We start from the raw sequence: 72,089 nt of genomic DNA, 5'->3' as shown, positions 1-72,089 counted from the left end.
GATATGAATGGCTACGCCTCCGGACAGATTATCCAATGCCACGCTAGCACAACGTTGTCAAGGTGAAATGTAAACAACATGTGCTAGACGCTCGGCAGAGTTGCCGATCTGGTTTTAGCGATGGAGATTTGTTTTGGAACATCACAGACGTGTGACGTACATTTTTGGCGCGTCACCTGCCAGTGACTGCAGGGTGAGGAGCGAGGACTTTGAATACCTTTTTGACTTCTGGAATACCAAATCACGGGACGCCGGATCCAAAACCCCACGGACCGAGCGCAACCCGTTTGGGAAGCATCTTTTGAGCAGACACGCGCGGCTTTTAAGCACCTCTTCGCTCCCCCTTCGCTGGGAATACATCTGTCTCCCTTTTCTTTTTGTGGAGCCTTGACCCACTTGTTGAGTAAAACTGTGGTCCTGAAGAGAACCCTTGGAACGATAGGGTTCGAAACGCGTCGACCTGACCCGGTCCCGTGTCATTCTTTTCTATATGAATATGTCATTCAATTGAAAGATCATCTTTTCCAAAGAACTGTGAAAAAGTTTGATTAACGTTTTAAATCAGCAAATTATATTTTCTTTGTATTTACACAACTGTGTTATGACAATGGGACCAGTATGAATGTGTTTTTGTATGACTGGATGGCCAAGAATGTGTTGAGTGCGAGTTTGGTTGAATTATGTACATACCAAAGTTTGTTTTGTTTGTATATAAATGTATAATATTTCTCTTCATAATTTTTGTATTCTCATGCCCTAAAAAACAAAGAGACTAAAAAGCAAAATAGTCTTTAAAGAATTAAAACAAACGTTGCAATTCCTAAAGCAAGTGTTCATGCTTATTTTTCATGCACATTTCAACAATTGTTGTTTAGAAAATAGCTGCTCAGCATAGGCAGGTGTGTTGTTTTTCTAATAATTTTATTTAAGGCAGATTTTTCACCCTATTGTGTTTAATCAATGGGTGTTTTTGGTTTTGTATTCAAAATTTACAATTGCTTCATTTGAAAATGTATTTATCATAGTCCGAGGACTTGCTTCGTCATACACAGCATGATATTCAATATATACAACATTTATACATTTAACACTAAACAAATGAACCTTTGTGATACTTACAATACAAAAACATTACATTTCACAAAAATGACATTACATTCAACAATGTGCAGATTGTACCCTCCTAACGGGTTTTGTCTCCAGACCTGTTGTCAAGTGTCTTTAGAATGTTTACGGTCTGGTATAACAAGGGAAAAAGTTTTTTTTAAACAAGTTATTGACTAAAGAAAGTCACTTCTTATTTTACACCCTTTGCGCTAAAGCAAATCGTCAACTGGAGTGGACAAGGGAGAGCCAAAGGTAAGCCGACGCGTTTCCAAGCCTGTGCGTAGTTCATCAGGCTCTTCTTCAGGGCTTTTGTTAGTGGGTACCTAAGTGAAAACAATATAGGACATGTTTGAGACAAGGAACCTCTCTCTTTTATTGGGGAAATGCCTTTAGTCTATTTCGTTCATTATTACCTTTGCGGTGAACGGAATCCAAGTCTGTCTGGTTCACAACTTCTTACAGACAACTCGTTCTGCAGAGGTAAAGGGCAACCTTTTTATCTAGTGCCTGTTTGTATGCAACATGTATGCTGGTATTGTCAATCTCTTTTCGAATAAGAGTAAGGACTTGCATTTACCTAATTTCTTGAATGTGATGGCCGAATTTCGAGTCTTTTCATTCTTAAGTCAAATTTTGTGCGGACGGCGGCGGCAGGGTCTATGTGAAAAAAGGTTTTAAACAATACTACAATTCGAGCGTTTGGACTTTTTACAGCATTCGCGTTTTAACCTTCGTGATGTTTACTTACTTTGGGTTACAGCCCGCAGACTCGCCGCTGCTTTCTTGAGTGTGACGGCGTCTGTGTTGTTGCTACTAATGAATAGTCGCGTTTACTGCAAGGGCGAAATGGTCGATGTTAGAGGGATATTTTACTGAAAATAATTGGGTATTCCCTATGTGTCGTCTCTTACCTTTAGAATTCCATCTTAGTTCTTTAAGTTTCTGCCTTGTTCCGTGTTCGGCGGTTTACTAGGTGGTATTTGTCACATGACTTCCTTACTTATACTCATGTCATGTGATTTAGGAATTGTGGGCTATGTAGTCCTGACTAATATCGATTGTTTGAGTCTTGTACAGAGGACGCAACTTACTTTTAGCCTTCTATTTGTTCATTGAGTCCTAAGGACACGCAGTCAAACTTCGTGATTAGGTATGCTTCTCTTCTAAGTAGAAGAGTTTCCACATTGCCTCCCCTTAATGGTGATTTTATTGCTGAGAGAACCGACCACTTTAAATCCTTTTCTGAGTGGTTCAGGTCAAGGAAGTGTTGTACCATTGGTGCAATCAATACTTTTTGTTTTATTCTGGAACGATGTTGTGCCAGTCTTTGGGAAATTTGTTGTTTAGTTTTTCCGATATAAATTTTGTCACACGGGCAAATTATTACATAGATAATGTTTTTGCTTTTACAGTTCATAAATTCTTTATGACTCCATTTTGTGTTATTATGTTCAAATGTGGTTCCTTTGATAGTGCTTGCGCATGCTATGCAAGTTCCGCATTTGTGGTGTCCCTGTAATGGATCTAAGTTCCATATAGCTCGTAAGTCACTTTTCTTGTGCAGAGGCTCGGCAGGGCAGGAGGCATACGGGGCTACACAGTGGGCACACATAGTTGCACTCACCAGTCAGCAAAGCAGGAGCAGACAGCTAGTAAAAGGGCCTGGGTCCAGCTTTCAGGGTCTCAGACAGTCACCATGCGGAAGGAAAGGGCACACGCCCAGGATGGGCTCCTGAAGGCGCGTCGCTGCAAGGACCGCTTACTGCAGGGGCAAATCTGCGCAACCGGGGTGGGCTCCAGAGGTCGTGTCTCAGTAATCTGGCTGGTCCTGGAGTGGACATGCACTAGGGTGGGCTCCCGACTCCACTCCGTCGTCTTCACAAGTACATCGATCAGCAAGAAGGGTTCCAGCAACCACGTTCGTGGCCAGATGTCATGTCCATCAGGCAGCATAGATGGCACGGACGCCGGAACTGAGAGTATCAGGGAGATTTATTAATTTACATTTCTTCTCATACCCAGCCTTCTACTGCTCCTTGCCCCCCTCTTACACCCCCATCTGGTTTCTGACTCCTCCATTCACTTTCCTCTGGCCGCAGGTCCGAGCGCCCCTTGCATGAAGTCTACCAAAACATTATAGACATGTGATTAGATGCAGCGAGGCTGCCCTAAACCAGCATTTGATGTAGCTGGCCAAATGGGTTTTAGCCTAATAAAGTTAATAGACAGCCACCTATGCACGGAAAGTGCTTTTGGCTAGGAAACCTGACTAACAAAAGGTATCATTCACACAAGGTGTTTCAACTTGGGGGCGTGGCTTGCAAGCATGGCCACGTATACATGTTTCTAGAGAGCTCTGGTCGGCGGCTCCTGTCCATGGTGAAATCCTGCGAAACCCTGGCTTTGCTGAGCCATTAAGGGGTGGTCGCATCTGCTGGAGGACCTTCGGCAATACCTAAGAGGAGTTTTGAGCCCCAAGATGAGGATCCTGGACCGAGCAATCAGGCTGAGTGAAATCGCAGCTGCCATGTTGTGCGAGCTCCGACGCTGAGACTTGACAGTCACATCTGCGAGCTTCCGGCATCAGAGGAAACAGGAATTCAACCATCGACTCCACATTGGCAGGCGACCTCAGACGTGCGAGGCGACTCGAGTGCTGCCTCTGGCCGGTAGCTGACGGCTGATCGGACCTCTGGGCACTCTGCTGCGCAGCAGCCCAGGGTCCTGATTGAAGAAGGTGGGTGGCTGAGACGCAGCTGGGCCGCCTGTCAGGAGCGGCGAATTTACTGCCATAATATGCCCCTGTGCTGGAGGGCACCTTGCTTTGAGCATGGACCTGGGGGCTTGATTGTACTTTGTCATTTGGAGCTAATTTCTCTAGTGTGCACCCCCTACAGTCTTAGATACTCATCCTGGACTTTTGTGGCCACGATGGAAAGCGGTCAATGCTCCTTGGCGACAGAAGCCATAGCTGCCAGGTGGTTAGGCGCAATGGGCAAGGATAAACCACCAAAGTCCCAAGCCAACAAAATTCAGAATTTTGCCCACCCTATCCCCCAAGACCAGGAAGATCGCAGCACTGGCAGGGTACCGGAGAAAAAGGCATCGGGGGGCAGAAGAGGAGTCTCTGACCCTCACGGACATGATTCGGGTGGTACAGGCGACGAGAGACGACATGATCCAAAAAATCAACGCCGTAGCCATCAACGTCAATCTGCTGCAGTATGACTTGCGGAAGGTCTCAGACAGAGTGTTGATCACAGAACAGGACTCTGAGACCCTGAAGAGTGAGTTTAAGAAATTTGCGCCACTGTGGTGGAGCTCAAGAGGCAGGTGCTTAAGCTCAACGACTGAGCCGAGGACGCCGAAGGCCGCTCACGAAGAGGAAACCTGAGATTTGTGGGATTTCCAGAGGGGGCGGAAGGGGATACCACAGATCTCTTTCTAGAGCACTGGATCACCCATGAAATGGCGCCTACGCAGCTGTCAAAATTCTTCAGTATGGAACGGGCACATCGAGAGTTTGTGCCCCCCCCGAGACCTGGAGCCCCTCCTTGAGCCATTATAGCTACATTGTTTAACTATAGAGACTTAGATCTCCTGCTTCAACTTTGCCGTGGCGGACGGCGTTTCTTCTTTGAGGGTCACTCCATCGCGATCTATCCTGACTAAACACAAAGGGTTCAAGAGCAGAGGAAGACCTTCATTATCGTCAAGCGATGACTAAGAGATCTGATTTTAAAGTACAGTCTAATGTTCCCAGCGAAACTGCGTGTGGAAAGCGAGGGACGGGTTCTGTTCTTTTTCTCGGTGGAGGAGGCGAGAGACTGGTTGGACACTAAAGCTCTGGAAGGAAGACAACTGGTCTCCTTAACGGGAACCGTAGACTCGACCAACCCAAGATCACCTGTGAGGAGTTGGCAACAGCTTCAGAAGCAGAAGCCCAAAGAGAGAACAATGAGTCTGGCCTGGATCACTGTACAGTGGGATGGCACCCTGCAGGCCACAGATACAGAGATGGTTCCGGACTCTGTGGAGGCGACTCCAGAACTGATACCCAGGACGAGCAGATCCAGTGGAGGGAGAGAATGATCTCCTTGAACTGTAACATATTCGATGTTTTGTTGAGCTAAATTAGTGGGAGCCTGAACTGAGCTGAGGCATATGAGCAAGACCCGTTCTCTCCTGGGGAGGGAGTGATCGGACCGTGGCATAGTGAGAATACAGGGCATTGGTCCCGAGATTGTTGTACCATGGGGGTTCGCCCTCCTCTTCCACGATCTGGGGATATTTCCTCTGGTCGGGAAAGTATGCGAGTCGAAGGTCTGGCCAACTGTTGAAGATATAATGGATAGGGGCTGCCGGTGGAGCAGCAGTGCCCCCAACAGAGACTCGGTTCGCCGGGGAAGCTTGAGAACAATCTCGCTCCCGGGGTAACCAACTCTCTTGCACAGCATTGCCTGTTTTAGGTAAAAGGGGGAGGGAGGTCTGAGGACGGTATGTATGATGGCTTATATGGAAATGTATTTGCTTATTCATATGGCTGCCCGGGGGCGGGGGATGGGTTCTTCAAGTTCTTATTTTTCTACGTTTGATTTGTTGTTTAGGGATCCACAGGGTCACACAGAATTATGCCACATTACATCGAGGCAGATTGAGGGGGGATGAAATCCGGGGCAGACAGCGTAGTGCACCCCGACCACACTATCGCCCTGCCATGACGACACAAGTATTGAAGTTCCTTAGTTGGAATGTCCGTGGGCTGATGAATATAGTCAAGCGACGCAGAGTGCATGCTTTCCTCAAGTGATATGGAGTTGCAGTTGCTGGCCTCCAGGAGACGCACATATGGGGAGACACCATTAAAAGTCTACACAAGCGATGGAGAGGGCAGATATATGCCACATCCTACTCTGGCTTTGCACGTGGGGCGCTGGTGTGGGTGGCACCGGGGTTCCCGTTTCAGCATCTCCATCATGTTTTAGATTCCGAAGGGTGTTGTGTTATACTGTTTGGGAGGTGGGAAGGTAAAGAATTCTGTATTATAAATGTGTATGCACCTAACATAGACTGCCCCGATTTTTACCTGGAGGTGCTGAAGGCCGCGACACCATTCATGGGGCTGAGATACTTCTAATGGGCGACTTTAACTGTGTACATGATGGGTCCTTGGATTGGGAGCCTCCCAGAAAAAAAAATAAACCCTGGATGTTGGACTCCCTTCAGTGCATACTCCAGGGTTTGCAGCTCTGTGACATATGGAGACTACGCAACCCTGGTAAACGAGAGTTCTCTTGTTTTACTCCGGCAGCTAACACCTTCTCAAGGATTGATAACTGCTGTCTCATGGATGGCCTGATAGCCACGACAACGGCTCTTGCCTACTTGCCGTGATATCTGTCAGACCACGCGCCCTTACTGTTGACCCTGATATCCGGGCCGGGCATACCACCTATTCCTATGTGGTGCCTTCGGGCTGAGGCCCTGTTGGAACCCCCCTTTGTACGAAAGGTGAGAGAGGCTCTCCAATATTGTTTCGAGGATTATTGGAGGTCCACTGATATGAGATCTATGGAATGAGAGGCCAGGAAGGTTGTTATTAGAGGGGTCTGTATGAAGACGGCCTATGGAGTACATTGGCAACTGGTAGCAGACATAGACTTTTTAGAAAAGTGTCTGAGGACCTTTGATGATATGTTACATCTAACCCTGGACAATAGAGAGAAGTGGGGGAGGGTTCAAGGAGAGCTGCTCAACACCTAGTCCCTCCTAGAGAAATACAGATACACCACGTATAGGCAGAGATTACAAGCGGAGGGAGACAGGTCCGGAGCACTACTACCTTGACTAATTAGGACAGAGATGGAACATGCTACGGTTATACAGCTTCGGGACAGTAACGGAGTGTTGCTACATACGCAGGAGGCGATTATCCAAACATTCTCGACACACCTGACACACACTTGTTCATCGGTACTCCGGGATGAACCTCTTACGTTCCAAGACTTTTTTGCAGGTATAGAGTTCCCCACACTTAGTGAGGGTGAGGCGGAGGCCCTGGGGGTGCACTCTACTAAGGAGGAGCTGCTGGCACAGATCTCACACCTGAAAATGGGAACTGTCCTGGGAGCGACAGTCTTCCGGCTGAGTTCTAAAAGACTTTTGCCGTTTAGTTGGGGGATTGCCTTCTTGAAGTGTACACAGAGGCCCAAGAAAGAGAGGCCCTTCCTAATCTATGATGGAGGTGCTGGTCTCCATGATCCTTAAACCGGACAGGGGTCCGCACTCCACGGGCTCATACAGGCCCAGATCCCTCTTATATATTGACTTGAAGGTGCTGAGCGGTGTGCTAGCGGCCAGAATGTTGCTGTATATGACCCGGCTGGTGCATCCCGATCAGTCTGGGTTTATTCCCACTCGCAATACCACCCACAACCTACGTAGACTTGCACACCTATGGCATGCGCCGGATTTAGAGCAATTGGACTGGATGCTGTGCCTTCTGGATGTTAGGCAGGCTTTTGATACTATTGAGTGGGAGTATTTGTGGAGGGTTCCCAATCGGATGAGAGTGGGAGATGACCATATGTGATGGTTAAGGCTGCTGTATTGTAACCCTAAAGCCCTCTGAAACCAGGTGTCAGATGCGCTGGAGCTCCAGTGGGGTACATGCCAGGGCTGCCCACTGTCGCCGCTCCTTTTCACTTTGGTAATGGAGCTGCTAGCGATTACCCTTAGACAGCGAATGGAGAGCTGGGGCATCCGACTAGGAGCGTCAGTGCAAGTTGTTTCTATGTATGCCGATGACACAATTGTATATCTTAGACACCCTGAAACAGCAGTCCCGGAGCTTCTTCGGGAAAGTACCAGTTTCGGTATGATCTCTGGACTCTGTCTTAACCCGGGGAAGTCTAAACTATTCCCCATGGGAACCCTACGAGAAGCGGACATTGATGCTCTGCCAACGGTGGGAATAAGCTGGGTCATTGACTCGGTCCGCTGCCATGGGGTCCAGCTGGTACACACACAGGAAACATACCATCACCACAACGTGGGAAGATGCATAGAGGGGATACAAAACTCCATTCGGTTCTGGCAAGACCTTCCACTGTCACTGATGGGACGGATTGCCCTGATTAAAATGGTGGTCCTCCCGAGATGCCTATATACCGTGCAGAACTCTCTCTATCGTATCCCATGGGTGTATTTTAACCACATCAGTGCTTAGGAAATTCATCGTCGGTGCTGAATTTTTTAAAATCCCATTGTTCATGACGAGCTCAGCTCGTCATGAGTGTACGAGAGGTGTACCTCATGACGAGCTGAGCTCGTCATGAGCATCGATGGTGTTAAACGCTTGGATCGTCTGCTGGTTGACCTCTTGTGGGGATCCAAAAGGAGAAAAGTGAAGTTACACACTTTACAGAGAACATGGGAGCATGGACGGCTGGAGATACCCAGATTTACACACTATTATATGGCGACACAACTACAGCACGAGACACAGTGGCTAGACGAAAGCGACAACTGGGAGAAGTGTCTGCTGGAGGGTACATATGGGGAGACCCCTCTCCCGGACCTCCTTATGATGGGATCACAAGCGCCAGCACACCTCCCTTACATTAATAGACAGGTGGCCACTGTATGGGAATGTGCCCCACTTTGGGCAGTGTTACCGTTTAAAAACATAAGCCACAACATGTCCACCTCTCGGTGGATGGTGGGAGGCCGTGCCGCTATGGGAGAATTGGATTTGGATCGATGTTTCCTCACCAGAGAAGAGGCCGTGCAGGCGTTTGATCTCGGTTGAGGTCAATACCTCCAGTATGCCAAGATCTCAGCGACTGCGAGGGAGATATGGCCATCATTCCCCAAGGAGCTACCCATAGCTGCCACTCTTAGGACCCTCGTCACGATGGCCGGAGCCCGCAGATTGGTGTCACGTATATACAAGGCGTTGAGGGAGGACCTATCTGTGGACCCATTACTGGTGCAGGGTGGTGGGATGACCTACTTGAAGAGCCCCTGACCGAGGCAGAATGGGGAAGGGTACACGCCGAGGTTAAACAGATCAACTTGAATGCAAGATTTAGGCTTACTCAATATAATATAGTGCATCAATTATATCTAACACCACCCACATTTCATAAAATCAACCCGGATAGGCCCTCACATTGCCCCAGGTGGGGCTCAGCATATGTTAAGTTCCTACATATGACCTGGGACTGCCCAAGGGTGACCCCATTCTGGGAGGCAGTTTTGGTCCACTTGAAACATGTCATGGGGTGGTCGATTCAGCACTCTCACCACCAGGTGCTCTTGGGACTTATACCAAGGCTGAAGGGCAATAAGCTTACGAGGTAATTCTTGCAGCTGGGGTTAGTGTTGGCCAAGAGACGGATAGCAATTAGCTGGATGAGTGCGCAGCCTCCTACAATGAAAAACTGGACTAAAGATCTGGTGGAGTGGGCTAAGGCGGAGTTGATTCCCATGAGAGGAGTCTGGATGGATGAGAAATTTGAAGATGATGCAAGAGCATGGCGGGGTATGATAACAGAGGTCCCGCTAGAGGTAGAGAAAGTGGGTTCCCTCTCACAGGTCATGGGTGGGACACAGATTGTCCGGCAGGACCTGGAAGACCGAGATATTGTATATTTTGCCACAGGCCGGTGGGCCTGAGGGTAGGCTATAGGAACGGGAATCAAAATCAATTCTGAGGCATATGTTTAAAGGGTGGCATATATCCAGGTGACCCAAAGGAGGGGTGGGCTGTTCACAGTTAAATTGAAAAATATTTCAAAATAAAATAAAGGAATTTCTACTTGGTAGCCACTGCATGACCGTATCACTCCTCAGAAATGCATGTGCTGTAATATATCAAGAAGTATTCAGATTGGGTGACATTCACCACTCCCAGGCAGTGGAATTCAAAATATGTACATTTTTATATTTACCTACATTGGCTTTTTCGAAGTGATTGGATCTGCAAACATCAGTGCATTGAATTCTTCTGTCAATTTGGTTTTATATTTCACTGAGTTAAGGCATGAGTAATGCATTTCTTGCACGACAAGAAGCTGAAAGTCTTGGTTACTTCCTGTGCAGCACCATTACGTCATGAGATGTTAGGACGGTGTGAGAGCTTCGGTCCCGTATAAGTGCCGAAAGTAGCCAACAAGTCCGGGCTGTTTAGCAACTGCAGACTTGCATTCTGGGGGCATGCTGGCTAAAAGTCGGGCCTTCCTTGTACCTTTTAAGACTAAACAGAAGTGAAAGGGTGCCATGTGGAACTGTAGAAAGAGGAAGACGCTTCTTAAAAACAATTGCGCTTTGCTTCTACAGAGCTGCACTTTATCCTTTATCTATTTCCTCATTTTTGATAAACAATTCATGTACTTTTTGGCAGGGTTGGATTGGGACCACAAATCGGCCTGGGAACACCCAAAAATGTGGCTCACATGCTTCAGCAAGTTTTATGAAAAGAAAGGGAGTGGGGGCATGTTCTATTAACGTCACGTAGATTTAAAAAAAATCCACAGATTATTTCACACTGCTGAGCCATGCATGAATGCAAGTGAGACCACTTCTGCTCAGGCCCGCTACCTCCGCTCAATCAGCATACATTAATGGGACAGTACACCTCCACCATCTGTCTCAGGAAAGGCCACTCAGGCACCCACTGGGACACTGCGGCATCCGAACAGCACAGGCAGCCCCCAGGCTGCCCCAAAAAAGCAGCTTACAGCTGGAACTCGGCTACAGGCCCTTTGGCCATTTCCAGAGTGCCAGCATTACCAAACCGACCCTGTTTGTTTTTGGCACCTGTATATGCCTACCGCTGGGATTTGACGTAGAATATATATTACCCTCAGACAAGGCCATGGCGCTTGGCAGGGCTGGACAACTACTCTAAAACGGCAATGCTTAGGTTAGTCCCATGAAGCGGATGTGTTAGTAACATTTACACAACCCAGGGCGCACAGGTCACTGCCGCCAGCTCATCTTCCTCAGGGTTTCCAGTGTTTGAGTCAGAAGGGTGGAGCACTTGAGAAGCACCGTCCTGACCATCCAGGTCACACACATCATAGTAGTTGCATCGGTACACCTCGCCCTCCCACAACTTTTCCCTCCCAAATGATACACAGACAAGTAAGTTGGGAATAAGAAGTTGCAGGTTTATTTGTGATACAAATAACAGAGCGGGTTAACTGACAGGCGACCCCCCTAAGCCCCGCCACCCCTCGTGGCAGGGCGCCTGAAGTTGAGCCAATGATGCGGACACAATGGCCCTGGCCAGGTGTCGATCCTGGGAGGCACCAGCCTCCCACCGGTGGACCTATCGTCCACCTGCCCCACCCTCCGGACAAGGGAGAGTCAACTCACACCTTGCCCATCCAGGCGGGGCGTTATTAGCAAACCCCCGGTTGTTCAGGCTTACAACCGCCCTAAGGACTAACGGGGTGCCGTTGAACCAAGTCCCCGAGAAGGGCCCCTCGGCTTATATATGACTCATCGCTGTGCATTTGCACGGGGGCTTCAGGTCCTGTTCCTGCGCCTGTCCTGCATGGGGGATCGCCCTGTAACACCTCCTGCAACCTGAAAGAAACATAAACAATATTAATAAACCCCCCTTACCACTTCCCCCCTTTCAGCGGGTGAGCGGTAGGGAGGGGAGCTGAAATTGCGGGCCTCGCGTCCGGGTCGTGGGGTGAGGGAAAGGGCCTAGGAGGGGCTAACGGGCCTAAGGCTGGCGAGGGACAGCCTTGCGACCACAATGGTGGAGGGGCAGCAGCAAAGAGGCCGCCGTGAAGGAGGAGCTCACCTAATAACCTCCCAAGGAAGGGAAGGGGTGGCCTGAACTAGCGTGACCCCGCCTCCCCACCCCCTCCCACCCAAGGGCTGGCCTCGGTTTCCTGCGCCCTACTACGGGGTTTGCCCTCCCATGGGGTCCCTTGCAGGGACATCGGGCATCCTTCATAGTAGTTGCATCGGTACACCTCGCCCTCCCACAACTTTTCCCTCCCAAATGATACACAGACAAGTAAGTTGGGAATAAGAAGTTGCAGGTTTATTTGTGATACAAATAACAGAGCGGGTTAACTGACAGGCGACCCCCCTAAGCCCCGCCACCCCTCGTGGCAGGGCGCCTGAAGTTGAGCCAATGATGCGGACACAATGGCCCTGGCCAGGTGTCGATCCTGGGAGGCACCAGCCTCCCACCGGTGGACCTATCGTCCACCTGCCCCACCCTCCGGACAAGGGAGAGTCAGGTCACACACATCAGTGCGGCGGGTGCACTAATCCACAAGTCTTTTTCACTAGGGTTGTAACCTGTGGCTAATAGGTGACGCACACAACTCTGCAGTCCGTGCGTTAACTCCACTTTATCGCAGGGATCTCAACCCGTGGACTATAGGCATCTGTATATCAATCCACTGAATTATTTTACAAAGATTAGAAACAGTGGCCAGCAGATTACACATAAAAACGTCATCTTGTTTGTACCTGAATGGTCTATCAGGCATCCATATCATTTTCAGTGTAAACTGCAGAGCCCGTTATTATTCAGGTGTTTTCTGTCTGTTTCCATTCTTTCTGGCTCGCTCAACCTCTTTCACCTCTCTCAGGCCCGGACGCCATCCTTCTTTTTTGCAAGACTATAGATGCCACGACCTTGGCTTCATATGTGAATTTCGAATATTTGCAGTGCAGGCTCTCAACGTTTTGATCCGGTTCAGCACAGAGACTAGTATTGCACAAGACTTGGTAAGTGCCATTTTTAAACCCTTTCGAAGAGGTTTGCACCTGTGTGCCTATCTAGAGCATAGTTACTTGGGCTGCGGCTAGGTGGCTTCTAGGAACAATGACCAACTCTGTGAGGCCTACTTCTCCATATGTGGAGAACCAAAGCATCAACACAAACAGCAGGGCTCCAAGTGACAACAGTAGGGCTTTCATGATGTCCAAGTGGATTATCAGGAAAGGAATGGTGTCAGAAAATGCACTAACTCATTTGCTCATACATTCCTCTCACTGACTTAAGCACTCGTTCCAGAGATTTGTACGTAACCTGCCACTCATGCCTTACCTGTGCATGTTCTGTGAACGATGAAAGCTTGAACTAGTCTACCCTGTTTGATCTCTTCTGGGGGAGTTGAAGATGACACTGACTGCTCTCTGTAAGAGAGGGAAGCTTGCTCTGCTGCTCCGTATGCCTGTTCTGTGTGGACATAAGTCTTACCCTTCTGCTGCCTGAGTTGTGATTATGCTGTGATGGGAAAGTTTGAGCTGCTGCTGAACGAGCTGCACCTTTCTGAAGAACAACCATCACCAGCAGGTATCTTTGCACTGAACATTTAGGTGAAAGGCTGTAATAAGACAGAAAATGCAAGCCAGTGATGTGAAAGCTGTGTTTAGTTTCATTTGGAAAACAGCCAGGTTTTCAGAGATTTCCTGGAGATGAGAATGTCAGTACTGCTTCTTATCTTTACTGTTCATGCGTTCCACTGTTTAGCATCAGCTACAGAAAAGGCTCTTAAAGTACATCGTCAGAACATTACCTTTCCCTAAGATACTTATATCGCCGTTGCCTTGCACTTTCATAGGAAAGATATAGTATAGTTGTAGACATGAAAAGCAAAAACAGAATATATAGTGTGAAAATAAACATATTAAAAGGTAGTATTTGTTGCAAAAAGATATCAGAATGAGTTTGCGGCCGCAATTGTCCTGGGCTGCTTGGAGAGTGAAAGCACACATGGCGCACTGAATGTTGCAGGAAAGCATGTCGTGCCTGCAGTAGGAGAAAATCATTAAAAAAAGTGCTTACAGACTAAATAAATCATACTGTGTAACAAAAACAGATGCAAAAGGGCCAGTCCTCATGGGAGCTTACAAATGAAGACAAGGCGGTGCTAAGAAGGACTAACAAGCCAATTAACGAATCAGAAGCCAGCATTTACAAAGGACAATGACACAGGCATTAAAAAATATAGGTGGAGAGTGGGCGGAACTTCAAGTCCATACTTGAACACAGCATGCCTCACAGAGCAGTGCATGCGCTGCCCAGGCTCGACCTTAAAAGGGAACCCTACTCGGCATAAGCTAAGCAGGGAAAAATCCAGTAGTCCTAGTGAGCAAAATATGCAGAATGGGCCATGTCAGGTCTTGGTAGAATTTTTGACCTGCAAAACATTACCTGGAGTGTACATTTTATTGCATCTGATAATTACCAGGCAAAATGGGTGCAAAGTTAATTAACAGACAGAACAGGTCCTCTATGGGTATCAACTACGCAGACTACTCTTTTACAATAAATATGGTGGTACAAAATGAAGAATCAAGAAACTCCACATACACCTAAACCAAGTGCAACAGAGGACACAACAGTATAAGCTACACAACAGTCACTCACACACACACACAATATAATGCACCTTACCATAACAGCTGTTTGCTTTATTTCATTACTTTAAAGGCCACTGGAATTATACAGCAGTAAATGACTGAGTATGAGGCAGCGATGACCAAAGTATGTGGCAAAAAGATGAATTATGCGGCAATTGTGGGTCACCTCTTTCCACTAAACAGAAGTCTACAGGACTGTACAGAACATTTCATATATGTATGGCCATATCGCTCTAGTAGGTACTTTAGTGTTCAAGATATAGGGGCATATGTATGAACATCCCGTTTTGCGAATCCCAAATTGCGATATTTTGCAATTTGCAGTTTGAGATTCGCAAATCGGGATGTATTTAAAAAATCGCTAATGATTAGCGATTACCTAAATATCGCAGTAAATTCTCAGAACCATGGTTTGTGATTCCTTAATTGCGAAATTCGCAAATTAAGAATTCGCAAAAGCGGGAATCTGCAATACAGGTGCAGCCTAATGACATCACAACCAGGAAGTGGGAGTGAATTGCTGTACCTGATTGCCTGAGCCACAGTCAGAGGCTGTTTGGAGATTGTGAGGAGTCAGCACAGCAGAGAAACAACCCCAATGGAGTCCCAGAAGCAACATGAGGGCAAGGAGGGTGAAAAAAGGAAGTGAAAACACAAATACTCTGACAAGGAGCAGGAGGTGCTCATGGAGGAGATGGTGTGCAGCCATGAGCTCCTCTTTGGGAAAAAGGCACTGCGAGTCCTTGAATCAAGGAAAAGAAAGATTAGGCCGGACATTCAAGAAAAAGTTAATGCTGTTACTGTGACTCATCGCACTGTGGAAGAACTGTGAAAGAGGTGGTATGACATGCGGCAAAGGTCGAAGGAGAGGGTGGCAGCCATACTGAAGGAGTCGAACAAAACCGGGGGAGAATCATCTACAGCAGCAGAGCCAACACCCCATGAGGAGCTGGTGGAGTCAACCCTCCTGCCTGAGAGCATCAGTCGTGTGGCTGACATTGACAGCTCCGACCCTGCATCCAGCAGCCAAGGTAGGATGCATGGCAAATATATCTGCACGGATCCCCATCCCATGCACACTTTCAGGAATGCACAAAATAGAGCAACACATGTCACTCCAGTCCACTTCTTACAGCACACCCAGCAATGCATCATGGGAGTCATAGTAAGATGTATGATAATGTGTCCATGACACATAGGAAATCAATTGCAACATGTGGTTCAGTGATAAGGGAATAAGACAGTGTCAAAAGTTAGCCAGACAAATTGTAGAAACTTTATTGAGTGCGAAATGCGGACAATGACACAAACTCATGTATTCCCCTTTACATCCACAGCACAATCCAGGGCACTTGATGACAGTGCAGAGGGAGATGACTTTGCAAATCCTGAGGACCAGGCTGATGATGGGGGCTCAAGTGAAGAGACAGAGCACACAACAATCATGCGCAGGAAGCGCACACATTTTCCCCCACTGCCTCCATTGGAGGATGACATAGAGGCCACAGGGGAGGAGAGTGAGCAAAGAGAGGCAAGGCAGGGTGTGTCACACATGTGTAGGCAGGAAACCCCATGAATGAGTGTGCCAGTAATGGAAACACGCAGGTCAAGGCCCAGGAGCAGCACTGCCACCAATGAGGAGCACACAGTCTTTTCCGGTCTTGAAAACAGCATGCTGCAGGTACAGCGCCTGCAACAGAAATCATTGTGCTCCATTAATAGGCAGTCCAGCACACTCAACAGGAATCTGCCCTCCATGGGGGAGGGCATCATGTCCATGGCAGGTGCCATACATGACCTCTGTGACACTCTGAAGCTAAACCAAGACGCCAGGGACAGAGCTGCCCAACGTGCCAACGCACGGCTGCATAACTACACAAAGGCAGTGAACCGCCTGTGCACCACCACCAGCAACTTGACCCATCGCAGGATATTGCAAGGGGCCTGGAACAGGTCACCAGTGCACTTGAGCAAATCCAGACGGCTAACTCAGGTGGCACCGCGCTCATGGTCTCTGGGGAGATTGAGGAGACATCAAGTAAGAGTAACAACACACCAACATTACCAGAAGCAAGAAGGTGCAGTGGCAGACAGGGTGCAGTACCTAGGTACCCAATGGAAGGCACTCAGCCTGGAGATCAACCAGCACCAATTCGTCACCGGAGGAGGTGAACTGTACTAAGAAACATTTGCATCAATGGGTGATGCAACCCAGGAGTACATATGGAACACTTTCTTGAGAACTACCTGCGCTGTGTGCATAACATGTGCTGAGTACAGCAACAGTGAATGTGTTTGAAGTGTGAATAAACACAGCACAGATTTCAATCATTATTTTGGCTCATGTCATCATTACTCACCTAGAAGTAGTTTTGTGTAATCTCAGTCGGTCTCTGACGTACGGAAGCTGCCCCAACTCCTGATGCTGGTCTGCCAGTGGGAGCAGGGCAATCATCATCCGATGTGTCTGTATCGATCACATCAATTGTGGTGCCTTTCCTCATAGCCATCTTATGGAGCATTGCACAGCTTGCCACAATTTTACAGCAGGTCTCAGGGCTGTATTGCAGTCCTCCTCCGCTTTTATGCAGGCACCGAAACCGGCTCTTTAGGATTCCAAACGTAGGCTCTATGACGCAGCGCGTAGATCTGTGTGCCCTGTTGTATCTCCTCTCCCTTGCAGTGGCTGGATCCAGGTACGGGGTCAGGATGAAGTCCCGCTCTGCATAGGCACCTGCAGGGATAGACACAATAGGTAAGTCAATGTTCCCCCCTCAGGAGATGTAGTGGATGGATGGATGTGTGCCATTCATTTATCTAGCAGGTATCCCTCTTCAAACTCTCCAGCACTCAGACGTCTGTGTATCCCATTTAGTCTAAAGATGAAAGAGTTGTGTGTACTGCCAAGGTATTTCGGTGCAATGTCATTGATGATATACTTAGCATTGCACACAATCTGTATATTCAGGGAATGGTAGCATTTACGGTTTCTGTAGACATATTCAGTTGCTGATGGGGGTATGAAGGCCACATGGGTCCCATCAATGCAGCCAATGACGTGGGGAAAACATGCATTCTGGTAGAAGTCAAGTTTTGTTTGCTGTATTGCCTGTTAAGTGCTTATTTATTTATTTATTTTTTGCAATTTTTAAAGCGCTACAAATTACCCGTAGGTGTCTCGGCGCTGAGGCTAAATCTAAAATAAACCAGTGATGAATCGAAGGGACAATAGTAAAGGATTTATGTATCGTGTCGATAAGAAAACAGCCAAGTCTTTAGCTGCTTTCTAAAAACTATTAAAGATGGACTGGTCTTTATGTTGAGGGGAAGGGAGTTCCACAGTTTAGCTGCTGCTATGGTGAAACACCTATCTCCCCAGTTAACTGTCCTTGTTCTAGGAGTTTGAAGCATGTGGGCTGTGTTAGAGCGCAACGTTCTAGGGGTTGCCAAAGGTTTAAAAGAACTTCTCAAGAATTTAGGTCCTATGTCTTTTATTGCCTTATAGACAATACAGAGAGTCTTAAACTTCGTACGGCTTCTAACTGGAAGCCAGTGCAGTTGGTCTAGATGACTGGAAACCGAGCTATATTTGGGAATCCCCAGAAGAACTCTGGCAGAGGCATTTTGTATTAATTGCAGTTTAGAAATAACCTTTTTTTGGGCATTGAGGAGGAGTGCGTTGCAATAGTCAATGCGCGAAAACACCAGTGTGGATATTAGTGTTTTTCCCGTGGCTATGGGAAGGTACGGTAGTATTTTCTTTATTTTCCTTAAGATGTTAAAGGAAGATGAGACTACCGCATTCGCATGGTGATGAAAGAGGAGCTTGTTGTCAAATATCACTCCCAGATTTCTGACTTTGCTAACAGGTTGTGGTGGAGTTCCCAATTCCTCAGGCCACCATGAGGGAGACCACAAAGGTTGAATCTTTCCAAAAAGCATAACTTCCGTCTTGGACGAATTGAGTTTTAAGCAGTTGGAAGCCATCCAACTGCTAATAGCCCTCATACCATTCTTGAAGTTTGCTGCCACAGTGGGTCCGTCCTTATGTATGGATAACACCAACTGGGTGTCGTCAGCGTACGTTGTCAGATTGATGTTATACTCTTTTATTACCCTCGCTAAGTCCGAAACATAGATATTGAAAAGGGTCGGACTTAGCGAGGAACCTTGAGGGACTCCACAGGGAAGGCTGAAAGTGGGTGAGGTGAAAGTGCCCAGCTTAACTGCTTGTCTGTGGTCGGTTAGGAAGGATGTAATAAGGTCCCTGGCTCTATGTTTAACACCAATGGCCTCGACACGGCCGATCAAAGTTACATGATCGACCGTGTCGAAAGCCGCCGACAGGTCCAACAAAATCAGGACAGCCTGACCACCCTTGTCCATTGTAGCCCTGATTTCATCTGCCGCCTTAATTAGGGCAGTCTCAGTTCCGTGTCCTTGACGGAAACCAAACTGAGTTTCGTCCAGCAGATCATTAGTTTGAATATAGTCAGAAAGTTGTTTGTTCATGACCGATTCAAAGATCTTGGCTGGAAACGGCAGGGAGGCAATAGGACGATAACTGGAAGGTATTAAAGGGTCCAGGGAGGGTTTCTTAAGAAGCGGCCTGATAATGGTGTTTTTCCAGATGGTAGGGTAAGAACCTGTGGAAAACATGCTGTTACAAATATCTGTCAGCGGTAAGGAAACAATGTCCGGTATGTTGATGAGTATGGATGGATGGCAAGGATCGAGAGGGGATCCAGATTTAATTGACTGAATTAGTTTAGAAATGTCGTGTGGATTCGTCCTGGTAAATTCAGTAAAAGCTGTCGGGGACTCATGTATCTGAGAAGTTTTGATCTTTAAATTAAAATCCTTAAATATGGATGTGACCTTTTCAGAAAAGAAGTCGGCCAGTGCATTGCAGAAATTTTGAGATGTTTCAGTAGGGGGATTAGACGGTTCGGAAAGGTGGTTGACAACTTCAAACAGTTTCTTCATGCTGCAAGAAGCTTGATCGATTTGGGTGGTGTAGTAGATGTTTTTCTCGCGTACTATGCTCTGCTTATAACCAAGAAGTGCAGCTTTATAGATGATTTTGTCTGCTGAGTTGTAATTTTTACGCCAGTGTCGTTCCATATTGCGACAGTATTGTCGCTGGAGTCTAAGATTTTCGGTAAACCATGGAGCCGAAGGGGTCTTCCTATTACATTTGTATATTTTAGAAGGAGCTAAAGTGTTGAAAGCTTCCTCTAAAATAAAAGTATAAGTGGTGGCTGCGATGTTAGGGTCGGTTATTTTATCCGAACTTGCAAAAGCATCAGTAAGAGTCTCTGCAAGTTGATTAAAGTCTAGATGTTTCCAGTCTCTAGAGATTACATGAGAGTTTGCAAATGTAGTATTAGGAGCTACAATTTCGCTTTTAATATCGAATAAAATAGCAAAATGGTCAGACCACGTTAAGTTAAGTGCTGGGGAAGTATATGTGATGTGACAGCCTCTGTAGCATTGCATCTAGAAAGGCATGGAAAAATCGCCACAGGGCACTGCTGTGACACCCCGCCCACCTCTGCTACGACCCCTTGAAAACTCCCTGAGGGTAGGAGGTGCAGGAAGCACAGGACATGCACATGGGTGGGAATTGTTTGGGTCCTGCGTGTCGGGTGTTCCAAATAGGGTTTCAGTTCCTCAATCAGGTCCTAGATGGTCTGTGGGTGCAGCCTGTACTTGTCATGGATCTCCTCTTCAGTCTGCTGGAACAGAGTGATGCGCAGCCTGAAGATACGTTCCTGTCTCATTCTCCTCTATGCCAGAGCCCGAATACGCAGCCTCCTGGCTATCACAAATAGTGCTACCATTGTGGAAGGATCTGTTACATTGTGAACTGGTTTAAGGATCTTACACCTGGTTACCACCTGCATGCACTTGGTGTTAATTGCGATTTCTTATTTTGCGAATTTTACAATTACGCAAATTGCGAATTTTTCATACATGTCCTTGCGATTTCTTAGATTGCGATTTCCTTTTTGCGATTTTTGCAAACTGAGAAAATCGCTATTTGGGAACTCGCAAGTATATTCGCAGAATTTAGATTTCACAGTATTAGAAATTGCTATTTTTGCGATTTCTTAGTTTGCATTGCGAATGTGTCTCATAAATCTCAACTAGCGAATTTTCATTCGCAAACGTGTTTTTTTGCGATTCGCAGCGTTTGCGACTAAAAATTAGTTTCATACATATGCCCCAAAATGCCTTAAAAAGAGAAGCAACAAATCTATGATTTGTCTGTGTATCCTTTTGCAATAAGTGCAGCTTTCAGAAAAACATCTGTGCTATAAATATACCTTTGTGTTCATAGGGAGATAAAGATCAGAGCAAAGAAGGAATCGTTCTGTCCATCTTGTCTGAATTACATTTAAGAATGTAAGGCTTTTGTTTCGTCCTGTAGGGAAATGCAATTACCACGCCTCTTACCCTGCCATCAAATCGGGATGTTAACACTATCAGGACAACAATTTGATCTATTTAAATGGCTATTAACTTTTCTAAACTGACTGTCTGGTTCACATTGCACCCCGTGTGTAGAAATTGTAATTCTGTTTGCCTAGTTTGAGCTTGAAACATATTTTTTTGTAAAGTCTGCAAATTACTTGCCACATGATGAATTATGTGAGACTTTACGTTAACGCGGAAAACGCCACAGCCGCACTATCGTGTTTTTACAGTACACTTATTTTTATCCATCTCCTTCTGCTCTGAAGAATTCCTTGGGCTGCACCCATTCCTGTGGTCCCCGGGGCTCAGAAAAAGAGCATAGTTGACAGCTGGGATGCTAAAAAGCATGATGGGACGGTGGGAGGGCGAGGGCAGCGCTGCTTGAGTGACACGTGGCTCGAGAGTGAAGGTCATGAATCCCTTGACCTCTGTTGACTGTATTCCGGCTGTGACCTGTGGAAGGAAAGCATCTACGAAATACAACCAACCTTGATGGATATTTTGGGGAAAAATCGAGTACTTCGAAGAACTGGACCAAAATGCAATCGAGTTCGGGGTTGAGAATGTTTTGAGTTGAGAATGAGATGCAAAAGGCGTTAGTTCGTACAGACCATGACTTGAACCTGCTACCAGCAGCCATAAACACGGATTGGCCAGTTAGGGATAAAGTAGGTTTTCAAAGTCATGTGGCTTTAAAAGTTGCCAGAACTGAGGTATATTTTGCATTATGACGAGAGAAGTGCTTCAAAAGGAGACTAGGGCCATCTCAGAGTCAGTCAATTCCATGCCAGGCTTCACCTCTGGCCACACAACATCCCAGCTAACAAAAACTTTACAAAAGATTACCCCTACAACAAACTACACTAAAAGCAGCACCACCACGTGCATCCCCTGTAACACAATCTGGATCATACAGAAATGTATGCGTACACATCAATGTTACTCCAAATAGCGGTCTACCATATGCAAATCCTGCCACATGCAATGTCTCCCACACACAACTTCAATCAGGCAAGCGATTTCTTGACCAGGTTGTTAGTTTTGACCAGAGAGCTCTCATTCAGCCACAAACACTGCCTTTAAAGTAAGAGGCGGAATACCAAATGGGAAGTGATATCATAGTCGCAAGTGATCAGAGAGAATTGGGTCAGCACCTAAGTCCACATGGTAAGATGCTATCCAAAGCCGGCTCCCTGAGCCAGGAGGTGAAAGGGTTTGTACACCTACTACCGAGTCCAACCATTGAGCAGCTGAGCCCTAGAGATAGCAGGTGATGGAGGCTTTTATGCACTAATTCCATGAGGCAGCCAGTTCCTAAGGGGTGGGCTCTGTGCCCCAGTGCTATGCCACTCCAGATGGCTTAGCCCCAAAGGTGACAAGGGTCCCAGGGTGACACAATGTGGCCCACGCCAACCCATTGAGTCTCGGGTGTTCCTTTGCTCATTGGTGGAATAAAACTTTCCCCGAGGTGACAGCTCTTTGTGCATGTTCACTCTCCCACGTCACTCATCATTGGAAGTGGCCGGATATGTAGCTGTGTTTGAAAATCTTGAGTCACGTGGACCATAGTTCACAGGCTTTAAAGAGCAGCAAAGCAAAAAGCGAACAAGCAGGGGGAAGGAGCAGGCAAACTGAGCCCGAGGAGAGGGTATGAAAGGCAATACCAGGGTAGCCCGCAGGGGGAGGAGACCCACCGTCCGTGAAGCGGTGGATGCCGTGCTGAGCCAGGGAAACTCTTGTACAATTCAATTTGCAATGCAATAGGTTTCGCATTTAAATGCGAGGCCTATTGCATTTCAAAGAAGCGGCTGCCATTGTCCAAGCTGCTTTAAAAGAGAAAGCGGGCATGAAGCACTGAATGTAAGTTAAGTACGTCACGCCTGCAGCAAGAGAAACACAGGAAAGAAAATAGTGCTTACACGCTTAAGAACACGTACCATGTAACAAGCAAAGTAAAGGGGCCAGTCGCCATGGGAGGTTATATATGAAGACAAGGCGGTAGTAAGGAGGGACTAACAGGCCCCTTTTTTAATCAGACGCCAGCATTTAGGAAGAACACTGACACAAGCCAACGACAAACAAGGGCGGGGAATGGGCGAAGCTTCTTTTCTGTGCTCCACTACAGCAGTCTCGCTGATCAGCGCATGCGCGCTGCCTCAGGCTCGACCTTAAAAGATCAGGAGAATGAAAAGCTTCTTTCTTTAAATTGAACAAACTATGATATGCCTTTCAGTGTGGTTGTAGGCTCAAGCAGCAGGCATTATAGCAGTTAACCAGCTACCTCATTTCTTTAATTACAGAGAGAATAGAGCCATTATAAATCACCTGTAATAAGGAAATTAAAGACAAGGGTTAATTTAATACAGGGATTGCAGGTTGTATTATAACTGCACTTCAGTATATGCATTACACTTATAGATCACGTCCTAACCCAGCCATTAGTGGCACTTTTAAGGCAAAGAGGCCTGAGGAAATATCAACACTCGGCCCAGGATAGAATTGGGTGGGCTTACTCTGGTGAGAGTTTGTGGTGTCTAGGAACCACAGTGGTGAATATTAGGAATAAGTGATGGCCTTTGGACTCCACTAATATGGAGCTTTGGCAGCTATTAATGAACTGCTTGGATGGAGGGATTTCATTAGGATTAGAGCTTGTCACATTGTTAGAAATTGGAATTTTGGCAGGCTAGGGCATGTGCCAAAGCCAGGCAGAAACCACTACTCAAGTCAGGATAAGGGAGTTCCACTCCTAAAAAAATCCATGCTCACCCCTTTGTAGCTTGGCACGAGCAGTCAGGCTTATCTTAGGGGCAGTGTGTAAAGCATTTGCACATAACCAACAGTAATACAGTGTAAGCACTACAAAAAGACACCACACCAGTTAAGAAAAAAATATTTTTATATACTAAAGACAAGACCAAAATGATAAAAATCCACAATACAGTATTTAAAAATCCACAGTTATCAAAATATGCTTTAAAAAGCAGTTCCTTGATGTCGAAAGCTACGTTCTGGGCTATCACGGTGTCGTGAGCACACAAATCCAAACAGTTCTGGCTGACCACGGCATGGCGGGCCAGCTACGGTGTCGAGAAGACCCGCAAACAGTACCTTTTAGAAATGCAGGGTGTCTGCGACCTCTCGCTGAGCCTCCGGAAACACGTCGTCTGCAGGAGTTGGTTCCGTAGGTAGGTGCAGGAGCAGTCGGGGCCCTTGAAGTCATACACGTTGCAGGTCGATCTCCTCTCTGTTGGAGTCAGGAGCGCTGGCGTTGGCAGGCGTTGTGTGCTGCGGTGCGAAGTGCAGCGGTGCCCTCAGGTCAAGGTGTGAGCAGCGGCTCAGTGGCAGCGTCAGATGGCGTCATCAGTGAGACCAGGGTCACGGTGCGAGATGAAGGCAGTGATCGTCACGGTGCTGGCAGGTCAGGGTGAAAGCAGCGACATCATCGTTGCTGACGCGCTGTCGTTAGCTGACTAACTGGAGTCGATGGCACCAGCGTCGGTAGGCCAAGGCTGCGGTGCGGGATGAGGTGAGAGATAACATTCGATTTGTCTATAGTTATTGAGGTATAAGGTATCTTTTGTTAGCATGATGTACCTATATAAATGCGTATCGACCCTGCCTGTTATGATTCTAAAAGGTTAAGTCCAGTTAAGTAAAAGTTTCCATTTCTCTCGTACTCTACCATATGAGACGAGCCGAAAACCACACAGATGCCATCTTTGTTTTGTCCGCGTCAGGCCTCAGTGTGGTCACGTGCTATCCTCCAGTAGTCAGTAGGCCCTGTTAGTTGAGTTATAGAGATCAGCTAAATGCACACTATTCTTCCTCTATCCTGAGACCCAAGGTCGCATCTGGCTTCAGGGGTGATAAGCGCATTCCTGAAGGCGCCGTGCCTACGCTCCCAGGCACCAGGACGAAAGGGAGTCACCCTTCCTGACCCCCCCAATAATGCAGAAGCAGAGTTTCAAACTAATCCTGTGTACCATATACGGTCTTTCCTTAGAGCCTTAGAGACAAGTAGTACTTTTCCATGTACGGTGATTTCACATGTGGATTTGAAGGTATATATGCAATGTATTGACTGCAAGCTGGCAGTCTTCTCCCCGCACCTGATGGGTGGGGATGAGAGAGGCTCCTCTACAGAGTATTTTTGTGTAATAAACAATTGACTTTTTCTTCACTGCCGACTGACTGATTATTTGATAACTTAGTATTGGGGCTATTGGCAGGTATAGCCCTTTATGTTATTTTTTATGGTACGGCAGTTTGCAACTCTGGTGGGACTCCGGCTTAATCCGGCTTAATCCGCTCTCGCGATCAGAGAACCCCAGCTGCTAGTGACCCTTCGCCGGAGTCCTACGGGCTTGACTCAGGAGCTGACCGTGTTGGTCTTCAGGAGTTGGCAGTGGAGAACACGCAATCATACCTGTGTGCACCAGGTGAGTGTACTGATTTTGGTGTTTTTTGGATTACGCTGTTGAGAGGCGTTTTGGAAGCAGTTAACAGTATTGGATTTGGTGGTCGGTGTACCACGGAGAACTTTGGAGGTCTGATGGGGTGGCATTGTGGCTGCACGGGCAGATGCTCCACGAACTTGTTTGGTGAATAATAGAGGTTTTGATTGGACGCCTTGGTGTGGCACTTGTGGTGCGGACCTGACCGGACTGCTCTCGGAAAAGCCTGCGGTTGTACCCGGGTAGCCTTTAGGACATATCTGGAGCTAAGCTAAGGCAGCGGGCTTATTCAGAATAGTCCTGAGGGTGAACCGGGAAGATCGGGGGATGGTCTGTAGGTCGGTCTGTGGTTAATTCCTGTCTGATAGCCTTTTGGTAATCTCTGGACTGCCTGATCTTGGTATCTGTTGGTCTGGTGATTTGAATCAACGAGTTCTCCATGAATGGTAGTCGACGTGCTCCGTTCCTTGGTTTTAGAAAAGGACAGTCAATTTTGAATTTGTATGTTTTTGTTTGTTTTGTGCTGTGTGTATTCTGTAGTGAAAGGTTAAGAATGTATGAACATGGCCAAGTTTGAAAGATTGTTTTCTTGAATGTAATTGAATTGCCAGTGCATAAAGTTGTCGTGTTTTAGTAAATTGTGTTTTGGGTGTTGTTGCCGCCGAAAAGGTGTGCGATTGGATGATTCAGCCTGCCCCGCCAGAGGGTGGTCTGAGTTTTGATATGTATGTTAAACATGGCATTTCACCTATTTTGTTTAATAATCTGTGGCATTAATATACAAAGGATAACGTGGAACTGCAATGGCCTTTAACCGGGTCGTTTGATGTGAAAAAGATACAGAATTTACAGGATCGATTATTTGCAAAACGAAGTCGGCAATCAGTGTTCGACTCTTTAAATATGTGGCAGAAAGAAGAAAAGTGCAGGCGCATTAGGGAGGAGAAGCTATGTAAAATAAAGGGAGGTCAGACCATCACACAAAAAGCTATAGCATATGATAAAGAACAGACCTAAAAAAGCATTGACTGTACGAATAGGCAATTTAGGTTACAGGTGGATAAGAGCTATGCAGCTCGAACAGAACCTGAGGATGAGATAGAGGATTTATTGGAGGTGCGCCCCCGCCTCCTTATGCTCCCCAGCGCATATACCTGCGGTTCCTCTGACTGCAGCCTCAGCCCCAGCTGCCTCAGCACCTGTCGCATCTACTTCCCCCGCCGCTTTGGGAACTCCTCACGCTTCATCATCTTCGGCACCTGGAATGACTACTCTATTAACTGATGCATTGTCATGTCCTGCCATGTCCCCCATGGTACTGGCTTCCCCAACCCCGGCTGGCAAATGCTGTCTGCAAGTTCGACCCCTACCGTAGCTGGTTCAACCCCTTCTCATGTCCCGGGAACTCTTAGTGCGCAACGATTGTTTACTCGATCAGCGGTGGGGTACGATGAAAGACGGCTAGTAGTGGATCAGGCATCTCAGTGGATACAAAACCCCATTTATACTATCAAAGATATATGGAGTGCTCTTAGAGATTACGAGCCGGTTATGCAGCAGTAGGCTTTGGAAAGTATGGCAAACCGTTGATTTCCCTATGGTACAGTGTTTCCCGGACGGGAGAGCCCCCCAGGTTTTGTATGACATTCTGGATTGAGCACATATGTTTGAGTTAGGACAGGAAGATGTGTACATAAATGTTTAGATTCTAATGAGATATAGAGAACGTTTGCATTTGAAATGCCCAAATTGGGATTCTCAGCATCCTATGTGGGAAGTCCATCCTATTTATCATCCTGAGTTACCGGAGTTAAGAGATGCCAATGATCAAGTAACTAGAGCACGTGTGGAGGCACGATTTCAGGAGCAATGGGTTTATACTCCTTGCAAAAGGAGTGAGGTCCTTTCCCTGAAATCACAACTTCCTAATCCCCAAAAAATCCCACTGCCTATTACAAAGAGCTCCCTGAGGCTGCTTCTTCGGCAGTAATGACTCTGGCTGATATAGAGTTATTTTTCGGTTTACTGGTTCCTGTGGATGTGTGGCACCAGGTGCATGACCAGAATAACGCCGCCGAATTAGGGGGGACCTGGGAGGAATTTAAGGATTGGGATTGGGACCGGAAACCTGGCCTTAAACCTAAACCAGAGATTCTGGCATTACCAGGTTGGATCATTGCGTACATGCATACTCTGATCCTGCCCCGAAAAGTAGACTGGGATAAATTAACCGCTTGCAAACAGAAGAAGGGCGAGAGTGTTTCCGATTTCTTTACTCGGTTCGAGGGGATGTTTATCGATTTTAGGGGACAAGACTTGTCAGTGGAAGGTGGTGTACAGCTGTTTGTTTATCGTTTTGTGACAAATCTGTTACCCGAAATTACTGCACGACTGCAGGCTGCAGAGAGTATTTGGACCACTTCTACCCCTTCTGTCATACTAAGCATGGCTCAGTATTATGAGCACAGGGAGAACGAGAGTAAGGACAAGTCAGAAAAGAAAACAAAGGATCTCAAGACTCGAGTGTTGTTGCAGCAAGTAATCAGGGGACGAGGCAGAGATGGAGGCGGCAGAGGGTTTGTCACGAGGGGGGGCCAGAGCAGGACGAGGCGGAGGTCCAGCTGTTGCTTTGGGAGTGAACCAATGTCCTTATTGTAAATAGGAAGGGCATTGGTGAGATCAGTGTCCTTTGTTACTAGCCCAGAATGGAGCAGTATGGGGAAGAGGAAGAGGTTGAGGTGGAATGGATCGGAGTGATATGAGAAGAGAAGAGATAGCACACGGTGAGTGAGGAAGAAATTGTTTTGATAATCAGAGAGGAAGGCAGTATTATAATGAGGATTGCGTGACCGACGGGACAGATGGGTATGTTTATTCATAGGACAGCCACGGACAGAGTGGGGGCCAGGTGTCCGTACCCGTTGATCCGACCTGGTAATGCCAGTTGAGATTCTGGCATTACCAGGTTGGATCATTGCGTACATGCATACTCTGATCCTGCCCTGATAAGTAGACTGGGATAAATTAATCGCTTGCAAACAGAAGAAGGACAAAAAAGTGTTTCTGATTTCTTTACTCGGTTCGAGGGGGTGTTTATCGATTTTAGTGGACAAGACTTGTCAGTGGAAGGTTGTATACGGCTGTTTGTTAATCGTTTTGTGACAAATCTGTTACCTGAAATTTCTGCATGGCTGCAGGCTGCAGAGAGTACTTGGACCACTTCTACCCCTTCTGTCATACTAAGCATGGCTCAGTATTATGAGCACAGGGTAAGTGAGAGTAAGGACAAGTCAGAAAAGAAAGCAAAGGATCTCAAGACTCAAGTGTTGTTGCAGCAAGTAATCAGGGGACGAGGCAGAGATGGAGGTGGCAGAGGGTTCGTCCTGAGGGGGGGGCGGGAGCGGGACGAGGCGGAGGTCCAGCTGTTGCTTTGCGAGTGAACCAATGTGCTTTTTTTTAAATAGGAAGGGCATTGGTGAGCTCAGTGTCCTTTGTTACTAGCCCAGAATGGAGTAGTAAGGGGAAGAGGAAGAGGTCGAGGTGGAATGGATCGGAGTGATATGAGAAGAGAAGAGATAGCACCTGGTGAGTCAGGAAGACATTTTTTGATAGTCAGAGAGGAAGGCAGTATTATAATGAGGATTGCGTGACCAAGGGGACAGATGGGTATGTTTCTACATAGGCCAGCCACAGACAGAGTGGGGGCCAGGTGTCCGTACCCGTTGATCAGCAAGGGCCTTATGTCAAGGGGCGATTAATGGGGACTTCCAAAAGCTTTCTAGTGGACACGGGCGCAATGAACAGCTCTATTGCTCGTTCACTGGTCCCAGGGGCTGCTCTGTCCGGGCAAAATAAAGTTTCAGTAGGATTCTCTGGAATCCCGGTGGTGAGCCTCATCTCTAAACCTATCCCGATTACTATAGGTCCAGTGACATTGGATTCTCAGTTCTTGCTGACATCACATTGTGGAGAAAATCTACTGGGACTGGATTAGCTAAAATAATTGCATGCAAAGATTCAGTGTTCCCCTGATGGTGTGTATGTGACTATACAATCGCCAGGCAAGCATGCTCGACAGTGTTTTGCTAAGAACAAATCCCTCCCTCCAGAGTTCGCTATTATCCCATCAACGTTGTGGACAACTCGAGAAACCGATGTTGATCTTTTAAAGATTCCACCTGTCTCTATCACTTTGAAGCCTAATGCTCGTTTACCATGTATTCCGCAGTATAAGATCTCGCCGGCTGGTGAGAAAGCTCTATTAGCTATTATACAGGTCTTAATTGACAAAGGTGTAGTGGAGGAAACGGTCTCTAATATATGCAATAGCCCCATATTACCGATCTTGAAGAAGGCCCCTACTGATAGTGACCCTGATCATGCCGATACATATCGCTTTGTAATTGTTCTGCGGGATATTAACAAAATAGTGGTACCACAATATCCGGTGGTTTCTGACGTAACTACTATCCTTACCATAATTCCCCCGACGGCCAAGTATTTCTCAGTGATTGATTTAAAAAAAGCTTTCTTTAGCATTCCAATCCACCCTGATAGCCGTCATATTTTCGGCTTCCCTTTATCTGGGTGCAGTTTTAGATTTTGCAGCGCTCCCCAGGGGTACACTGAGAGTCCTAGTATCTATAGTCAGGCTTTGAAAGCAGTACTGGATGAATTAACTTTGCCCCCAGGGAATGTACTTCTCCAGTACGTGGACGATTTGTTGGTGGCCTCAGACACTGAGGAAGGTTGTAAGGAAGCCACGGTTAAATTTTTGTCTCATTTGGAAGTCAACGGTAATAAGATATCTCTCTCCAAATTTCAATATTGTCGACAGGAGGTGACCTACCTTGGTCATCTACTGTCGAAAGAGGGGAGGAGACTAACTCCTGAGCGTGTGGCTGCTATTTCTAACATGCCTGTACCTCGTACTCAGCGTGATGTTCGTGCATTTCTTGGCATAACCTCTTACTGTCGCCAATGGATTCCTAATTTTTCTCTTCTTACTAAACCTCTCCTGTATTTAACCACTAAAGATGTGTGTGAACCTCTACCTTGGACCGATGAATGTCAGGAACTCCTGACTACTGAAAGCCTTGTGTGCTTTATGTACACGAGGTGGACGGCTGCTCGCTTTCTGTGTTAACACAAGGATTTGGTGGTAAGCAAAGACCTTCTGCTTATTTTTCGGCTGTGTTGGATAACGCCGCCAGAGCCCTTCCTAGCTGTTTAAGGGCTACTGCTGGGGTGGCAGTGGCCATTCGACAGTCGGAAGGACTCGTTTTGAATACCGACCTCACAGTGATGGTACTGCACGCTGTGGATGTATTATTGAACAAAACAAAGACCCAGCACCTTACGAGTGCACGTCTTTCTGGATATGAATTGACATTGTTTGCCCCTCATATTACAATCAAAAGGTGTGCCACTCTGAATCCAGCCACGTTACTACCCCTCCCTTCGGATGAGCCAAACAATGATGTACATGATTGTATATTTCGAACTGAAGAAGAGAGGAAGGGATGGGTAAACCTCACAGACACTCCTCTATCTGATCCCCAAGTGGAATTGTATGTGGATGGCTCTTGTTTCAAATTATTCAATATCAACAAGAGAGGTAGGGCGTAGACACTCCTGTACCCCGGTTAAATGTATTATTAACAACAAAGGAGTGACTGTGATACAAAGGAAAAATGTGATAGTTAAAAGGTTTAAGAAATAAACTCTGCTGTGCGCCGCACGCATGATCAATGCTCACACGCGTGCAGTACACACAGCGGGGTAGTCTCAAAGCCCCTGATTGAGCTCAATAGACTATCTTCAGCTGGAGGAAAGTCTGGGCGCTTGCTGGTCACCCAGTAGTGGGTGGAGGGAAAGAACCTTACTTCTTTGAAGGACCCTCACTCACCACTAGTTGGTGACATGCTTCATCATCGGGTCCCCGCTGGGGTGACCGAATGTCTCCCCAGCGTGCTACGACGCCTGGTTACAGCGGAGCAGGATGTGGTGAGTGCAACAGTGCCCAAATTAGGAGGTGACTAACTGTGATTGTGCAAATGTGTAAAAAAATTAAAAAATTCAAGGGTTGTGCCTTTAGAATTTTTTTTAATAATGGCCAGCCCGCATTGGTTAAAAACAAAGTGAGCGGACTCCCCAGGTTCTTCATTAAGGAACCGGAATCCTAAGTCAAAGGCAGAAATTGGTCGACATGTTTCAGCTGTTAGTTTGCGTATCGCTCAGCTTTCTTCAGGACCTGTATCAAAAGTCCTCCGGTGGTATGCGCGCGCTAAGGCGCACCCTCCCGAGAGGCTCTAAGTGTGAAAAAATATATATACAGTGTAATTAAACGGAAAATGTCCGTCAACACCACGCTACACAATTGGTAGGGATGTATAGAAAGACTTCCAAAGGGACATGATTACGCCCCTACGGAAACGACAGTGTGGGATGTCTTCATGCGGCGTTTCTTTCAACACACGCGGCTCCCCTCCGTGTACCTAAACGGTCAGCGGCTACAGCTACAGCCGCTGACCATGTAGGTACACAGAGGGGAGCCGCGTGCGTTGAAAGAAACGCCGCGTGAAGACATCTCACGCTGTTGTTTCCGTAGGGGCGTAATCATGTCCCTTTGGAAGTCTTTCTATACATCCCTACCAATTGTGTAGCGTGGTGTTGACGGACATTTTCCGTTTAATTACACTGTATATATATTTTTTCACACTTAGAGCCTCTCGGGAGGGTGCGCCTTAGCGCGCGCATACCACCGGAGGACTTTTGATACAGGTCCTGAAGAAAGCTGAGCGATACGCAAACTAACAGCTGAAACATGTCGACCAATTTCTGCCTTTGACTTAGGATTCCGGTTCCTTAATGAAGAACCTGGGGAGTCCGCTCACTTTGTTTTTAACCAATGCGGGCTGGCCATTATTAAAAAAAATTCTAAAGGCACAACCCTTGCATTTTTTTATTTTTTTACACATTTGCACAATCACAGTTAGTCACCTCCTAATTTGGGCACTGTTGCACTCACCACATCCTGCTCCGCTGTAACCAGGCGTCGTAGCACGCTGGGGAGACATTCGGTCACCCCAGCGGGGACCCGATGATGAAGCATGTCACCAACTAGTGGTGAGTGAGGGTCCTTCAAAGAAGTAAGGTTCTTTCCCTCCACCCACTACTGGGTGACCAGCAAGCGCCCAGACTTTCCTCCAGCTGGAGATAGTCTATTGGGCTCAATCAGGGACTTTGAGACTACCCCGCTGTGTGTACTGCACGAGTGTGAGCATTGATCACGCGTGCGGCGCACAGCAGAGTTTATTTCTTAAACCTTTTAACTATCAAATTTTTCCTTTGTATCACAGTCACTCATTTGTTGTTTATAATAATCTTGTTTCAAATTACCAGATGTCACGACAGCTGCATATGCGATTACCACTCTCCTCACTATAGTCGAGGCTTCTTGAGTACCCTACCAGTCAGCACAGGCAGCTGAGTTAGTGGCATTGCTGCGAGCTTGTGAGTTGAGCGAAGGATTAAGAGTAAACACTTATACTGATAGCCAATACGCCTTCGGCATTGCTCATAGTTTTGGCAGGTTGTGGGCGGAGAGGGGTTTCCTCACTTCTCATGGTCAACGGATACAACATGGCCTGCTGATTCTATGATTACTGACTGCTCTGACATTACCAGAAAAGGTGGCTGTAGTCAAATGTAGCGCGCACAAGGCAGTGGTAGATGTAGTGGGAGAAGGGAATGCCTTTGCTGACCAAATAGCGAAAGAAACTACTAGATCTAAAATGTCTCCAATGTATGTGAGCTCTGCCAGATGGGTCGGGGAGGCAGAAATGTTTTTAATAACACTATGGAAAGTGTCCAAGAGATACAGAGGGAGGCTACTCCTGCTGAAGTGGCTGGTTGGGAGAAGGGAGTGGGAAGATTAGATGACATTGGATGTTGGGTTGATTTGAGTGAAAAACAGATTGTTGCTCCCCATGCACTAGTCAATGCTGTAGTAACAATGGCCCATGGTACAGCACACATTGGGGCAAAAGGCATTTGTGCATTGTTGGACCCGGTGTGGAATAATCTGAATATTCTGAAGATTGCTGTCCACCAAGTTGAGTATTGCATGGTCTGCCTGCAATATAATCCTGGAGGCAGGGAACGTGTTCTTAGTGGAAATTTTGCACCCCCATCATTGCCATTTGAAGTGCTCCAAATGGATTATATCCAGCTGGAACGCGTGAATAATCTGAAGTATCTCCTGGTTGTGGTATGTGCTTTAAGTAAATGGGTGGAAGCCTACCCGACCAAGGAAAACACTGCTCTAGCGACTGGCAAGGCTTTGATTAAGGAGTATTTTCCCCGCTACGGATTACCACGGGTGATCTGGACAGATAACGGGGGACACTTTAATGCACAACTTATCAGACATGTTTGCAATGGGTTACAAATTAAACAAAAATTCCATGCTGCTCGACATGCCCAATCAGCAGGGTTGGTAGAAAAGTATAATGGAATCTTTAAATTGAAATTGGCAAAAATTCAAGAAAGCACCAGGCTGAAATGGCCCTATGCCCTTCCCTTAGCTATGATGTCCTTGCCCATTACTCCACAGTCCTGATCAGGCTTGTCACCATACGAGGTCATCTTCGGACGACCTGCTAATGTTTGGGGCATTCCAAGACCTAGAACATTCCGAGAAATTGATTATCCTATGATGACGGATTGTTTGTATGCTTTGACTAAAGATCTCTGTTCCATTCATCAACAGGTATTGGCAGTATTGCAGCCCCTGCCGGAGGGTCCCGGACATCGTTTGGAGCCAGGACAGTGGGTCCTCATTCGAAATTATCAGCGAAAATCCAGCCTGGACTCTAGGTGGTCCAAGCCCTACCAAATTCTTCTGGCAACGTGGACGGCGGTGAAGGTGAGTGGCAAGCGGCATTGGATTTACGTTTCACACGTGAAAGACCTGCCTCTTCCGCTTCCATTTGATCAACAAAACAAGGAAGGAGCTCTGACCCAAGAGAGCGAGCGAGCCCCTCGTTTTCTTCCTTTTTCCAACGCCCAGGAGGTTGGAGAAGGGCAAGGAGAAGGAGTGTTGGGCACGAAAGGGGCTTTGTCATCTGCACCAGTTATTGCCCCGGATTCTGTTGCCCCCACAGTTGCACGAGAGGTTCATGATACTCCAATTGCCACAAATGTATCCCCTTCTGTTTTGTTTACTGATCAGGAAACACCTGGCCATGATCGATACAACTTCCGGCCCAGAAAATGACACGGTACCCCAGCGGAAGATGGTAGGAGATGGGGAGACCCTTGAGCAATAGGGTTTGCTAGAGTCTATCTGGGGTACTGAGCGAGACACTGGACCGAACACGTTGAGAGCCTGGAACATTGGATCGCTCTGTTCAGACAGAAAGAAAGACTAAAATGTAGAAAGAAAAGGGGCCCAGGATTGTGGTTTTCTTCCAGAATTGTGTGGAATGTAACTCTGGCGTGAGGATTTGGCTTGTGATTTTTTCTTTGATGAACCATAGGAGCTTGCCTGTGAGGCTCTAAACGGAAACAGGAAAGAAGCACCCTCTGGGAGGTTGAACTGCATCGCCCTAGTTTGGTTTTGGACTTTTAGTTAGTATGTAACCTTTTGGTCGTTTTGTTCCTTAAGAGCAACGGTCCCTTGCACCTCGCTATTTGCCTATATAAGTCCCTGTGTTTTCTTCTTGGACCATGCGTGTAAAAGTAGCTTTCGTAGTCACAGTTGCAATTTTATTGAGTATAATAATGAGTGTATTTGTGTACTTAGAATTTCGTCATCCTATGCACATCGTATTGGGAATAACTACACCGCTTCCTGAACACTTCTTTTTTACCCTAGCCCCGCATAAAGAAAGGCATCGCCAGACATATGTTAAAAATGTATTCGTTGAAATGCTGCACCAGACGCATAGTGCTACTAATACGACAAATTGTTGGATTTGTGGTCTTCTACCCTCCGTGATGCACAGGCATGATCTATTCATTTCATTACCTTAATCATATTTGGGAAGTTGTGAGGCCTGGTTTAAGTTGCTATCGACGAAGTACATGCATTATACAGTAGATACTGCTCGTTATTCCGAGAGTGCTTACAAGATGATTTTGGCCAATATAGAAGTACATCAAGGTTTTGACCCGCAGGGGAATGATAGAGAGGGGTCATTAGACCCAAATGCCTGTATGAACCAAAATACTGAATGTGAGAATGTTACTTGGCTGCGAAACGAAATACTTGATTTTGTAGAGTTTAATTTTATCTAGTATTTTCAACAATTTCAAGACAGGAATGTTACTGATGACAAAGCCATCCCAGTGCTCATATTGACTAGTACTTCAACATTTTGTGTCCAGGGAGCAGGACACATTTCAGTAGGAGACAGTCGGTGTAATTATACTTATCGGCTGTGCACCTTTAGCAGTCCACCATTATTAACACCTCTAAATGTATATTTTGTATGTGGTGAAAATGCTTACACCTGGCTTCCCCGAGGTTGGACAGGCCACTGTTATTTGTCTTTTCTGTATCCACCAGTCTATATAGCCCCCTCTAACTATCATAAGGATCATCGATTAGATGAGCAGGGTCTGTTAGCAGTTCGAAACAAAAGAGAGATCGACACTACTGAAATAGATCAAACTGATACCCCTGAACAGCACTTTATTGATATCGCAAAGGGAATATTTCCTAACTGGGGTTCTATCATAACAAGCAAAGAAGTGAGGCATCTGTCTAGAGTAGTTGAGAGGGTAATCAATACCACTGCAGGAATATTGACCAACTTAACAGTGGAGCTTCATGCTATGAGGCTTGTCTCGCTTCCGAACAAGATGGTTATAGATGTTATTTTGGCAGATCGAGGAGGAGCATGCCGCGTGATCGGCAGTTCCTGCTGTGTATATATCCCTGACTCCGCCCCGTCTGTTCATTTGGCCATCCAAAAGTTACATCGTTTGGCTTCTGAAGTACATGCAGAAACTGGTACTTGGTCCTTATCTGAGTGGTTCTGGGGTCTGTTGTCCACTTGGAGATGGAAGATCTTAATGATACTAGCAGGCATAGGAGGTGTCATCTTTACCTGTTGCCTTTGTATGCATTGCGGGTCTGCTTGCTGCTCTTACTGTGCTGTAAAAATTATTTCCTATGTAACAAGTTCTCCTCCCACTATAGCAAAGGCTCAAATGGTCCAGCAGGAAATAAGGGATATTATGCAAATTGATAAGAGCCTCTTCGAGGACTAGCATATTTTAGTTAGCTGCATCATGCTAAAAGGGTGGTTCTGAGAGATAAAAATCGATTTGTCTATAGTTATTGAGGTATAAGGTATCTTTTGTTAGCATGATGTACCTATATAAAGGCTTATCGACCCTGCCTGTTATGATTCTAAAAGGTTAAGTCTAGTTCCATTTCTCTCGTACGCTACCATATGAGACGAGCCGAAAACCACACAAACGCCATCTTTGTTTTGTCCACGTCAGGCCTGAGCGTGGTCACGTGCTATCCTCCAGTAGTCAGTAGGCCCTGTTAGTTGAGTTATAGAGAACAGCTGAATGCACACTATTCTTTCTCTATCATGAGACCCGAGGTCGCATCTGGCTTCAGAGGTGATAAGCGCATTTCTCAAGGCGCCGTGCCTACGTTCCCAGGCACCAGGACGAAAGGGAGTCACCCCTCCTGACCCCACCAATAATAGCAGAAGCAGAGTTTTGAACTAATCCTGTGTACCATATATGGCCTTTCCTTAGAGCCAAGTAGTACTTTTCCATGTACGGTGACTTCACGTGTGGATCTGAAGGTATATATGCAATGAAATGGCTGTAAGCTGGCAGTCTTCTCTGCGCACCTGATGGGTGGGGATGAGAGAGGCTCCTCTATAGAGTATTTTTGTGTAATAAATGATTGACTTTTTCTTCACTACCGACTGACTGATTATTTGATAACTTAGTATTGGGGCAATTGGTAGGTATAGCCCTTTATGTTATTTGTTATGGTACGTCAGAGGGCGCTGAGTTGTGTAACTTTAGGAGTGGTTCCCCCCAACCACAGTGCAAGCAGCAGTGTCAATTTTGGCATGGAGCGTCATCGTTGAGGATACCAAGGCATCGTCGTAAAGCGAGGCTGTGTAGAGTGCGGTAGCCACAGGTAGTGGTGCGAGCAGCAACCTGGTGGTGGCATCAGCAGGCGTTGTCTGTGAGACCAGGGTCGCTGTGCGGTGTTGTAGAGGTGCCCTCTGTGGTTCCAAGGCGTCACCGTGAAGCAAGGCGGTGCAGATTGCGGTGCCCACAGGTCGCGGTGCAAGCAGCAGCTAAGTGGTGGTATCAGCAGGCTTCGTCGGTGAGACCAGGGTTGCGTTGCAGCGGTGCCCTCTGCAGTGCCTTCACAAGATGGAGTAGGCAGTGGGGCATAGACATTGTTGGGTTGCTTCTCTTCTGTTGCAGCACAAAGCACACAGTCCCCAGTGCTGAAGGCAGAAGAGCTTAAAGTCTTTGCTGTTCCTGAGACTTCTTGAACAGGGGACAAGCTCCACCTCAAGTCCTTGGAGAAACTCACAAAAGTAGATTGCAGAGAGTTCAGTCCAGTCCTTTCACTGCTCAAGACAGAAGCAGCCACTGCAGGCTAACACATAAATCACACTGGAAAGTGTTAGTCCCTCCTCACAGCTTCTCCTGCTCTTCTTCTTGGTGGTGTTCTTGATCCAAAAGATTTCTAAAGTTCAGGGGTCTGGGCCCCAGTATTTGTATCCAAAAATCCTTTGTTCCTCTAGGCAGAGGGTGTCTGTGCCCAGCCAGAACCAGTTCTGCCTGCTCTGGTGTGATTTCCTGGCAGGAGGTGTGGACAGCATTGTTAGAGGCGGACCAGACCCTTTTGAGGTGCAAGGAAACCTCCTCCCTCTTCCCCCCTCGCAGCCCAGGTCTATTCAGCCCTTTCCTGACCCACCTAGACTATCTGGAGACCCTCCTATTCCCCCGCCCTCTGTCATCCAAAACCCAGATGGGCAGTCCACATTCCAGCAGAGGCACACGGGATAACCGAGCAGGAAAAGACCTACTTTCTAAAAGTCATACTTTCAAACACAGAACGTAAAAATCACCTTCACTAAAAGATGCATCTAGATTCTGAGTTCAGGCATACTAAATTTTATTTTCCTACCTAGTTCCCAGAGCCAGCGACGTTTATAAGTTGTGATAAACAAATTTCCCATTTTGTCCTATGGGGAACAGGTAGCCTTGCAATAGTGAAAAACAAAATTGGCTGTAATTCACTATCAGGGCATTCCACACACACCAGGGCATGTCCTATCTTTCACATAGATTGCAACCTGCCCACAGGGGTACCATTGGCCTACCTTAGGGGTGCCTTACATGTAAGAAAAGGGAAGGTTAGGGACTGGCAAGTGTGTGCACTGTCCAAATCAACATGCCAGTTACCAACTGTGCGCAGACTCTGCAATGGCACGTCTGAGTTACCTTTTTAAGGTTATTCACGTGGGTGGCACAATCAGTGCTGCATGCCCACTAGTAGCATTTGATTTATAAGCCCTGGCATACTCAGTGCACTTTACTAGCGACTAACAAGTAATTTGAATATACAATCATGGAAACACCAATCCATCACACAATTTACACAGAGAGCATATGTACTTTAGCACTGATTAGCAGTGGTAATGTACCCAGAGTCCTAAAACCAAAACAAACAGGTCTGGGAAAAATAGGAGTAAGAAGCACTGTCAGTTCAGTGTTGCCAGTGGGCAGGCTTTGGTTCTGTAGGGTAGGGGATGAGGCAGCCGCGCTAGCGTGCGCGTGTGTAACGTTTTTCAAACGTCTATGCCACATGCACTGCATGAGTCACCGCCTGGAAGTTCAGTGCCTCAGCGACGTCGAGAGCACTATTTTGGAAGCATGTACAGCCAGCGTGTGGAGCTGCAATGTGCAGGAGCAGGCCTCGTTCTTCCATAAAAGCAGAGCCTGCAACCTGAGTAACCCAGTAAGTACCTTTTTTTCTTGAGCTTCATCACCGTTGTTGGTAAACACTTGTAAACCGAGTCTTACACTGTTGTCCTCAGTGTGTAATATGGTGGTGTGCAGCAGTTGTGTATTCGGATGATGTGTGTCAGGTTGTGATGTGTTAAAATTTGTAATGTAACTTACGTGTATTAATTTCCTACATCAAGCCTCGTGGCTCAGGTTATTTGTGCAGACAGTGGTTCTTGTTCTTGGGTATGCGGATCAGTGCAGCCTTCGCCCTCATGACACCCCCAACTGCTGGTAGTAGAGCAGCGATGCTAGACATTGATTCAGCCCATGGTCACCTCCGTAGTGAGAGCATGACCAAATGCACAGCCATAGACACCTCTTTAATTTCTTTGATACGGGGTATTTAATTTATTTTTCATGCAGGTCGAACGACATGTTGTGCCAGCAGCACTGCAGACCGTCTGTGGAGTAACTGAGTCTGTGTGAATACCACTGCTTGTTTCAGCCCCCTGCTCAAGCGCCATCTGCTGCTGTGGGCCGACAGTGGGGCAGTGTTTTGTGATTATGGGAGTCGTAAGGGGGTGCATTGTCCCTCTGCATTGCTGCTTCTCATGCAGCTCCGTCTCGAGCATGCAACAGTGCTCTTAGAGATGTAGACAACACATTTAGGCTGGTTACATACTTATTCTGGGATTGAGACAAAATTCCAGTAATATCCATTGTGCCTGGTTCTCTAGGCTATACAACACAATTACATGTAGATAGCAGGAATACACATGCAGAAGACACTTTGAGAGTATTGTATTTGCTGTTTGGTTTTAAAGAACTCTTCCAAGCCTTGCAGCCACACTGGTCTCATAGCTTCTCGTTTGCAGAAAAGGAAGCAAACTTAGCCAAAACGAAAATTAACTAAACCAACAGGTCTCCGTATTTTTAAAGAAACAATGACCTTCGCATTTCATGCCTTTCAAAATCTGCACTTGGTACTTCTCCCATACAGGCTGCTGTATCTTACGCTCTTCCTAGAGCTCCCATAACCCTAATGGGCTCCTTTGACACAAACCTGCCTCCCAAAACAGATGTAAGATATACTCCCTGCAGATCTGTGTGCATGTTCGGTATGGTAGGTAGTAGAGGTGAGGTAGGACAGGTTTGCAACCTCTCTGTGCCACGGTGATGTAACACTGACACCTGCATTTAATTGCCCTGGTGAATGTCACCCTCTCTAGCTCCGATTCCCAAATCTCACTTGAGGTAACAGCCGTTGGTTGTCAGAAAACCTGGCGTTAAAACAGGTATTCTAATGGCACATTAAATATGTTTCACACTAAAGACTAACCTGTGGTCAAAGTGGGGGAAAAAAGAAGAGGAACAGTGGGAAGAGAATCAGAGGGTGGGAATAACCTGAGGAGTGTGCATAGTTAGTAAAGTGGAAAGAAAGAGAAAAACATACTTAATTTTTTGTATTTGTTTGGCATTTCACTGACCAGTGACAGCTTATTAAGTTATTTAATTCCTATCAAAACCTTACTCGGAGGAAGGCTCCCTTGCTGAAATTCTGAACGAGTATTACATTTGACTTTCAGCAGTGCCATTTGAAGATGTGGTTGGGGCCCATGGAATAAGTGTGTGGGGCCAGTGGAGGAAGTGGGTGGAGCAAGGGAAAGTGGGTGTGGCCTCCAACAAACATTTGAGCACCTGGACTTCATATTTTACAAATTAAGCACTGGTAAAGTGACAAGTCCAACACTATAAGCCACACGTTGGGAGTTCATTCTGAGATGCTAAAGATCACAGCGCGTGACCGGCCCAGGCCCGCAGTGCTTAATTTGTAAACTAAACATATGAGTGCCTGGCTCTTGTCAGGAAGTCACTGCAGCTTGCAACAGCACTGCCCCTGCCGTGCTGTCAATGAGAGTAACAGCAAAACTACTAATAATCGCACTCCTACAAGTGACACAATTCGGACTCATTCAAGCCCACAAAGCTATAACATTTTCGTATACCTTCATGCGAAGACAGTGAGAATTTTTGTTTCTGTGACTCGAGCCTGAGAAGTAACCCTGGGCGTAGTACGCATAGTCGCACTACGCGAAGCTACGCGAAGACGTTCTCGCACTACGCGAGCTTCGTGTAGCTTCGCGAGCGTGCGTAGTAGCTTGCTGGACCCGTTCGCGAGCCGTTTTTCTTGCTCGGCAGTGCATTGTGTGTGTTCGGGGCGCTGTCTGCGTTCTCGGGGGATTGTAGCATGCAACCTTACCCATGCGGTGGGCTATGGGCGCGGTCATCTTGTTTATTCAATTGTCCTGCCCGCTCGCGTTTCCTATTTCCTCTTTTGGGTCGCATCCTAAGATGTTCGCGTTGTGCAAGTCATGTTCGGGAACACAACTACTTGTTCACGCTGACAAAGTGCGTGTTTGCGTGAAATCATGCTCGAATTTAACCACGTGGTCGAGATGGACCATCTTGTTTTTCACACTCTATGCTATGGTTCTGGGCCTAGTTTTCTATCCACCTTTTATCTTTGCAATCTGTACTTATTATCACAGTTTTTCTGACTTTTTTTACTTATCATCTATCTCTCTCTGTCCCTAAGTTTATATTTTATTTCTACTTTTCCACCTTTTTATTTTAGTTTTCTACTGTTTCATTTTACTTCTTTATTTAAGCTCCTACCTCTTCCCCCTGACTTTTTTTCCTTTTGTTCTAACTTTTCTTTTCCACCTCCACCTCCACCCCAGAACCATGGCAAAGGGCAGCAGCAGAACCGGCTCGAAGGGCAAGGCGCCTGCGCCCAAGAGCCGGCTGCCTTGCGGCAGAATGTGACCTGCAGAGGTGCAGGCCCGGAAACTTTTCGGGGAGGCGGAGGTGGCCACCCTGGATTTTTTCATCCAGCGCCACCTCCCCTTGACCTCGGCAGCAGGCGCCAGGCCAGGCTCCGGTTACCTTCCAGAGGAGCATCACCGCCGGTGGGCGAAGGTGCGCCGGGAAGTCTTCCGCCGCTCGTATATCCGGCGCACCCACCAGCAGCTTGCCCACCGGTGGGCATACGTTCTGGACAGGGAGCAGGACCTGTTGGACCTGCTAGGTGTCGAGGTCGTGGGGCTTGGTGAGTAGCTAGTAATATTAATATATATATATAGTAGTATAAGTATTGTGTATAATTCTTAAACGAATAAGTAACACGATTACTGATGCGCTTAGTTACATTGCAGATCAATTCCGTCTCAAAGTCTTCTGTTATTGTATGACACAGGTGCTGCTTGCCACTTCTCTTACTGGTTTGTAACTTTGCGCTAGCTTGGGCTGGTGATTATTGATGTTAGAGTTTACTTTAGAGAACTGAAGTTAGTTAATGCTATTGCTAGAGTCTAGTCCCTACATTGTCCTTTAGTGAAATAGTGGTGGATGGATAGTATTAGTTCATATTTTTTTAACGGTCTGCCTGACACCTCCTCTGTCACTGAGTGCTTAGTTAGTTCTTATTCATCCCACCCCTCCATAGAAGCGGTTTGACGTTTGTTTACTGAGTGGTAGGCTTAGCAGCAATAGCATTGTCACGTCAGTCAGTAGCAGTTCATATGACGCAAGCAACCAACAATTTCGTGTATGCACAAATGTATGCATGTGTTCTCCATCTCATCTATGCATGTTTGCCGGCAAAAATAAAATGGAAATGCCGACTTACTGAACAATTGGCCCGTCTGTATTCGGGAATAGGTGGTGTAGGTCAGGTGGTACTGGCTTCGTTAGTATATTCTGCAATCAGAATGTTTATGGAACATTTGATTAGTGTTCTATAAGTAGACGGTTTGTGAATCCTGCAAGCCAGTAGTCATTTAGACTTCGAAGTCAATTTTATTGCAATTGTTGTTTCCTAAAATGTTTGAGAGGATTTTTGAATGATGTATTTGTTTCACAGCACTCAATGTTTCTCTTTCTTTATTATTTCTTACATGATCAGCACCACCCAGGGGCAAGAAGATGGGGTCCGAGTCGGCGGGACAACAACCAGAGGAGCGCTCCTCTACCGAGGATCCTGCTGCTGGCCCCAGTAAGTCCTACAGTGCTTATATTATTAACAATTATATTACCCTAACTTTTTAACGCTCCTTATTTCTTCCAACCTATTCCAGCCTCCTTCCTAATTCAATGTTAGCAAAAGCTTCTTTGGTCTTCAATGTGTTTTCCAAATTTTGGGTTTCCAATGCCATTTCTGACTTTCAGTTCCTTCAAACTGCCTCTGCCCTATGACTCTCTGTGCTACTACTATTAGACTGTCTGTAGCTAAGCTTGCCCTGTTGGCAACTCTTTAGTTAAGGTATTCTTTTGAATAAAGCTGTGATAGAATAGCTGTAGCCACTGGGTCCACTCCTGCCTTTTGCGTTGTCCTCTGTAATCTCTAGTCTTTGTCAATTCCCACCAATAAAATGAGCAACTAGATATTTGCCTACTAATTTTTGTTAGGTTAGTATACTACTACTACTGTTGCGGTTATTCTCTGCACAGCCACATACAGAACTATGCACAAGAAAATAGGATGTTGGTGATAGGGAGGTTGGACCTTAGTTACACCCCAGTCACAGAACTCAGAAGAACCCACAATTCACTGACCGTCTACCTACCTAAGTGTCTCAGTCATAGTCATTTGTCCCACTTCTGACCCCCCACATGAAGATATTTAGATATACCCAATGATTTTATTACACAACCCAGACCATAACACCCTTTCGCTCACTCACTCGTTTAAGTCCACAACACCCCAGACACTCAAAATATACTAGAGTCTATGTGCAAGTTCAAAAACTTTATTTTTTTAATAACAAGCTTTGTATTGTTGTAACTTGTAAGTTTTTCCATGAAAAACATCCAGCTCCACCATGCAAAATAAAGAAGATTAAATACTATACATTTTGCACAACTAGTGCATGATAGAGAACTGTGGGAATTGTGGGAGACCCCTCACCGTTGAACGTATACTGGTTAGACATGCATCTTTCGAAAGCTCTGCAAATCTCTGGTTCGTAGAAGGCAATCTTCTCATCTGCCTATGAGAAAAATGTTGCGCGTTAGACAGTGAATACAACTATGCAAGTTTTTAGCAGTCATGCCAAAAAGTGTAACATTATGGATAAGCAAAAGTGACTAATACTTGTTTGTCAACCTTTTTAGTTGTATGCAACACTCATGTGGCCTCAAAGGTGTCTTTCTTACTGTGCAACAAGTTGCGAGGTAACATGGTCAAAACAGTAGACCCGGATCTAAAATGGTTATATGGCTCAGGCTAACTTTCCAAAGACTAGAGTAGGAGTAGAGATGAGATGACCCTAGGGACCATCTAATAAATTAAAACTAAATTCTGTCTAATGACTGCTGTACAGTAGTACGCGATTTGGACTACTTACAACATTTTATGTTGTACGTAACTGTTTTTTCAATCTTCCTTCCTGGTGAAAAAAGTACAACTAGTAAAATAGGGGGAGGTGTGCAGGCATCTAAAAAGGTGTACTTGCTTTTATAGGTGCACAATCACTACCAACCACCAGTGCCGACAGGGTGAGCTGCGATGCTAATGCCATCCAGGAGGGGACAGTGACTGCGGCACCTGCAGGAGCACCAGTGGGGGAGGAAACCTCAGCGGTGGGCGATGGTAAGTTATATTCATTACTTATTTGCATTACTAGGTAGAAGGGGAACATTTCCCTCACTGTGTTATGAGACTTATTAAGAAAGTATGAATTTAAAGTTGTACTGGACAATGTACAAGGGTTGAAGAAGACACCCTTTGCAGCATTACCAGTGTGAGTTGAGTAAACAAGGCCTCTTCAATCAGACTACAACTCAGCTGTGAAAGTTATGGAGAAGACTAAAAGTCAGATGACCTTGAGGCATGAGTTGAACAAAAAGGGAAAGAAGTGAACTAGGGTGGAAGGAGGACGGACAAAAGAGATGTAATAAGACTACCATAGAAGGATACTTTGGAAGATTCATGCACCTGGCTGATATGAATCCGATGCATGGGTTGTTGAAGGATGGGTAGAACTGGATGGTGAAAGAAGATGCATGCCTCGTTGGGCAAAACAATATGGGTGCATGGATATAGTGGATAGCAAGAATCATGAGCGGACTTTGTGTCAATCAAACCCAAGGCAAGGAAGGAGTGGACGCATGGGTGGTTGTTGGTGAAAGTGAAACCAGCTAAGGCGATAATAAAGAATGATAGACATTTACTTCTAATGGATGGATGCCCCCTGGATGTATTGTATTCATCATAGGTGGAGACTGTCACTGGAAGCAGAGTCTTACTTTGAAAATATAAAAGGAGATACAAAAAAGACTGGTGTTCTTCTGTGTACTGAAGTCCACCCATAGTACTAGGGCAAGTATAATGCCGGAAAAAAAACTTCAACAAATGTTACAGGCAGCGGAAGCAGGAGGATAGATTAGATAGATACTAAAGGTTGCCACCAATTGTATGTACTACGCTTGCTAGTGCTACTATGCCACTATGTGTTGAATTATTTTTGAAGAGTCTGTCACAATTCTGTTTCTTTTTTTATAGAAACTCATACTCCTTCCCAAAAACCATCATGGAAGGAGTTGGCAGCCAGGGCCCGGCAAAGGAAACTGCAGGCCATTGTGGATGAGTACCGCCGGCTGGTGGCTGAGGCCGAGGAGGAGGAGGAAGAGGTGGCGGCAGCAGGTGCTGCCTCTTCCAATGCCCCATGCCCCAGCCAGGCCCCACCTGCAGGAGTACGGCACCGTGGTCAGGCAGCCGCTTACCGCCGGCATTTCACAACATCTGCCGCCCCCCCACATCATGGATGCAAATGTAGGTGCCGTGCATTTCGGCAACAACTTCTCCTCCGGGTGGCTAAGCTGGAGGACCAATTATAGGAGCGCGTCAAAATAATAGTGGACAAACATCTCAAAGCCCGCCGATTGTGATGGACCCTGTTCATTTGCCCCTTTTTTAATACTTTTGTTGGCGGGTGGGAATTGGATGTTGGGGTTATTTTTGTGGGACATTCTTTGGACTTGGACATTGGTTGGGGCTAGGGTGGGGATAGGGGTGAGGTAGGACTAGGAGGACATTTTTTATATACATGAATAAATGTTATTTATTTTCAACGTACACATATGATGTTATTTTGTGGTGGGGTTACAGTTGTACGTCACAAGGTTTACTCTAGATGCAGGGCAGCGGCCAGTGTTTGATTTAAATAATTTATCAATTGACCACATGTGTAACATGCAAACAGATAGATGCGGTACACTTCACTGAGTTATATTTGTCCTATTAGTACTACCAGTCTCTTCTCCATTATTCCTCCCAGCAAACTTCTCTTCCTACCTGTGATTGATGATGATTAAGTTTGGCATCGCAAGGGCTGCATGGTTTCCCAAGACAACGGAGAATATGCCGTGGTTGTGTGATGGTAGTAGTAGACTAGATACTGGCACTAGCATTGGCAAACAAAAACAAAGAGACAGTCATTTGCCTGAGAGAGAATGTTGGAGAAGTAGAAAAGTACAGTACATAAGACTGACAAAAAAATAAAAACAATATTGTAACGGCTAAACTCAAAGAAATCACTGGCGTCAGGGACTGCCAAGTACAAGAAGATAACTGTAGTTGTGTTGAAGGAGTCACTTAAACACATTCCTAATTCGTAAACTTAAATGCTGTAAAATTAAATTTAAACAATGCCACCAATTATTTAGATTTATTCATTGTGTCCCTTTGGGAAATTAATTGCCTTGTACACTAGTACAAACAGTGAGTTTTGGGTGGGCATGCAGAAGAAGATCCTCGCCCTGCCTCGTTGACATTTGATTTCATTAGTGTTGCTTTCACCACATCTGCCCCAGCAAGCGTGTGATCAATTGTTGGTGTAGATTTAATGTAGTAACATCACACCTCAATATAAAACCACTCAGCCCGGGGGAAGAGGGTTAGGGTTTGATGAATGGATGGGAATGGGGGTTTGGGGAAACAGTACGCATGGAGACAACAAAAGCAAAACAATGAAGACGATGATTGATGATCCACTACTACCCAATCAATCTAAAGTTAAGTAAGAAAAAGAAAATGCATGCATGATGAAGAAAAGTTATAACTTGATTGTTAATAATATATAATGAGTGGTACTTAACTACTACTACACAATTCAAAGGAAGTATTTCTTATATATGATATGAATATGACTTTTGCCTTGGCTGTATGCCCTCTGAGAAACCGTAATACCTGCTGTAGCGGGCTGAAAGCTAGCAAAGAAAATTAAATAATAGTTTAAGTGGACAATCAATTACCAAACACAAGCGTACAATAAATGAAGAGGAAAAAGGAATAAAAAAAAATTATGAAAATGATACTATAGTTAATTTATTATCCGGGTCCAAATGTGTAGTTGTATCTCGTCATTCATCTTTGTCCTCCCTTCCATGGACACTGTGACTGAATATCATTCTTGGGCGCCTCTGGCTGGATGATGAGGAGGATTGGTAAGGTAAGTGTGAGTTGTTGCTCCAAGTATAATAGCACTGGGTAAAAGACCGGCCTGTAAGTGTTGATGGAAAAAGAAATGGGGTATTACAAAATAAGTTAACTGAATGAAAACATAAAAATCTATTACGGTGTAGTGCAAAAAAGACAAGACTCGTGAGCGAGAAGACTTTCAGACTGAGGCGGCTTGGATACATTGTGTAACTCTACTCTTCTAGTTGCACAGCAGTCATCGAAAAGAACAAGATAGGAGCCAGTACAGAACAGTTACAGGAGGACCACACCACAACACCGGGCCGTGAGTCTGTGGCCCAAACTCCATTTACCTAAATTTTTCACAGTTCCAGACAAAAGGCATATACAGCAACCTAGCATTTTCCAAATCAAGTGATTAAATCAATGCACCATTGTCAGTCAATCATACCACTATTCTATTCCACCACTGCACACACATGTAGCCTAGGTCTGCTGTGGTTCTTGTTGATTGGTTGTGTTTACCTTGTATTCCACTTCCTGAACGTATTCCATCAATCATCTCAGATCAAACTGACTGACAGTGTGGAAAGATCGTATGGTGGTCATCATCATCCGGTGTGGCACGTGTACGTGTTGTCCAACAGATCACCAACAGCAACTCAGTCTGTAGTGAGTGACTATGATTAAGTCCAGACTGCACCTGCAGTAGTAGTAGTAGCACAATTGGATACATATTATTAAACAACTTGGAAACATTGACTATAACTTGAGATACAAGTACTTTGTTATTATATTAAACTACTAGTATAGTTCTACTTCATGCACATTTGCTCAGAGTCAGCAAGCATCCAATGCAATGTATGACATCATTCATTTCATATGCCTGTCTTGCTCTTCTCTGTGGCTGTCAGATCACAAATGCAGCAGAGCCTTCTGAAAGTGATGATGAGTTTACTTTAATTTTGGAGCCCTGTTCAAGTTCTGACAGTGAAGATTTGTGTATGCCTGCAGACAGAGGTGGTAGCCTTAAGACAGTGATGAGTTTCAGATTGGAAACAAAACAGAAGATGGCTATAGTCACGTACGTTTCGCTTGTTATGAAGAGCCTGTTAGAGGCTACATTATTGTACTATTCTCCATCTCCATCTAATGTATGGCAAGATGGAAATGTATTTAGGGTGAGAGCAGGACTCTGAGGAGTGGAGTGCACAGTTAAATGCACAGATGTGCAACTCCAATAGGTAATTAAAAGTAAGAGAAAGGATGCTGTTGGTTTTGAAGTTTGAACCAGAAAGACAGATATACACACAAATAAAGGAAGGGAGAATGTAACAATTTAAAAGCCTAGTTGTCAGGGAAGAGGAGCTCGTCCTCAAACCCTGGTGGTTCTTCTGACACAAGTAGGTCATGTAACCCACTAGTTATGTCTTCCGGCTCGCTCTCCTCTTCCAGCTGTGATTCACGTATTTTGTAGTCTGGTGGTATGAAGTGCTAATTCATTTTGATCATGGTTAACCTCTCCACGCTTTTGGGCGAGAGATTGGTCCTTTTCACAGTTACAATGGCACCAGCAGCACTGAAAGCATGCTCAGAAGAGATACTTGCAACAGGGCAAGCCAGATACTTTATCGCCAGCCTGCTGAGCACTGGTCATTGGCTTCTTTTCCTATACCAATACACCAATGAGCTTTGCTCCATGAACACCTCTGTTGTGTCATCCAGATAGGCCTGGACCATCCGCTCAATGTTCAGTGGTGCTCCGGTTTGCTTGTCCTCTTTTGGCTTTGTGACAGCAACGGACTTACCCATCCCTTTCTGTAGAAACCAAGCAGCTATTTTTTTGGTTGTGTCTGATGAATCAGATCCTGTTGGTGCTGTTGTTGTTATTGGTAGTATTGGTGACTGCTGGGAAGCAAACACACTGCTCTCATGCTGTGAAGAAGAACTTAACTCTGTAGGATGCTCAGTAGTACTTGCACTGTTCTGTTCTGGGTTGGCACTGGCAGGCCTCTAATTGAAAGCTGTTCGTTTTCTAAATCAGTGGCTTCCTCGGCTATTACAGTTTTGTACTTGGCAACATCCCCTTCAGAAAAAGGAATTACTGCATTACTGTTCAGAAATAATTTGTACAGTGGATCCAAAATGGTGGCAGTAATGTAATTTTGATGTGACACAATCTTAATTTGAATCCTTGTATTCTCAGATAAGCGGCCGGCTAAGGCCTTTGCCAAATAACATGCTTCAAGTTTTCCTTCACACCTTCGTATGTTTCAGATACCTCCTTCAGCTTTTGCGCTAGCATGTACAACAATGGGATAGCTTGGCCCATAGTACAGTCCTCCCTGCTGACTGCACGTGTGAAGACCTCAAAAGGAAATAGCATCTCTGTCAGGCATTTAATGAGGTCCCATTGCCACATCTCAACTGTCATGGCTTTAATAACAGTAGGATCCCCTGATCTTCTTGTCATGACATAAGCATTAAGTGGTATGTACTGCTCAAACAGCCGATCAAGCATGTAATAAGTAGAGTTCCAACGTGTTGGGACCTCCTGGATGAGTGCTGCTTCCGGGCTTTAAAAGAATGGTTGAAATGCGTGCAGATTCTTCTGCAATTGGTCAGTAAGTTGCTTACTTTGCTTTCATTTTTCAGAAAGTCTTGAACAACAATGTTAATGCAGTGTGCCGAACACGGGACCCTGAAATAGCGACCATCTTGCATGGCCTTAACTACATTACTGCCATAGTCGGTGGCAACAAAACCAATGTTAAGGCCTCTTGGTCGCAGCCATTCAAAGACCTTGCTGTTAAACTCAGCCAAAATGTTTGCAGCAGTATGCAATTTCTCCATAGCAAACATGGCTACAGTTGCATGTCTGAGAGTATCATTAAAAATCTCAACAGTGTCAATGCCTGCATATACCTTGTCTCTAACACCTGAAAACGAGATCCAGTGTGCAGTGATGCACATGTAATCAGTGGCTTGGCAACTGGTCCACATGTCTGTTGTCAGGTGGATACTATGAACAGCACTCTGCTGCAAGGCTTTTCCAAGCAATTCCAGCACGTCGTGGTGCAGTGCTGGAACAGCAACTCTGGCAAAATAGTAGCGGCTGGGAACATTCCATTTTGGGCAGATGGTTGTCACAAATTCCAGGAAACCCACCCCTTCAACAAAAGAAAAAGGGAGAAGGTCCAGTGCTAACATTTTAGCAAGCTTAGCATTGTACAAACGTGCTAATGGGTGGTTGCGCAGGTACTTTCCCTCCTGCCTAAACATGCTAAGAATGGTACGCTGCTTGGTATTTCTTTCAGTTATTCTCGATGCAGTACTTCGCGTCGCAGACTTTGCACCCATACTCCTTGGTGTCTTCGGGTTACTCTTACTCTGGTGCCACTGAGATGTTGCTGATGCGGAGGTTGTGGGCTCTACCACTGCAGTGCTGAGGACAGGGGTACTTTGTTTACCACTACCAGATAGAATGTCTCCCTCTTCTTCCTGTTTGACCGTGAGTGGACCTTCTACTACTTCCCCACCAACATTAATGGTTCCTGCTTTTAGGCTACGTAGGTGGCCCACCCACTTGATTGCGTGGTGTTTTTTCAAATGGGTCATTTGGCCTCCGGTACCATAGTTTGTACCAAGCTTACCACGACTAACAGAGGAATGACAAATGGAGCATATAGCAATCTTGTCCTCATTTGCGCTAACTGTAACGAAGTCCCACACTGGGGAGCTTAAATTTTGTCTCCTGCTAGAGGTGCCACTTCCAATGCCAGATGAACTGGAGGTTGTGTGTTGAATTTCACTATGTGGCTGCACAGTAGTACCACTACCTACTTCTGCTGAGGTGGAACTTGTGCTGGATGTAGGACGCTGCCGGCCCTGTGCAAATGTAAAAATGGAAGCTGGAGGTAGTTTTGCTGTGGCCTGTGTTGGTGGTATGCGTGCTACATCCCTACTAGTCGCAGCCATTCTCGATAGGGTAAAAATGTTGGTCTCCATGTCCTCAGGCCCAGGAGTAATGCTTGTGATGACTGGGTCTGACTCGTCATCACCATCATTATCCGGTTGTTCAACATCGCACTCCGTAAGTGTAAGGCTTCCCGGAACCTTCCTTTTCCCTAGCCTGGTCTTCTTGGGATGTCTCTCCCTCTCATGCTCAGATTGTTGTGGCTCCCAATTGAGATCAAGATCATCAGAAGGGATGCTTGGCGAAGAACTCGATGGACTAACCCTCCTTTTCCTTGGTGGGGATTTGGAAAACAATAGATCTCCTGCATGAGGTGCTTCCTCTTCTTCTTGCTCTGCATGAGGCTCAATTTCCTGAACTGCCCCGACTTCGGGAGGAACAACAACTACTATTGCGGGTGGTGGTTGTTGAACAACTATTATTGCAAGCGGTGGTTGTGGTTGTTGTTTTCGTTGAACATCTACTATTGCGGGCGGTGGTTGTGGAACAAATACTATTGCAGGCGGTGGTTGTGGTTGTTATTTTCCTTGAGCATCTACTATTGCAGGTGGTGGTTGTTGAACAACTACTATTGCAGGTGGTGGCTCTGGTTAACCATCTCCTATTGCGGGCGGTGGTTGTGGATGCTGTTTTGGAACATCTACTATTTCGGGTGGTGGTTGTTGTTCACCACTTTTCTGCTGTGTTCCCTCTTGCGTGGATTGTGTACTACTTCGAGATAGCGATAAGTTTAGGTCAGGCTCAGTATCACTGCTCTCCAACATTAGGCTGGCTACCTATTCCCCACTCATCTGCTTGGGCCTGGGTTGGTGGTTTGGGCCCACTGATGCAGAGGTGCTGGCCCCAGCTTTCACCTCTGTCACCGCTGCTGCAGGCATACTTTTTTTCCCAAAAAAGGTTTTGGGGTCAACACTAGACTTAAGTGTCACTTCCTTCTTCTGTTCTTCCTTCTTCTTCTCAGCAACTTTCTTGGTCTTGGAGGACCTGGTACCTGCTTTCTTTGGGCCCATCTTCAGATGTCAGCAGCAGCACTCAGTTCCACAAGTTGCTGAGAATGATGTCTGGTCAGGTGAGTCACACCACATGTGATGTTGTACAGAAGGATGTCCGTCTGGCAGTAGAACAGGCGATGAATGATGACAGACACCTCCTCTTCAGTCTTTTGTGCACCTACAAGCAAAGAAGGCAGAATAACATCAGTCAAATGTGGAATTGTTTTAGCTTTACTTTTAATTACTACTAGAAGTATTAGTACACTCAGTAAGAGTAAGAATAGCAAAGAACTAAAATGCAAATGTAGTGGAAGTGGAACTTGTTTATCCTTAATTTATGCATCATTTCGGATGGATGCAGCATCAGTGACCTGCAGCAGATAGCAATGGGGATGTGAACAGTAAGCCAACAGGAACAATGGCAAGACACAGGCCAATTTGTCAAAAACAAAACAGCACACTACTACTACCACCACCACAGCTCCCAGCCACATGGGCACTCATCACAGGCACATGGGTAAAGGCCAGAAAACAATAAACTCAAGCAGGCCTATATCCCTATATGGCCAGAAAAAGGAGGATGCCTTTTACACATCACAGCTTAATGCAAAAAAGAAAATCCCCATGGCTAAAAGGTTTGAAAGTTACACAACAAAACACATACAACAACAAAGGCATTTACAGTTTTTTTACAACTACCCAAAAAGTTAACTATACCCCAAACACCACATTTGGAAATTCAATGCATTGCCATCCATGCCCTAAATGATGTTAAATTCAACAGACAAAATGGAAACCGCTACATCAAGCACCCCTGCTGACTACCTCTGGGACTCTAGGCCTACTGGCAGAAGAAATCACAAGTTTGTAGGCCTGCGACAAAAGCACGATGGAAGGTCACACAAAATGGCCGCCCCCACATAGCCTGGCCACCCCCAACAACATGAAAAGAAAGAGAAGACAGACAATACATGCCTATGGCAAAAGGACAATGCTTGGCTTCACAAAATGGCCGCCCGCCAACCACATGGTCAGGCCACCCTCAAACAACAAAGTACATAGAGGACAGAAACAGTAAGTGGTCCATGCTCCAAAAACTACAACCAAATGACAACCTGAGGAGTTTCTTTAGCAAAATGAACAGCATCAACATTTTCAATAAGGTTTTATGCAACTCAAGACATATTGCTCGCGAGATTGCAAATTCGGCTTGTTCGGCAGCGCGAATTGTACAAAACGCCGTTATCGCGTGTCCGAACACGCAAATTAAGTGCGCGAAGAAGACAAAAACTGTAAGGTCGCGTTGTCGCACTATGCAAAGTTACCAAAACTATGCGAGCTGAATTCTAGGGTTATCTAGTGCGCAGAAAAAGCCATATTATTCAACACACACCCAAAACTGCAATTCAACACCAAAAACACATTTTGCTAATCAATCCAAAGCCATCCATGACGTACATGATGTTACACTTACAACTTAAACACCACAATAACAGTTGATCAACTTTCATGCACCCATGATGATGACTCTAGTAGTACCCTTGGGCCTACTGGCAGAGTAGGCCCCAAGCTTGGAGGCCTATGTCAAAAACACAGTGGCTACTAGTACCAGAAAATGGCAGCCACGCCATGGACAGGCGGTCACACAAAAAATAGGAAAAGGAATCAAAAAAATAGGAAAGGAATAAAAAACAGACAAAGCAGGCCTATGGGAAAAGCAAAATGCATGGCTTCATAAAATGGAAATAGGCACCAGCCCCATGGTCAGCTCACCAACAAGAAACTACATACAATTTAAATAAACTCAAGCAGGTCTATCTATATCCCTATATGGTCAGAAAAAGGAGGATGCCTGTTACACAGCACAGCTTAATGCAAAAAAGAAAATCCCCATGGCTAAAAGGTTTGAAAGTTACACAACAACAACACATACAACAAAGGCATTTACAGTTTTTTACACACACCCAAAAAGTTAACTACACCCCAAACACCACATTTGGAAATTCAATGCTTTGCCATGCATGCCCTAAATGATGTTAAATTCAACAGACAAAATGGAAACCGCAACATCAAGCACCCCTGCTGACTACCTCTGGGACTCTAGGTCTACTGGCAGAAGAAATCACACAAGTTTGTAGGCCTGCGACAAAAGCACGATGGAAGGTCACACAAAATGGCCGCCCCCACATGGCCTGGCCACCCCAACAATATGAAAAGAAAGAGAAGACAGACAATACATACCTATGGCAAAAGGACAATGCTTGGCTTCACAAAATGGCTGCCCGCCACCCACATGGTCAGGCCACCCTCAAACAACAAAGTACATAGAGGACAGAAACAGTAAGTGGTCCATGCTCCAAAAACTACAACCAAATGACAACCTGAGGAGTTTCTTTAGCAAAATGAACAGCATCAACATTTTCGAGAAGGTTTTATACAACTCGAGACATATTGCCCGCGCAATTGCAAATTCGGCATGTTCGGTAGCGCGAATTGTACAAAACATCGTTATCGCGTGCCCGAGCGCGCACATTGAGCGCGCGAAGAAGACAAAAACTGTAAGGTCGCGTTGTCGCACTGTGCAAAGTTACCAAAACAACGCGAGCTGAATTCTAGGGTTACCTAGTACACAGAAAAAGCCATATTATTCAACACACACCCAAAACCTGCAATTCAAGACCAAAAACATATTTTGCTAATCAATCCAAAGCCATCCATGACGTACATGATGCTATACTTACAACTTAAACACCACAATAACAGTTGATCAACTTTTATGCACCCATGATGATGACTCTAGTACTACCCTAGGGCCTACTGGCAGAGTAGGCCAAAAGCTTGGAGGCCTATGGGAAAGGCACAGTGGCTTAAAACACAAAATGGCCGCCACCACCTGGCCAAGCCATCCACAGAAAGTAAATGAACTCAAGCAGGCCTACACTAACTACATGAACTACTAGGATTACCTCATTACACACAAAAAAACTGAAATTCCACTACAACAGAGTTTGCAATTGAATCCAATGCCATCCATGATGTTTTACAGACACCACAGAAACATGGTTGGACCCGTGGGTACCTCTAGGCCTACTGGATGAAATTTCAAAGACATACAAATTGGTTCCTCATGAAAGTACAGGCCTCCCTCAATAATAATTTTTAAGAAAGATTGAGAAGCACAGAAAACTGTAGTTAAAAAAGACCAAACCAAACAACCATTTACAGTACACCAATTCTCAATTCTCAAACTTACTTGTAAAAAAAAGTTCAAATCCAAAAGTCCTCAATAAATCCAATCAAATGCTATGATGAAGCTGACATACACAAATAGTGATCCTTCCAGCTCCAAATCCAAATGAAAGTGAACACCACATGGACAAAGCACTGGGAGAAGCCTGGTGGACAAGAACAGGAAGTTGGAGACTCAGGGGCACTTCCTTTCTCTTGAAAAAAGAGTAGAAACAAAAATAGGACTCCTTGCCCAAAAAAATACAGCCAAATCACAATCTGAGGGGTTTTCCTGAGCAAAATGATCATTTTTAGAAGGTTTTAACATGCTCGAGAGATATTCTGTGCCAGATTGCAGTTTCTGCGTTTTCGGAAACACGATCTTACCAACATGGCGCTGCAAGGAAGATTGCGCGTCCTAATGATGTGTTCGCGCGTCCGAATTATGTTATCGCATTCTCACAGTTGCATGGGATTGTGCGGCCGGATTCCAAACATCGTAGCGAACGCGACCGGGAGAGAAAAGCGAGTAAGTGAAGGCAGAACCATGGTAAGTCATTACCGCACACAAGAGAATGCTATTGAGCACGCGAGGAAGAAAAACTACTACGCTACGCTGCAGATTGCGAAGTAGTCGACAACTTCACGCTCACTGCGAAGTGGGAAGTTGCCGAAAATTCGCAAACTCTGCGAGCGGAGCGTAGTTCTCCGCCCAGGGTTATCGAGAAGGCAACAAAAGGGAAAGCAAATGTAAAATAACAAATTTTCTTGAAAAATAGAAAAGAAGCAAATTAGAGGAAATGCAAATTGATGTTAACATTTTTGAAAAATTATAAACAAGCTTGGGCATGACTTTTGGCAGGCAAAATATTAAACTAATCAGAGCTAGGTGGTCCCCTGTCAAAATGGAAGCTGACCTCTCATCGATACATAGTTACTTTATTCCTAAGTAAGGAATTGACCAGTTCAGCGAAAATAAGTTTGGAGTGAATGATAGGATGAAATGTATGTTTAGTGCGAAATTTCACACAAATAACAATGTTATTGAGAATGTACCAAGTACTGTGAGTAAAGATTTCCAGCACAGAAACTAAGACGACGAGAGTAGAAGAAACATATTCACGGAGGAGTTACCTTTTAAAAAGTGAAGTAACAGCACAGGATGTCCCTCAGGTAATGAACATCTGCCAGAATGAGACTATAAGACATAATTGTGTCACATCAGCATTCAGGTGGATTGATCCCAACTCTCCCATCAGCTTCATGTTGATGACAATGCAACTGTATATCCCCATAATTGCACATCCATGATTTGGCACCAATATGACTTCAGATAGACAATTATGAAATTTCCATAACTATTAAAACACAGAACACATAAGTAAATAGTTAGGGTGTTAGCATTACATTTAGCACCCCAAAAAAGTATTATATCCAGTCCCTGCATGCCACCCACTAAGGGCTGATCTCGTCCACCCTGCGACCATCCCACCATGCGCAGGTATTCCCCGCTGCAAGTGGCAGTGGTGGCCGCAGTGACTGGCTTCTGCCCAGGCCTTGTGCTCAATCTGCCATGTGTAGACAACTGCTGCCTTGCAGCTAACCCATCGCAGGTGGACAACCACTGCTGCACGCAACCTTGGGCTACACGCAGTGGAGGCTGGCCACAGCGCGCAAACGGGCAAACCCTGCTATGCCGTCTTTGTTGGCTTTGCTGATGTTTAAAAAAAAAAATCAATGAAAACATTTCTTTCAATGTTTTACACATTTTCTTAGTTTTGATAAAAACTAGTCATTTTTATAAAAATTGGAATTTTTTAGCACAAAATGGCACAGTTTTAACTTAACAACATGTCAGCTGCTGTATAGCGATATCATTATGCTTTTTGTTTTTTGTTTTTTTTTGCAGCATATTCTACACCTCTGGTTGTCCCCAGCAATCGGTATTCTATCTTTACTACGGGGGCACTACTTCGAATTACCGTTTCTACGCATCTTTTAGTTCGCAGCTACCATTACTTAGCATGCTTTTAATATGCATGCTACTACAACGCAAACTGTACTTCACATATATGTTACTTCTGAAACACAATGCAAGTATGCTCATTAAAAAAATACTTCAGTATTGTTACTGTAATGTAATACAATTATGTATTTTAAAGCGTTTTATAAATAACGCTAATTCGAATATAACTTACTTCTGAAATAGTTTGCAGGATATTATTTAAAAAAAGGTACAGTATAGTTAGAGTAACGTAATATAGTATTGTATTAAAATAGTATTAAAAAGTTAAAAAAAAGAATGTGTGTGTATAATATTAAAGATTGCACACGGTTTACAATTAGTATTTATGGTCAAAATTGTCCGTTTTCTATTTTAATGAAATAAGTAATACTAGATGCATTAACGTCAAAACGTCAAATGGAGGATCGGTGGGGAGAAGAGGAGAAGCAAGCCTTAGCCCTTTCAAGCCTGTTCAGAAACCTTTTGGAACTGAATGGATTTACAACTATCTAATGAAAGAAAGCTTACGTAGTAAAGTTGTTTTCGTGCCCATTTGGTGTAAATCTGTTCAGTGGTTTTTCATTCAAGATATATTTAGGATTTATATATATAATTGATTTATAAACAAAATTTAATAGTGTTATGTTGGTGAATACATGATTATTACCACAGAAAGACCTCTCAATTTGTATACCAATAAGTAACAATATCTAAAAATACAATGTAATTAGATAACAACACATACTTAAACTACTAAATGCTACATTTATAGCCAGCCCTTTGATAGTGTTGAGGGTAATGTGATATGTAATCTGATTAGTAAAAAAAAGTTACGATATTTGTAATTTCATCTGTCTCCTCAATGGTGAGGTCATGACTGCCATTTGGTGTGTGAGTTATGGTCTGCATGGCTGTTGTATTTATTTTTATTTAGAAGTTTTCTATAGCGCTAACAAGACCCGAAGGTAGCAGAGCGCTTTACAGTAAAGGGAATGAAAAAGTGAACAACATGACACGTAACAAGTAAAAGCGATCAACGAAAGACAATTTGGAAGGTGGAAAAGTTCGGACAGCAGGACTTCTTGGTAACAGGAATCAGAGTTACCACATAGTTCTGGGGATGCTTGCTGATCCTAGTTACCCACAACCTAGGGAACGGATAAGGAACAAGGATTTGAGTTGGCTCTTGAATTCAGCATAGGACGGTATGGTTCTGATGTGCGGGGGGATGGAGTTCCATATTTTGGGGGCATTTCCTGTGAAGGAGCAGTCCGCAGTTCTCTTCTTTCTGGTTTTTGGTAGGATGAGCAGCAGGGAGTTAGAGCTTCTCAAATGTCTAACTTGGCCTGCTTTTTTGAGCTTGTTTGCCAGGTATTCTGGTTTGCCGGTATGGAGGGCCTTGTGAGTTAGGCAGGCCGTTCTGAAGGTACTACGCATTTCCACAGGCAGCCATTCGAGTTCTTTGAGTTCCGGGGAGATGTGGTCAAATTTTTTGCAGCCTGTAATCATTCTCGCTGCCGCATGAAGTGTTGTTTTTAGTGGGCCCAGGTGCGATTTGGGGATGCCTGTTAGGATTGAGTTCCCATAGTCCAGTCTTGATAGAACATGAGATTGCGTGGCTAGTTTGAGGTCCTTGTTGGGAATGTAAGGTTTGATTTTGTTTAGAAGTCTGAGGTTAAAGAATGCACTTTTTGCCGAATTCTTAATGTCATTTGTCAAGGTCAGTTTGGGGTCTAGGGTAAAACCCAGAGATTTTACGGAGTCGGCTAGCTTGAGATTACCTTTAAGAGCATTGATCGACTTCAGCCACTCGGTGATTTGAGGGTTGTCTTCTTTGTTGGAGATGAGAAGTGTTTCAGTCTTGTGGGGATTGAGTTTCAGGTGATTCTTTGTCAGCCAATCTTGAACATCATTTAGGACATCATTTAGTCTGTGGATGTCATTAAGAGAAGAGTTTTCCAGGTAAATCTGCATGTCATCCGCGTAGAGGTGGAAGTGGATGTTGGCATTCCTGAGTAGCTTGGGGAGCGGTTCCATATAGATGTTAAAGAGCTGAGGAGAGAGCACTGATCCTTGGGGGACACCCTTGTTGACTTGCTGGGTTTCGGAGGTGAAGTTCTTCACCAGGTAAGCGCTAGTGCAGGCGAGGCATCTTTTGAGACTCTGCTGCTGCGGCGCTTGTTGTTTAAAACTATTTCCAACTACTGCCATTGACTGCTACCGACCCGTGGACATTTATCGAATTGAGAATCCTTTTTAAAGTGCGCTACATGCTCGGCGCTTGCAGCGCGATCTTGTGCGTTTTTATGTGCGTATATTTTTAAATAAGTCTGGGAATGTGTATATGACTAGCGGGGCTTTAGGACATACCCACATTTAATTTCTGGAAGTTGCACCGCTGTTTGGCGGCTCGTTAGTTGGGGATTAGACGCTTCGCCATCTTGGGAGGGGAAGTGCCGGAAAAGGGACGCCATCTTTGTTGGCGGTTTAGCTCTTGTTGTTGCAGAGCCATAGCACGATTGGGTGCTACTTAAGTGGACTACGGCAGGCGCTCGTTCTGTCCAGGTAAGCGCTAGTGCAGGCGAGGCATCTTTTGAGACTCTGCTGCTGCGGCGCTTGTTGTTTAAAACTATTTCCAACTACTGCCATTGACTGCTACCGACCCGTGGACATTTATCGAATTGAGAATCCTTTTTAAAGTGCGCTACATGCTCGGCGCTTGCAGCGCGATCTTGTGCGTTTTTATGTGCGTATATTTTTAAATAAGTCTGGGAATGTGTATATGACTAGCGGGGCTTTAGGACATACCCACATTTAATTTCTGGAAGTTGCACCGCTGTTTGGCGGCTCGTTAGTTGGGGATTAGACGCTTCGCCATCTTGGGAGGGGAAGTGCCGGAAAAGGGACGCCATCTTTGTTGGCGGTTTAGCTCTTGTTGTTGCAGAGCCATAGCACGATTGGGTGCTACTTAAGTGGACTACGGCAGGCGCTCGTTCTGTCCAGGTAAGCGCTAGTGCAGGCGAGGCATCTTTTGAGACTCTGCTGCTGCGGCGCTTGTTGTTTAAAACTATTTCCAACTACTGCCATTGACTGCTACCGACCCTCGACATTTATCGAATTGAGAATCCTTTTTAAAGTGCGCTACATGCTCGGCGCTTGCAGCGCGATCTTGTGCGTTTTTATGTGCGTATATTTTTAAATAAGTCTGGGAATGTGTATATGACTAGCGGGGCTTTAGGACATACCCACATTTAATTTCTGGAAGTTGCACCGCTGTTTGGCGGCTCGTTAGTTGGGGATTAGACGCTTCGCCATCTTGGGAGGGGAAGTGCCGGAAAAGGGACGCCATCTTTGTTGGCGGTTTAGCTCTTGTTGTTGCAGAGCCATAGCACGATTGGGTGCTACTTAAGTGGACTACGGCAGGCGCTCGTTCTGTCCAGGTAAGCGCTAGTGCAGGCGAGGCATCTTTTGAGACTCTGCTGCTGCGGCGCTTGTTGTTTAAAACTATTTCCAACTACTGCCATTGACTGCTACCGACCCGTGGACATTTATCGAATTGAGAATCCTTTTTAAAGTGCGCTACATGCTCGGCGCTTGCAGCGCGATCTTGTGCGTTTTTATGTGCGTATATTTTTAAATAAGTCTGGGAATGTGTATATGACTAGCGGGGCTTTAGGACATACCCACATTAAATTTCTGGAAGTTGCACCGCTGTTTGGCGGCTCGTTAGTTGGGGATTAGACGCTTCGCCATCTTGGGAGGGGAAGTGCCGGAAAAGGGACGCCATCTTTGTTGGCGGTTTAGCTCTTGTTGTTGCAGAGCCATAGCACGATTGGGTGCTACTTAAGTGGACTACGGCAGGCGCTCGTTCTGTCCAGGTAAGCGCTAGTGCAGGCGAGGCATCTTTTGAGACTCTGCTGCTGCGGCGCTTGTTGTTTAAAACTATTTCCAACTACTGCCATTGACTGCTACCGACCCGTGGACATTTATCGAATTGAGAATCCTTTTTAAAGTGCGCTACATGCTCGGCGCTTGCAGCGCGATCTTGTGCGTTTTTATGTGCGTATATTTTTAAATAAGTCTGGGAATGTGTATATGACTAGCGGGGCTTTAGGACATACCCACATTTAATTTCTGGAAGTTGCACCGCTGTTTGGCGGCTCGTTAGTTGGGGATTAGACGCTTCGCCATCTTGGGAGGGGAAGTGCCGGAAAAGGGACGCCATCTTTGTTGGCGGTTTAGCTCTTGTTGTTGCAGAGCCATAGCACGATTGGGTGCTACTTAAGTGGACTACGGCAGGCGCTCGTTCTGTCCAGGTAAGCGCTAGTGCAGGCGAGGCATCTTTTGAGACTCTGCTGCTGCGGCGCTTGTTGTTTAAAACTATTTCCAACTACTGCCATTGACTGCTACCGACCCGTGGACATTTATCGAATTGAGAATCCTTTTTAAAGTGCGCTACATGCTCGGCGCTTGCAGCGCGATCTTGTGCGTTTTTATGTGCGTATATTTTTAAATAAGTCTGGGAATGTGTATATGACTAGCGGGGCTTTAGGACATACCCACATTTAATTTCTGGAAGTTGCACCGCTGTTTGGCGGCTCGTTAGTTGGGGATTAGACGCTTCGCCATCTTGGGAGGGGAAGTGCCGGAAAAGGGACGCCATCTTTGTTGGCGGTTTAGCTCTTGTTGTTGCAGAGCCATAGCACGATTGGGTGCTACTTAAACGTTCCCTGATGACGCGCAGTGGTAACGCGCAGCGGTAACGCGCAGCGGGCGCGCCATAGGCACGCCGGAGGCTCGCCAGAGGCGAGCCCATCTTTGCCCATCAGTGACCATCTGGGGCCCGGGGCCAGAACCCCTGGTCCAATTCTGTCGTACACCAGAGGTGATCTAATGGAGCTTAACTGCGGTAAGTCCCAACCTGCCGAGGGCTATATGCATGCGTTGGCTCGAGAGGGCTTGCTGCGTTCACCTAGGACTACCACAGCGCGGGCGCGCCACGCAAAAGCCCAGGTGTTAAAGTTCGGCCTTCTGAACACGCGTTCGCTGCAGGGACATAAGCTGGAGGTCTTCTCATTACTGGAAGACGGAGAGCTGGATGCCCTTGCACTCACGGAAATGTGGCTGGAAGATTGCTCTGTGCCGGATTTAGTGGCGGCGCTACCAGACAACTATTTGGCACTCCACTTCAATAGGGAGGGAGCCAAAAAAGGAGGGGGAGTAGCTCTCCTCCATCAAGCTCGTCTCCGCGCTGAAAGATTTCTATCAGAAACCATGGGGGGCGCAGAGATCCTAGGAGTCAAACTTAGACAGGGGGCGGCGTGTGTGGTGTTTTTGGTGGTCTACCGCCCGCCTGGGGCTTCGCCGGACTTCCCTGTGCTGTTTATTAGACTGCTGCAGGATTTGCGGTCGAGATACGATAAATTGATTGTCGTCGGAGATTTTAACTACCACTGGGAGAAATCCCCTAAAGAAGGTCAAGCACTATTAATTGAGGAGGCAACCTCCTCCTTAGATTTTACTCAGCAGGTGAATGGACCGACCCATGAGAAGGGACACATGCTAGACTTAATCTGGACTACTATGCCAGCCCAGGACGCCACAGAGATTCTGCCATGCGTTTGGTCTGATCACTCGTTAATAAAATGTAAAATCCCTCTGAACGGCCATCCGCCCAAGCTGGGTGAAGGTTGGAAAATGGCCCGAAAATGGAGAAATCTTGATGGAGAGAGAATGAAGACTTTCCTACAACAGTCTCCGCCGCTAAAGGAGCAGGGCGCTAATGTCGATGCCCTTTGCGGACACCTCCACCACAAATTGGGGAGAGCCATTGAGCTGGTGGCACCCCTTCGTAGGGTGAAGAAGGTGGACAGGGGAGTTGGGGCCCCTTGGTATAATGACTCCCTACGTGACATGAAACGTGGGGTGAGGAGGAAAGAACGTGCGTGGCGGAAGAAATATGACGCCACTGCTAGGAAAGACTACACGTCTTCCCTGGCGTCCTACAAATCAGCCATTCAAACCAGAAAGGCGGTCTTTTTCGAGGAGAGAATAGTGGCAGCTAGGAATCCACAGAAGGAAATCTTTCGGGTTCTGTCAGAACTCAGGACAAACAAGGAGCAAAGCACTGAGTTCACCCAACAAGATTGCCAGAAGTTCCAGGACTTCTTTGTGAGTAAGATCTCCGACATTCTGGGAGAAATCGCTGCAACTATAACCCTCGACTGTCCTAGCCCACCTGGTTATATTGTTCCGCCAGTTCTCACTCCGCTAGCCGAGTTCCCTTTCATTGTACAGCAGGAACTGACCAAGATCACGGACCGAGTTAAATCCGGTTCATTGGTGGATCCATGTCCGCCGGAAGTATTCAAGCTAGCCCTTCCGGCCATGGAAGAAGAAGTCTTGCACTTACTGAATACTTCTCTCCACACAGGACAGGTCCCTTTAGCATTTAAGGAGGCTCGATTGATCCCTTTGTTGAAAAAACCTGGCTCGGACACTAAGTGTCTAAAGAACTTTCGTCCCATCTCCCAGTTGCCTTTCCTGGCTAAGGTAATTGAGCAGCATGTGCTGGTATCGCTCTCAAAACATCTTGACAGTAACAACCTGTTAGAAGCCAATCAGGCAGGGTTCCGTGCTAACCATAGCACGGAACTAGTCATGCTATCAATTCTGGATGAATTGAGGAGCCGGGCAGATACTAAAACACCTAGCGCCCTGGTACTATTAGATCTCTCCGCGGCGTTTGACACCGTGTGTCATGAACAACTTTTGTCGCGGTTGAGGTCTTTTGGTATCAGAGGTACAGCCCTGGCATGGCTTGCATCATTCCTGCAGGGCAGGACACAAAGAGTCCAACTGGGGGACCTGCTTTCCACCTCCGCGCCTATTACCTGCGGGGTCCCACAGGGTTCTGCTTTGTCGCCCCTACTCTTTAACATCTATTTGCAGCCTTTGATTGCACTCCTGAACAGGATGGACTGCCTAGTCTATAACTACGCTGATGACACCCAGATTATCATCCGGCTAGAGGAAGGTCCAGGAGCGTCTACCAGGCTACAGGACATACTTAAAGCCACGGTTAATTGGATGTCTAAAAACTCCCTAAAAATTAACCCGGATAAGACGGAAGTGTTGCCCATTTCCATCACGGGCAACCCCTGGAACGAGAGTTTCTGGCCGGTAGAGCTGGGTGCACCACCGAAACCAGCGATAGCAGTCAAAAGTTTGGGTCTGTACCTGGATGGGAAACTATCCATGGAAAAACAGGTCACGACTGTAGTAGGAACCTGCATTGGTTTAATGCGGCAACTGAGAAAAATATCGGCACTGCTATCGTTCTCCACCCTGAAACAGGTGGTTTCAGCTACAATCTTGGCCAGACTGGATTATGGAAACTCCCTGTACATAGGGTTACCCCAGCGGCTGCTGGATAAGCTACAGGGGGTTATGAACGATGCGGCCAGGTTGATCTACAAGAAACCTAGGATGACCCACTCATCCCCGCTGATGCAGGAGCTTCATTGGCTCCCAATTCGGCAGAGAGTAGTTTTCAAGGGACTGTGTATAGTGCATAAGACGCTGTACAGGAATGCACCAACATACCTTAAGTCCAGAATTTCTCTCTATACGCCGAGCAGGACTTTACGCTCTTCGGATGCTACTCTCCTATCCCAACCCCGATTTAAACTGGCCACGGTAGGGGGACGTGCTTTCTCTAAAACACTCCCGGCTCTGTGGAATAAATTGACCCCAGATCTTAGGAAGGAACGCAATTTGTTGACTTTTAGGAAAAAGCTAAAAACTGTGTTATTCAAACAAGCATGGAGCAGTCACTAAGCGTACTCTAAGACCAAGTAATATGCTCAGCCCCTACTAGTTAATTTGGACAACCAGCGCTTAGAGGCCCCGGTGGCTATAACGCGCTATACAAATCAAATAAATAAAATAAATAAATAAAATAAATAAAATTTTTATTATTCGCGAGCGGTTATGTAGAAAGGAGGAAAACCACTTGAGAACTACTTCGCCGAGGCCAGCTCTTACTTGAAGAGTCTTGATGAGGAGCTTATGGTCCACAGTGTCGAAAGCTGCGGAGAGATCAAGTGTTGTGTAAATTAGGACGGAAGTCCTAACCATAACTTGCAAATATCAGATATTTTTCAGTTTTAGTTTGCTACCATATCTGCACTTTAACTGTGCTTTTTTCTGAAATGTATTTCTGAGTCTTTTTTAAACCTATGTTTAGATGATATAAATAACAATATAGCTAACAATTACTTAATGTCAATCTATGTACATACATATTACCCTGGCGGCGATAGCACCAGAGTAGTTATAGTTATAGTTAGGTCAGAGTTTCCATAGGAAAGGCACTTTTTGTTACTTTATAAGCACATTCCAAGAAATGTCCGTTTAAAGAGGTACTCGGGTTGGGCATGAAGGGGTCAACCTTGAGGAAACTTGAGAAAAAGTTAGTGATATCTGCACCACGGTGCCCAGATATACTCTGATTTGCCAATTTAAAGGTTAATTGATAATCCGGAGTGGCTGGCCACAGCATGAACAGTATGTTGTGGCAGCCACAGTGCTCAGGGTCATGGTCCCTGTGTCCTGAAGATGAGTTAAAAAAATATTAGGGCGCAAGGTGTGCACACCACCTTGGTTGGCTGGCAAGAATTTGGGCAACATGTTATGGCAGCCATTACAGGAGTTAAGTTCATTGTTCCCTTTGAAGTGCACTGTAGCGGAAGCCTTTTTTTGAGAGTCACAAAACAGAACACATGAAAAGTTATAACAGATTGTAGACACAATATAAATCGTTTGGTGGTACCTTACTAATTTTAGTAATTGTAGTGTGTTCTAAGGTGATTTTACTCTATGAAAAATACTGTTCCTCTGCTAGGATTTTATGACTGATGTTTGAGAGAAAATGGCTTTCTCTTATGATTTTCTCTTTTTTTTTTTTTTTATTCATCATCAGATAATACAGTTCCACATGATCACAATCAATTATTTCGTTCCAAATATACATTTCATTTAGCAGATATGCATCATTATAAACTAGAAAAAAAATAATTTCACAGGTCATATAAGTCTTTGCACAAATGAGCTGAAATTCATGAAAACGAAAAACCAAAAAATAAGAATTATTATAATATTGTAAACTAATATTGTAGAATAGATTACCCCTCTATTCTTGATTTCCAATGCTCTACCGGTGCCCAGATCCCTTTACCTAATTGCATCGCTTTGCGACCTTTTTTTCATACAATGATTTCTCCAAAGTACACATTGATAACATTCTTATAAGCCATTGGTTAAATGATAGAGGATTAGGATCCTTCCACAGGGTTGCTATACAAATTCGGGATATGGCCATTGCAATATATATAAATTCTTGAAAGGGGATATCTTGCCCTTCTCTCCCTACACCCAAAATCATTATCTCATATGTTAGACTAATTGGTATCCTTAATTCATCCCTAAAAAATATTTAAATCTCCTTTTTAAAAGGATTTAATTTTGGACATGCTGAGAACATATGAATAGTGTCAGCTTGTATGCTTTGGCATCTGGGACAGGATATTCCGCCGATAGTCCCCCCCCATTGTGCTATTTTATGCGGCGTGTAGTATAATTCATGGAAAGTTTTATAACATTGTGCTTGTAAATTAGCAACTTTAACAATAGAATTAGCAAGCTGCAATGATTTTTCGCTCTCATTTCCCACTAGATTTAGCTTCATCCTCCATTTAGCAAAAATGTTAGTCCTATCGTCTTCTTTACATTCACTCAGCGCCGCATATAATTGTGAAATTGAGCAACCCTTCTCGTTTTGAATTTATTCCATCAGATCCTCTCTTTTAAAGTTATCTCCCCTAGGCAGTTTCCTTTGTATTCTTGAACTAATCTGTAGGAATTTGAAAAAGTCTCTGCGATATAACTTGTATAGTTGACAAGCCCTTTCAAATGATATTATGCCCGAATCATCTATGATGTCTCCTATAATACAGACCCTGGAACTATCCCATCTTTTCATGACTTGATCATGGAACACTTCAGGGAGGAGCTCGTTTTTATATAGAGGTGTATAGAAACTCATCCGTCCTAGCTTGATTTTTTTCCGAACCATAGACCATACCGATTTGGCGGCTGCAAATACCTTAAACTTTGTTCTTTTGTAGTAGTTGAATTCTTTAAATGTAAGTAATCCTTTATTGAAATCTCTGAATAGTAGATCATTTGTGTCTGGTATACCAAGTCCATCCCGCCATCTATCGTTAGTGTTCCCCCCTCTAAGATACTGTAGGGATGCTGCTAAATAATATCCTTTAAAATCTGGAATTGCTAAACCTCCCTTTTCCTTAGATAGTGCCATCATTTTTATGGACCTCCGAGTTTTACCTTTCGCCCATATAAATCGATTACAAACCCTTTCGATATCCTTGAACCAGTTATTATGAAATATTAAAGGGATAGTTCGTGAGAAATATAGCATTTTGGGAAGGAACATCATCTTAATTACATTGCAACATCCAATTATTGTAAGATGTAAGTTGTCCAACCTATCTAGATCTTGTTTAACCTTTCTAATTACCGGAGTGAGGTTTTCCTCCACCAGGTTAGACAAATTAGGTGTTATAGTTATACCCAGGTAGACAGCCGAATCTATGACTCTAACATCATCTATTATAGCAAATTGGTTAATGACTATCTGTGTTTTAGACTGGTTCAACTTGTACCCAGACCAAAGCCCATATTTTTTTGCCTCTTTTTCTATTTCCACTAACACTGTTGCTGGGGTAGGTGACGTAATTGCTAGGTCATCTGCATAACCCAAAATTTTTGTCTCATAGCCATTCAATACGATAGGACATATGAGCCTATTTCTTTCTATATGTCTTATGAAAGAATCAATGTAACAGGCAAAGAGCAGCGGTGAACAGGGACAGCCCTGTCTAGTTCCTCGCTTGATGTTAATATTTTCACTCTGTTCCCCCGCTACTCTGACTTTTATAACTGGATTTTTATATAGCGCTTTCAATCCCCCTATATACTTTTGCCCAAAGTTAAGTTTATACATTGTTGTCCAAAGAAAGCCCCACGAGACCCTATCGAAAGCTTTTTCTGCGTCTAATAGTATTAAAGACATAGGGTCTCATGAGGCTGTCATTCCATCAAACACAGTAATTACTCTTCTAATGTGATCGGCTGTCCCCCTGCCTGGGATAAACCCGTGTTGGCGGGGTGAGACCACCTTTCCAATCATCAAGCTCAATCTGTTAGCCAATATTTTCGAGTAGGCCTTAGTATCGCTATTCATCAGACTAATTGGCCTATATGACCCGGGATCAGTGGAAATTTTATTGTTTTTTAAGAAAACCACCATTGTTGCTTCGCTCCAGGATTCGGGCGGTTCAGCTCCTTCTTGGATCGAGATCATAAGTGTAATGATATCCCCCTCTAGTATTGCAAAGAATTTCTTATAAAATTCTAAGGGTATAAGATCGGGTCCTACAGCTTTCCCTGATGGCAGACCATTAAAGGCCAGTTGAATTTCTTCTCGGGTAAATTTTGTCTCCAAGCTAATCCTTTCTACCTCCGTAATTTTATCTAATGCAGCCTCTTTCAAATTTCTTTCTATTTCTCCCCTTCTTGGCTCTTCTCCTTCTTGATTATAAAGTTTCTTATAAAAGTTCTGAAACACTACGCAGATTTCCTTTTGATTTTTAACTACCACTCCTCTTTCTGTGATCATTTCCGTTATCTGTCCCTTAGTAACTGCCTGTCGAGTTCTTATCGCCAAGGTGCGTCCAACTTGCTCATTATATTCATATTGCTCTTCTCTCCTTGCTAAGAACTTCTCGGCTGCTCTTGAGCTATATACTTCCCCTACTGCTATTTTAGCAATGGCTAATTTTTGAGCCACCTCTGTCACATCCCCTTTTACTACTAGAGTCTTTAGCAAGTCTTCCTCCAGATCCACCACAACCTTAATCTTCTTCTCTATTAATACTTTTTGCCACTTATTGCGTCTGAGAGAGTAGCTTAAAGTTTCTCCTCTGATGCCAGCCTTCATCGCGCCCCAAACCACTGAAGGTCGTGCAGTGCCCCTGTTGTGCCCCAAAAATTCTTTTAACCAATTTTCCATAAGGGTTACATATTTCTCATGGAAAAGCAGTAAGCTGCCATGAAAAGGCTAGTGGTAGGGGAGCAAAGGGGTGCCTATGGGGCCCCTCTTTCCCCTGTATACTTGGATGCAAGAAAGGGGGCATATGGTGTGCCCCCTGTGCGCATGCAATCCCAGTCCCTGTACGGCATAGACAAAACAGTTCATGCCATGCAGGAACTTGCTTCGGTGTTCCCATTGCGGTACCTTTTTCAAAGGCACCTCAGTGGGAACGCCAAAGAACCGCCCATCAGACCAGGTGAAAACTTCTAATCTGGTGGGTGGACGACTTTGGCAGTGCGGGAGCCAAGCGGTGGCCTGCCGCCCCTCTCCCGCACCATCAAAGTCATAATCAGTCCCTTAGTAAGCAGCTGTGCGAAGCATGCTGCTTATAGATTATGTTTCCTTAAACATAATGCATCTCAAGGAACATACTCCTTATGAAGTATGCTTCTTAATAGGCCTGGGCAGTGAACTCCGTTCGCGGAGTTTGCAGAGTTTTCTGCACTCCGCGTTACACGGAGATCCCGGCGTGCCCAAAAACTCCGCTTCGTGCAGCGGAGTGGAGTTTTTTTTCTTGCTCGTGTGGAAAATATACCTCCCGGCAAAATTTCTCAACGTGGGGGAGTCAGGTTTCTCATTGCGAGTGGTCGCGAATGCTCGCGACCGCTCGCGTTGAGAAACTGCCCGTACACATTGAGAAAGCTGCCGCTCAAGTAAAAATCTTCTCAGGCGGCAGAAAAGAAAAGCCTGCGCTGCGCATGGTGCAGTTCGCGATGATCGCACAGTGCGGACAAGCATCCAGCACTGTGCGATCACCGCAAGCAGTATTTTTCTATCAAACTCCGCCGCTCGCAGAGATCCGCGTAGTGCAGTAGAGTTTTTTTACCATTTCCCTGAGTATCGCGTAGCTCAACTCTGCAAACTCTGCCCAGGGTTACTTCCTAAGCAGTGTCTATCCATTTAAAACTTTACATATAAAGAGTATGGATTTGTAGGCAGCATAAAGTCCAAAGAGTAATCCTTGGGAAGTATTCAGTTAAAGAAACTCAAATCTTTAGAAGGCATGAAGCCCACTAGTCATTCTCTTGGAACGCAGGGACTATGCATTTTGTATGAAGGTGGACTATTTTAGGAATTTCAGACTGTACATCTTGGATTAGACTGACTCTCTGCCTAAAATCGAATGCATACCCTAATGTGTTTTGAGGATGCATTTACCTAACCATTCTCAGTCTCAGAGGGCAATCCTGGCGTGGGTCAAGTGCCTTGGAGTGGAGCCTAATTAGTGATCTATTCAATGAATATTTCTAGCTGTTATGGTTGCTGGAGATATTATTTGAAGTCACAGATGTGCTCAACCTCTAATTACATGTTGGAAGTAGTGAAACCCAGTTGATGTCTCCAATCTCATTGATGCTCCCACCACGAAAAAATATGAACTGCAAGCATCATGTTTTGAGCAAGGGTTCATAAGGTTACGTACTACAGGAGTGAAAGGCGGAACGCATCTGGAGGAGTGACTGGGCCCTTAACAGCAAAACCTCCTACCAGGCGGCCTTGAGACTTTATAAAGCCGCGCGGCAAATGACTAAGGCCTCCTTTTTTGAGGAGAAAATTAGACTTTCAGCCAATTCCTCCAAGGAAACGTTCAAAATCGTCACTCAGCTGCTTAAAATCCCAGCCCCGAACACTTCACAAGATGATACCGTATCAAGATGCGACTTGCTAGCAAAGTTTTTTGATGAAAAAATACAGAAAATTCTTGATAGC

Source organism: Lissotriton vulgaris, chromosome 5 (genome assembly GCF_964263255.1).
Source record: "Lissotriton vulgaris chromosome 5, aLisVul1.2, whole genome shotgun sequence".
In the NCBI taxonomy this organism is placed as follows: Eukaryota; Metazoa; Chordata; class Amphibia; order Caudata; family Salamandridae; genus Lissotriton; species Lissotriton vulgaris.
Note: the sequence above shows the minus strand (reverse complement) of the source record.